The following is a 72089-nucleotide window of genomic DNA, read 5'->3' on the forward strand; positions in this document are numbered from 1 at the left end:
TCTACATCAAGTCCCTACCAGAATATGGGATTAATGTTTTCTAAGATGCTTGTGGAGTATGATTGTATCGATAGTATTTGACAAATGTCTTAAATATTTATGCTTGAGGTACAAAATTATATGACCCCCAATAATCATCAAATTACTTCAGCAGAAATACCACTATTAAACACTTCTATGCAATGTAGGAAAGCCAGACAAGGCGACTCACGCATTTCATGGAGGGCTTTAATTGCACTTATAAGAGAGCTTAATGGCCCATTATTGCTTTACATATCACCTTAGCGAGCTCTTTGAGAAAATTTGCTGTCATATCACCTTTTAGTTTCCATATATTGCATTTGTATTGACCATATCCTTTTTCAAAACAGCTTGCTTGAGAACTGTAGTCGTATTCTATATACGAATTTTTAAAAATATCACATTTTTGCTCCTTTCCTGTAAGCATGCAATTAGATTGTTGCCCATTACAGAGATTTGCACAAATAAAATGTTAAATGCATATCATGCTTTCTTAGTAAGGATCTTTCTAAGCCATAGCTGGTCTCCAGGGCTATTTCTTTAAGCTGTTGTCTCTAAATGCTCTACATAAAATGGCTTCCCAATAGGGGAACACAAGTCACAAGTCATTTACATGAGTAGGATTGCTTTGAGGATTCCCTTTTCCCCCTACAATATCACAAATGTTTATTTTTAGGCTTATTTCCCATCATCCAAGAAGTAAATCATTGGATGTAAATGATTTGGTATACTGGATGACCTTCCCAAAATGATTGCTTTGAGAGCATTAGTAGTTAGTAAATTTTGCAATAAAATGTATTAACTTTAACATATACTGACACATTAAAAAAAAAAGGCAGGTTAAAAGGGACTGTTGAAAGGCAAATACCAAATTCTGTCTAGGTTAGGGAGGGAGTAGGATTAATCAGGAAAGGTTAACATATGAAATTGTGATAGATTAAATAATGGATGCGTGAATTGTCAGAATAATGTCTGGATCTAAGTATTTTAGGTGAAATAAGATGTCCTCTCTCACCTTTGCAAGATCTCCCATGAAAATGAAGTAAGGGTATTGTTATTTTGGGGACAAGCTGGTGAGTATAACAAATCTTGTATAAGAAGCTTTTTTTTTTCTTTCTATCAAATGATGACTCTGGAAAAAGAAAGGTGCTTTACACTCACACACCCTTTTATTTTTGTTGTTGTTTTTCCAGAGCAGGTGTGCTGTGGTCTTAGGCAAGAATAGTGATGTGATGACTTCAACTGTCAGGATTCCAAGTAACACCCCACAATGAAAGAAGACTCTGAGGCTAGAAGTTCCTCAAAGTTCCATTTTATTAGAGATGTCATATTGGCACATCTGGGAAAACCCAAACCTGAAAGCTTCCAGGTTTTCCCCACCCAAAAGAAAGAGCAAGTACCTGCCCAGCACCGACATGTCCATCATATGGTCCAATCAATGTACCGTCCCAACTGGAGATGCCTCCCAGTCACACAACTCCAGGTACAGGGCAAGATGTCCTTGATTTTCAAAGAAAAGAATGTTATTATGGCTAGATAGCTCTCCAACTCCATATAATCCCCCCTCCCAGTTTCCTGCAGCACTAAATCTGTCAGCCTTGAAGATCCAAAGTAAAAGATGGCTTCCAGGACTGACATCAACATCCTATCCAAAGAAGAATTAGTCTTTAGGAAGGACTTTTGCCATATATGTGATTAGCCTGGGTTGGTGTTTTGTTTTGTTTTTGGTTTTTTTGATTATACAACATTATTTATTTGCCATAAAAGTGTCTATTTCACAGGAACTATCTTGAAGAATGGAAATTGCATTTATACCGTTAATGGTGCCATGTCTTCCAAATAAGTGTGTTGTTTTTTTTTAAGACACTGTCCCAAAAGTGCTCTTTCAAGAGGCAACTGGACTTTCTGGTTTTTCTTTGAAGATGTTTCACTTCTCATCCAAGAAGCTTCTTCAGGTCTGAAGAAGCTTTGGGACAACCATGACCTGGATGACTGAGAATCTCCATAGACATTTTCAGACACTGATTCTTTTAACACAATTAAAAACCAGTTTGAAGCATCTCCATCACTTCTTTGAAGTGGTGATTGTCTGCAAGCTTGTGACTGATTAATCCCACTATATATGAATGAGGCCTTCAAGTTTTAAGATGAATAGTATTTATTTTATTTATATATTTGAAGAGCCTATGGTCATCTATCTCATATAATAGGCAGCTCGCAACAATTAATAAAAACAGGAATAAAAACAAACTACATTTCCCACCAGGCACCAGACCAAAAGGTCTCCCAACTCAATTCCAATCCTAGCCAATGAGAGGCTAAAAGGGTAGGGATTCCTCAAATCCCAAGTGGAAAGTTCACCCAAAGGAGCAACCACCAACAAGGCTGCCGCAACCACCAATGTCCCATCATATAGTCATCAAATGTTGCTCATCAAAGGACAATATTTAAGGCAGGGGACCTAGAATGTGGCCACTGGGTGATAAACAAAGTTTATTTAAACAAAAACCTACACCATATAAATAAATGTCAACACATCCTACAGACAATCCCTAAAAGAAACAGCATTTTAAAAGAATTTTTTAAAATACAATATCAAACCATCCAAACACCACTAACTTCATAACTCTAATGCTTGCAGAAGCAGCCTCATTTTCAGTGTCTTCAGAAAGGGTGACAGCATTGGGACCAATCTGTTGTCAGATTATAAATTTCCCATAGTCAAATATTCTATTGGGTTCAGTAGATTTTTAAGACTCATTGTTCTGACCCAGCCTTAGCAGAAACAAGAAACAGAGTCCTTGTCATGAAAATCCCCTCTTTATTTATCTCCTGTGAATTAATGGCATTCACACACTGAAAAGTCCAGGCAATAGTCCTTCAAAGAGTTAACTGCAGTAACAGACCTTATCAGTTCCTTGCAATAATTGCCAGGCTGTGATCTCCCAGTTGCACAGCTGCAAATTAAGTTCTGGCAAGCAGACTCTGAGGCACGAAACACGATGAGCCAAATCTTCAGAAATCCAAACTGTTGTCCCCTACAACCACCACTCCCCTTTCCTTCTATTTATTCCCCAGCCAGGGAGGGGCCATTCAGTGTCCATGTGTGCCTTGCTTCCCAAGTCGACTGCTTGTCCTCACTTCTTCTCCTCTCCTAAAAACTCTGTGCATACACGTATCTGGAACAGGCCCCAGCTGTTCTTCCTCCCCAGTTGTTGTTGTTGTTGTTGTTGTTGTTGTTGTTGTTGTTGTTATTATTATTATTATTATTATTATTATTATTATTATTATTTAATCTTTAGTGAGATTCACAGCCTTTGAGGCTGGTTAATAGCTCAGCAGCTCGAGTCCTAACCAAGGACCTAGGAACTGTTAAGGTATCATCGGAGGATGTAAGCTGTTCTGAGTAAGGTGGTTTTTCGTAGAGTCAAAATGTTCAAGTCCGGCAAATTTAAAATTTCTAAATAGCGGGATAGCCCTTTGGGTATTGCTCCAAGGGCTCCAATTACAATCGGGACAACACACGATTTCTTTTTCCACAGTTGCTCAACTTCAATTTGTAAGTCCCGGTACTTTGTTATTTTTTCTTGCTGCTTATCTTCAATTCGTGCATCACCAGGTATTGCAATGTCAATGAACCATACTTTTTTCTTTTCAACTATTGTTATGTCAGGTGTGTTGTGGACCAAGTGCCTGTCAGTCTGAATCCTAAAGTCCCACAAGATCTTGAGTTTCTCATTCTCTAAAACTTTCTCAATCTGATGTTCCCAGTGGTTTTTGCTGTACTCAAATCCAAACTTCTGGCACAATTTCCAGTGAATGAGCTTAGCAACATGATCATGGCATTGTAGGTAGTCAGTTTGTGAAATTTTGCTGCACCCACTGATCAGGTGGTCGACTGTCTCATTTTTCTCATTGCAGAGGTGGCATTTGCTGTTGGTGGTAACATGTTGAATTTTTGCCTTCATGCAGTTTGTGGCTAGGGCTTGTTCTTGAGCTGCCAAAATAAAGCTTTCTGTTTCTTTTTTCAGTACTCCTGATCTTAACCAGTTCCAAGTTAGTTTCTGGTCAGTTTTGCCTTCAATACTTTTCAAGTATTGGCCATGCAGAGCTTTGTGTTTCCAATTTTCAGCTCGCTGCTCAATTACTTCTTTCTTATATTCTGCTTTTGTTTTAGTTGTCTTTAAAAGGCCTCCTTTATTTACTTCGTTAATCATTGGTTCTTCACTTTTCTGGATGTAATCATTCAAGCTGCATTTTTCTTCTTCCACAGTCTGCTTTACTTGTAGGAGTCCTCGACCACCCTCTGCTCTTGGTAAATATAATCGGTCAACATCACTTTTAGGGTGCAAGGCATGATTCATTGTCATAAGCTTCCTTGTTTTTCTGTCCAAATTGTCTAACTCCATCTGGGTCCAGTCAATTATTCCTGCAGAGTATTTAATCACAGGTATAGCCCAGGTATTTATGGCTTTTATGATGTTTCCTCCACTCAATTTGGACATTAATATCTTACGAATTCGCCGAATGTACTTGGCTGAAGTTAATTCCTTGACTTTATTATGCATTAAGTCAGAGGCTTCTAAAATCCCCAAGTACTTGTAGCCTTCTTCTGATTTTACTGCCTTTATCATTTCTTCATTCTCTAGTTCTATTCCATCCTCTTCTATGATCTTGCCTGCTTTGGTTGCTATTGTTGCACATTTGTCAATTCCAAACTGCATACCAATGTCTTGGCTGAATTCTTTTGTGTTTTCAATTAATAAATTCAGTTCAGCTTTTGTTTTACCAAACAGCTTCAAATCATCCATGTACATCAAGTGTGAGATTTTCAGTCCTTTCTTTGCAAGTTTGTATCCCCAGTTCATCTTCTTCAAAATGATTGTCATTGAGAGTATAAAAAGTAGGGGTGAAAGGGAATCGCCCGGGAAAATGCCTCATTTAATTTCAACTTCACCCAGTTCTTCTTCATTAGCCATAAGTTTTGTTTTCCAGAGGTTCATTGAAGATTCCATGAATTTTTGTATGTTGCTGCTGATGCCTAAGATTTCCAGGCATTTCTTGATCCAGCTATGGGGAACTGAATCAAACACTTTCTTATAATCTATCCAAGCCATGAACAGGTTGGTTCGTCTTTTCTTTGAGTTCTTTAGGATTAGCTTGTCAATTATTATTATTATTATTATTATTATTATTATTATTATTATTATTATTATTATTAATTGAATTTATATACTGCCCTACTCCCTAAGGACTCAGGGCGGTGAACAGCCAAAAAATGTTGGACAGCCCTGGCTCTATCTCTGCGTCTGATGCAGAGCATCCATCAGAGCCTTCCCCAGACTCCAGAGCTGGCCCAGGTTCCTCCCCAATATCCAAGTCTGCCGCCAGCTCTGCTGGCAGTTGGCAGGCCACAACACTCATTTGTCTAACCTCTTCCTTTTATTCTTAGTCAACTTCTGAGCTCAATTTTGTTCCAATGCTGTACAATCATAGAAAAATCAGATATAAGAGATTTGTGGCTAGATCTGTGTCTATCATCAACAAAGAAGCAAAGACAAGTGTGGGAATGTTTTCATATTTATTGGGAAAAGTAGTAAAAAAAAAAGTGGCTTAGCTTCTCACTTTATGCCATTTTCTCAGACTTCCTTATTTCTTGCTTTGTTATATCTCCTGGCTCTCTTAAGAAATAGAAATAGAATAACAGAGTTGGAAGGGACCTTGGAGGTCTTCTAATCCAACCCTCTGCCCAGGCAGGAAACCCCAGACAAATGGTTATCCAACATCTCCTTAAAAAAATCCAGTGTTGGAGCATTCACAACTTCTGCAGGCAACTTGTTCCACTTATTAATTGTTCTAACTGTCAGGAAATTTCTCCTTAGTTCCAAGCTGCTTCTCTCCTTAATTAGTTTCCATCCATTGCTTCTTGTTCCACCCTCAGGTGCTTTGAAGAATAGTTTGACTCCCTCTTCTTTATGGCAACCCCTGAGATATTGGAACACTACTATCATGTTTCCCCTAGTCCTTCTTTTCATTAAACGAGGCATACCCAGTTCCTGCAACCGTTCTTCATATGTTTTAGCCTCCAGTCCCCTAATCATCTTTGTTGCTCTTCTCTGCACCCTTTTTTTAGAGTCCCCACATCTTTTTTACATCGTGGCGACCAAAACTGGATGCAATATTCCAAGTGTGGCCTTACCAAGGCATTATAGAATCTTATAGAAGCTCAACATGGGATAGTTAATCCCCCCCCAATAGAGCTTAGAAAGTCATCCAGTAAGTCTCCATAGTTAAGGTTCATCCTAGTCCAAATCTGTAACTACAGGTAGTCCTCGAATTGCAACCATTCATTTAGTGATTGTTTGAAGTTACACCAGCACAGAAAAAAGTGACTTATGACCGTTTTTCACACTTGCGACCATTGCAGCATTCCAGTGGTCACATGATCAAAATTCAGATGCTTGGCAACTGGTTCATATTTATGACGGTTGCAGTGTCTCGGGGTCATGGGATCACCTTTTGTGACCTTCTGACGAGCAAAGTCAATGGGAAAGGCAAATTCCCTTAACCACCATGTTACCAATTTAACAACTGCAGTGGTTCACTTAACAGCGGTGGCAAGAACGATAATAAAATGGGGCAAAGCTCACTTAAACCAATGTCTCATTTAGCAATGGAAGTTTTGGGGCTGAGTTGTGGTGGTAGGTCGAAGACTACCTGAACTCTGTCACCTTATGTTGCTAAAGTGTTGGTTTTCCTTACATAAATTGCAGCCATAAAAAGAGAAGCGTTATTAGCAAGAAAGCAGAGAGATAGGTTTATCTGACTCTTGCTGTAACAGGAATGAGAATTATCCCAGAATTGAACAGTTGTGGGAGCATTAAAAAGAAGAGATATAAACATGGCCTTTCTCTTCATTTCTTTAATGAGCAGTTATTTTTCCTTTCAGAGTGAACCTATGCTTCTTCCAGAAATAAAAATCACACACAGCTAATGGTAGATAGGCCTTTCTGAAAGCAGCTTGTCTTGTGATGTAAATGGGCTCCTTTCAAAAGAAAAACAACAGTAAAACAGAAGCTCTGCCACAAAAGCAGGAGAGCCACACAATTATTTGGACTGTGGGACAGAACTTTGCAGAGAAAACTGTTTATAAAACCTCAAATGACATGTAGTAGGGACAAATAGCTATGAAATCTCTGTTGTTGTTGTTTTAAAACTGGAAAGCTAACGTTTTGCATTCTGGATTTCATTACTTTTTGAAACAAAAGCCACTTAAATTGCGGTTTCACTTCTCAGAATATTTCTCAACCTATAATTGCTTTCTTACATGGTTTCCCCCCTTCTTAAAAAGCCTATCTAATGTGTTTTATCTTTCTTATAATTGCTTAATTTGAAATCTTAATGATCGGAGAGGTGGAGATATCCTTATGTAGATAACATGCCAATGAATCCATTAAAAAAAAACACAACCCTGTCCACTAAAATTTGCAATTTGTTCTACGGTCTAACGTTAGCAGACTCCAAATGTATAGCTATTAAGTGGGTGATCCTTGATCCTTGACATCATTCTTACCTTGTTGTTCACAGCCCAATGACTGGCTGCTCATTGTTCTGTGGGAACTACACTGTTAAGAAGATTACACTGCCCCCAAAGCAATCAAGTCAGATAGAGGACAAATCAAGGGAGAGTCTTTGAAATCTTTCACATCATTACTAGCTTCATTGTTTGCCAGATCAAGAGCCACGGAGTAGAACGTGAGCAGAAGGCTAGTTGCTGACTCTGTGGATGCCAAGGATTTCAGCCCTATTGACTATTGGTCAATGGACAACCTGAAGCAAATCAGAGTTGGACCAGTTGAATCCCAGGCTCAACATGGTTTTATAGCCTGGGCAATTCTTTTTTTTGTTAGGCTTTGAAATGTTTCATTTGCCAAGGTTATCCCACAGCTAAATAGCTGAAAATGGTCTTATGGAAAGAATTCATTGTCTAATAGATTTTCTATTGTTTGGAAGGACATTTTGTTTGAGTAATGATAAAATCCTCCTGTTACCATAAGAACATGAGGATTGTCCCTCTTGGTCTGACCGAAGGTTCTCTTCCAATGACTCTTGGAAGTTTGTAAATACAACTTCAGAGTGTTAATTATTCACTGAGTTTTCGACATGCTGCTTCTAAATTTGGGCATTTAATTTAGTGATAATACATACAGCATGTAATGCATACTATAATCGCACCATTGGGACAAAACTTCATGGGAAAGTTCATTGGTTCAAAATGAGTTGTGATGAAAATCTATAAGCATTATCTTTTTCTTCTTTTGATTTTTAAATGAAGAGACATTTTGTCCTTAGAGACCGGGATGGACTTGCCTGAAATCAGTAAAATAATCCACATAACTATCCAGAACTCCCCCTCCTTTCCATGATTATTAAATACAGCATATCTCTATTTATAATATACTATTTTTCCTCCCAACCTAGAACTCTGAATTGAAACAGATAGTAACTGTTCATGATCTCAGACTGGGGAATTTCTGAGCACTGCTTTCTTGACTGAACCTGGGACCTGTAATTTGAGCCATGGAACTTTCCAATTTTTTTTTTTAAATCTAAGTTATACGCCTGGTCCCCATATTCTACTTCTAGTTGACAAACTGCAGATGGCCTGTGATTCTGTCGAATTCTTTCACATTTGTTTACTACTTTCCATAACTTCTTGTTATATAAATAGCAGAGTAAGAGGGATTTCAAGCAATAAAGAATGTGATTGGAGTCTGATATTTCAACTGAAAACATATTTGTGAGTTTGCCAGACACCATGGGAATGACTCATTAAAGAATAATAGCATCAATCCAACAGATAGGTCACTATGCAAACACACATGGGGGGAATATCCAATGAACATGGCTGACAGACCAGTCTAGCAGTTTTCTCCAGATTGAAGTTTCTTCAACTACTAACAAAGGAACCATTTTTCCTTTGTTTTTATGGCTTTCCTGAGTTAGGAAGAGCCTTAGAATCACCACACAAGATCCTCCATACAGCAACAGTCTGGTGTGCAACTAGCTTTGAGAGCTGTGCTTTGAAATGAGCTGGTGAGCTGATGTCTGGGGGGCCAACAGGGCTGCAACCATGTCCTTGTTGAAAAAGAAGCCATTTTGTCAGTTTCAGCTGACTGAAATAAAGTAAAGTAAGTATGTGAGAGCCAAGGAGGTAAAATAGCCCAATTATGGGTGTTTATGTTAAACCAATCTTCCTCAAGTTGCTGTCCTTCCTGTGGGAATTTATTTCATAATTCCAAGCTATTATGGCAATCATACCATTAGAACATCAGACTGAAAAGGATTAATATGCAACTTTTACTGTCAAGTCGTGACCTCAGTAACACTATGTCAAAGAATACTTAAAAAGTACAATAATGTTTAATGTATGTTGGTGGATTTTTCTACCGAAAAATCTCCCTTTTTATGACCCTGTAGTGCCTATTTAGGGTAGTCAGGGCAACTGGATGAAGCTGAGCATTTACTGGCTGGATGCCTTTCCTGATGCCTATGTAGAATTCGCAGCAAATATTTTTTAATTGAGTCCTAGGAGAGAAACATCTGCCACTATCCAGGATTGATCTCTCAAACTACTGAGTGGGAGACAAGTGTTTTCTCCACTAGGCCCTCATGCCGCTCGGAAGATTTTTCTACATATATTGGAATAAAAGAAGAATAATGTCACAATGTGTTGTTGTGTGTAATAATCAGCTATTGCATTCCTTCTTTGTGTGGAACAGTTGCATTTAGAAAAAGGCTAAAAGTAAATAAAATGAAACTCCAACCAGCAGTGTTATCTTGGTCCCATGCCTTTCCAACAGCTATTACTCATTTCCTCTACGATGTTAATAAATTTGATCATATTTCTTCCGTGCATATTTAATATCCATTTGCTTGTGGTGATTTTGCAGCAATATTTTTTCTCAAATGTCAGCACGCTGACCTGTTTGTTTCGTATGAATTATGGCTGTAATAATAAGGACTTCTTATTTTAGCTTCTCTACAAAGTGTATGGAAGCTTGAAGGTTTTCCAACAACCTATCATTTTTCAGGCAAAACAAGACAGGCTGGGAAGGATTCCTTTTTTGTCATGAAACACAATGGTGCAATTGTAGGTACAAAGCAAAGGACTCCATTGTAAAGTCTATAAAAACTGGCTAATTGAAGGTGATAATGAGACAAACACTATAAATGTAGAACTGTTTTTTTTTTTTTATTTCTCAGTTCTATCCTGCTCTTCTAATGTGCATGCATTGCTCACGTATACAATCTCTTTCCCATTATTTTCAGCCCTCCCAAAATGATCTACAGTATAAGTAGCTTACTACAGTGTATGTGTTCTGGAAGGTGGCAGCACTATCTAGCTTGCTATACAGATTCAAGTTACTTACAGTTCTCAGAGACTTAAGCAGCGCCCACCAGGCCTCCTTAGTAATTGAATGGGAGACCAACAGGAAATGTCAGGAACTATAGTCTAGATTAGGACATGAAAAAAAAAAAATTCCCAGAAATAGTAACAAATTACCTTGATATTATTAAGAAAACTAAAGGGATGTGTCCAACTTCAAGTCACTTGGAATTGGGACTTGATTCAAAGTTGACTTTAGTATTTTTTTTAAAAAAAGTTTTATAGAGCAATAGAAAGGACAATAATCTATTGCTGTACCACCCTTTTCTCTTTTTCCATCTCTAATCTCTCTGTTTCAGTGAATACAGTTTTTCCATATTGTTTCTTTTCATTCACTCAAATAAGGCAGATTTTTTTTTTCTTGATGTAGTGAATGAGATGAAATCTCATGCCCCAAAATCCAGACTATAAAGAGTGAAAAGAAAATCTGATTTTTTTCCTTTTAGGGTCTTTTTCTTTAACACTCTCTATAGATGAGATTTCTCTTCATTCACTACATCAAGAAAGCTGATCAATCAAACAAGGTTTAATAAATCAAACCCAATCTGTCAGTACAGGTAGTTATTAGAGAAATAATTAAAGCTCCAGAAATTCAGGAGCAACCAATCAGAAGTGGAAAGTTTCCTTTGTGCAGATTTTCTTTTTTAAAAAGAAGAGACAGATAGATTCATGTTTATTTATCATTGGAAAAGTAGGGGCATCTCTTCCCAAGGATAACTCAAAGTCAGAAAAGGAAAAGTCTCAATTCAGGAGTTGGGTTGGAGATCTAGAAAATAGCAATTGGTAGTGCAAAATCCATCTGGATTAGAATTTAATTTTTATTTTGTGGGAAATGATTTGTGCTATAGAGCATTTGTTCCGCCTGTACAGTATGTTTGTGTCTGTTCCCATGTAGTCCCGACTGAGGGAGCAGAGACTGAGATCATCCCTTCTGACATTGTGGTGATGGAATGTCTAATAGATCCTAGGAACATGAAGTTATTTTCATATATTTTTTCCCTTCTTTCCCTTTCCCCCTCTACTTCCTTAGCCTTGGCACGCATAATAAAGATGGAATTCTTTCTGATTCTGTGGTTGTCACTTTGAAATAAATCTAAGCTTTAGTATAATTTCACTGCTTGGCTAAACTACAGAAGGAAAGCATGAAAAGAGACTGTCATTTTATCTTTTTCGTAATAAGTCAGCAATAGAGAGGGTTTCTTTGGAGAAAAGTGGCTGGTGGAAACATTACCATCTAGGATATCTCCAGCAGTTATGAGATAGTGAGAAAGAGGCTTAGAGGCACCCATCTTTGTGTGTGTGTGTGTGTGTGTGTGTGTGTGTGTGTGTGTGTAGAGCAGGGGTGTCAAACTTTATTTCACTGAGGGCATCAGGGATGTATTTCAACTTGGGGGGGGCAGGATGGGAGTGGGCATGGGTGGGCATGGGCATGGCCAGCTCAATGTCACTCATGTTGGGGGCGCTTGTGGTGGCCCGAGCACTCTGCAAGATAAAATGGGCTCCTGAGCTCTGTTTTTGGCTGGGACAGCACCCTGCAACCCTCTGCCAGTGAAAATGGAGCTTGTAAGAGCCACAGGCAGCCCTCCCGAGCTCTTTTTTCATTGGCAAAGGCACAGTGGGCCGGTCCTTTGCTGTTTCCAGGATGGCCCCACGGGCCAGATCCAAGCACCCTATGGGCCATATCCGGTCCCTGGGCCTTGTGTTTGACACCCCTGGTGTAGAGAGATCCAGGATAAGTCAGCCTAACACATCCAAGGTGTTCATGAGCATATAACCTGTTACATTTGATCACAGTTTTAAGAAATAATCTTTGGGACTGATATATCACTGAAGTCCTTATATTGGAAAAAAATATGCCTATCCATCAATTTAAGGAGGATGGATTGAATCCAGAGCTACATAAGTGAGCCTGGCAAATTATCTGGAGTTGAAGAAAATTGGGCAAAAGCAATATGAATGGCTTTTCCTTAATTTCTTTGACTTGTTTCAGTCTTTTACTAAGTCTTTTTCAGGAATGCTCTTTTGCGGAACCTAACAAGCTAAGTTAGGATGGGAAAATCAATGTAGCATACTTGTATAATGTTTCCTTGATAGATTTTATTTTCTTGAATATTGAATAGAGCTTGAATATTCTCTTTTCAATCATAAGGGATTCTCATGATCCCTTATGGTAAAAACAAAAACCTTCCTAATTATCCACCAACAACAACAACAACAAAAAAAAAGCACAGTTTTCATAAACCTGTTGGATTTACCTAAGACAATTCTATAGGAGCCCAAGCTCATACCCAGCTAACAGGTCACCTTTATTGGTTTGTTTGTAAAAACATATATTATCTTTCAGATGTAACAACCATTCCTAAGGCATTTTATAATACCTTAATTACATTGCTCTATAGTTGCATATCCTATTGTTTGGACCAACTTTGTTCTGGTCCACCATGAATATACACACTCTTATAATATGGGGTAAAGTAACATATATTCATTGCTCTGCAAACCACGTTCTCCATTTTCTCACTGAGCAGACACCTTTTAGCATCCTATTATTGTTTATAAAAGAGCAATGGAAAGTGACAGTAGATCCAACTTTTCTCTAACAATTGGGAAAAAGAATTGCAAGAACTGATTGAAAGTTTTGTCACATTCTGCCTCTGGACATTCCCCTCAATTCTGATTATCTATACCATGATGTGGCATGAATGGATGAGCTCAATCAGCAGCACAGTTGTTACTCTGTATTAAAATGTTCAAAAGCATATGGCGGCATGTTTTCTTATATTAATCAACCAAACGTCTACAATGTATTTTAAAATGTTTGGAGTAAAGTTGATAATTATATTGCCCCTCCCAGCTGAGTGCAATTCAGGTTTATTTTTTGTATTTATTTATTTATTTTATTTTATTTTATTTATTTTGTCAAGCATATATAAGATTACATATAAAAGTATAAACATGATTTTGAATACATGAAATGTATAAACATGATTATGAATACATGGGATGGTTACGAATAAAAGAGGACATTAGGACATTATGATTATGTATCACTATAACAAGGACAAATGTTATGTATTAGTTAGATGCATAAGGCTGAGCACTGATCATGTGTTGTCAAAAGATGAATTATTAAAGAGGTGACCAGCACAGATAGAATGGATATAGTTGAAGGTGTTCAATATGCATTTACATCATATATGAACCTCTGGGTGACAGTTTCTTTCTATTCACCAGACCTCTTTTAATGTATAATGCAACTGGTTTAGTATGTTACTTCAGTGGTATAAATACATTTATGTGCATGGATCAACCATTCATTGGATTGTGTTTTCTATGTGATGGTATTTAAATCCCATTTGTATAAGCTCTAAGGTTTTTTTTTTTTTTTTAAATTAATTTAGCTAAGAGGTAGCTAAATAAATTATATCAGGCTCTTTGTTCTAGGAAATCCAGTGGCCCCTTTTTCATTATCTCAAGATTCAGTTCATTGGTCTAAAATAAACAAACAAAATAGTGTTTTCATAATGCATATTTTCAGGCCGTCAAGTTGTGGTTTTGCTTTTATAAATGGATTGGGTTTTATAAACACAGTACAATTATTTTCTGAAAGTGGAAGAATAACAATGATGTCGCATTGCTATCAACATTACACTTCTAACCAATATTTCGTGAGTCTAAAAATAGGTATGAGTAAAATAAACAAAGTAAAATAAAGAAGTGTTATTATAAGTAAACCCCATTTCATTAATATGTACAATTTATAATGCTGTTTATTATTCCAACTCTTCAAAGAGTTTGAATTGTTTGAGGCAGCTGTTTGTAGGGATTCATATTAAATTGGGATTTTTGGACTTCTTTTGTGTTTTACTTGTTGCTCTATTACAGCTCTCCTTCCTCCCATCTCTCTGTCTTGTAATCTTTCTTGTATATGCTGACCATGGAAGATCAGACAAACATTTGGTCCTGCTGGTGTTTCTGAATTCTCCCACACAGGACTTTTTTCTTCTTTTTCTGCTCTTGGGCATCCCCTGCTGATTGTTTGATACTTTCTGCAAATCAATGGTGATGCGCTAAAAATTTCTACCAATTCTACTTTCTAGTGATTCTTTGAAAGCAAGTTTGGGAAATGGATGAAACGCCCAGCCCAATTTCAAAGGTTTAGAGCATTTGTTTTCCCATTGAGAGAGGGAATTGCAACTTGGGCGTCCTCCTGGATACACGGCTGTCTTTAGAAGAGCATATGACGGCTGTGGCCAGGGCAGCTTTTTATCAGGTTTGCCTGATCTGCCAGTTGCATCCCTTTCTGGATCAGGATGCCTTATGCATGGTCACTCATGCTCTCGTCATGTCCCACCTGGACTACTGTAATGCTCTTTACATGGGGCTCCCCTTGAAGAGCACCTGGAGGCTCCAACTGGTCCAGAATGCGGCCGTGTGGGTGGTCATGGGGGCGACTCGGCGCTCCCATATAACACCTCTCCTGAGTGAACTGCACTGGCTCCCGGTGGTCTTCCGGGTGCGCTTCAAGGTATTGGTTATCACCTTTAGAGCGCTCCATGGCTTAGGACCCGGGTATTTATGAGACCGCCTTCTGCCACTGATAGCCTCCCACAGAGAGGGGCTCCTCAGGGTGCCGTCGGTCAAACAATGCCAACCGGAGGCCCCCAGGGGCACTGTGGGGGCACCTACCTTCTGGAATGAGCTGCCCCGGAAATATGGCAGATCCCGGATCTACGCACCTTTCACCATGCCCTAAAGATGTTTTTATTCCAACAAGCCGGGCTGGCCTAACTCTTTTAAATTGTTTTAATTTTTAAACTGTTTAATTATGGGTTTATTATGGGTAACTGTTTAATATAGGGGTGCTTTTAATTGTGGGCCAAATTAATTTAATTGGATTTTAATACTGTTTTTAAATTTTGTATTTCTTGTGTTTTATCTGTTGGCTGTTCACCGTCCCGAGTCCTTCAGGAGAAGGGCGATATATAAATATAAACAATAAATAAATAAATAAAATAAAATAAATATTGGAGAAATTGCCTGCTATGTCTCTCCCATCTTATTTATTTATTTATTTATTTATTTTATTTATTTGATTTGTATACCGCCCTACTCCCGAAGGACTCAGGGTGGTGAACAGCCAACAATAAAATACATAAATACACAAAATTTAAAAACCCGATAAAATCAAATTAAACTTTTTGGCCCAGACAAATTAAAATACCCCAATAATTTAAAAACAGATTAAAATTTACATATTTTAAAAAGGGAAGAGATCAGGCCAAGCCCGCTTGATGGAATAAAAAGGTCTTCACAGCACGGCGGAAGGAGCGCAGATCCGGGATCCTCCGTATCTCCGGGGGGAGCTCATTCCAGATGGTAGGTGCCCCCACAGAGAAGGCTCTCCCCCTAGGGGCCGCCAGTCGACACTGTTTGGCTGACGGCACCCGGAGCAGTCCCTCTCTATGAGAGCGTACTGGCCGGTGGGAGGCTATTGGTGGTAGTAGGCGGTCCCGTAAATCTTGTACTTTCCTTAGTCTTAATCTGGACAAGCTCTTGCATGTAGGCATGTGAGTCTGCATTAAAGCAACACTCACCAAATGGGCTGGGAAAACATCACCTCCAAGGCTAATCTGGAGAGATTAAAATTTTGAGGATTTTTGCTGCATTTATGATGATTTTCTAGAAGTGTTTTGCAAACCGACATCAAATGTGCACTGATATGTATCAGTAAATATATGGGTTGCATGTGTTTATGCTAAACACATATTTGCTTTTCATTTGTGAAAATAGAGAAATAAACTCACATAATAGAGGATTCTCCAGGACTGACAGTTGACATGTTGTGAAGCAGAGGAGGTGAGAGTATTTGTTGGCTGATACTCTCTGGCTCAGCAACTGGTCGAATTTGACTATACTGTGGGTGACTGGAGGAATTAAGTTTGATTCATGACTCATGTAGATATTTAGGCATCCTTCTTTGTAGAAGGTAAATTGGCTTTTAGTCCAATGGCTGCACTGAGCATTGATATTCATGCATTCTTTTTTTTAGTGGCCAGCTGCCAGGAGAGACAACTGTACGGTGGAAAAGTGCCACCCACATTAGGGATGGAAATATGGCTTTTGCAATTATCAAGCATGATACAATCAAGGTAGATTATGAATCAGATATGTCTAAATAGAGCATTTACAATGGGACAGAAAAACAAACACAAACTGTGCTACTTTCAGAGTAGCTGAGCAACACCTTAAAATACAATTAACTATCACAATGCCTGTTAGAATCATATCCCTTCTAATGCTCTTCATAATGAAGAACTAATGTGTTCCATTTGTGCCTGTTGAGGAATTTGGGAGAGAGTTATTTGTACAGAATTTTTGATGGCCTGGGTTTAAGCAATAGCAATAGCACTTAGACTTATATACCGCTTCATTTCAAGGATCATCTGTTGTAGCTAAATCATCTCCTATTAGCTTCTACTATTCCAAAAATGAGATGTTATTCCTTTAAAAGGACTGGTAAAATGTAATATGGGATCAGTTGATTCCAGAGGTTTTCCATTCATGAAATAGCATTCACAGAGGGCTTCCACTGAATAATATTATGTGAATGATCTGGGTTCTATAGCAACACTTTAGATGAGCAAATTGTGTGGCTTAGTAGGAATTGCTGGGGAATCTGGGACACAAGAACAAAGGCAGATGGAACTGGAGGACATCGATAACCATATAAATGAGACAGTGGTACATTTAATCCAAAGCAGCCTTTTTAGGAAGGATTATTGCACATCATATACTACCATAAAGGGCTCTATTTTGCTATTATGTTAATGAATGTAAAGTCTATTTTCTACATGTACCCTTAAAATGTTGTGTATCTATTTAATAACCAAAAGTAATGAATAATAATTCTTCCTTCTGACCACTTGGGGGAAAAAAAACCCTCATGAATTAAAAAAAAGTCAACTCACACATAAAGACAACGATTCCCCACTCCCATATTCTGAAAACAAACCTGCACTTTTCAGAATGTATGGATGTAGTTCAGCATTTAAAATAATGCATTTAAGGTGATAAAAATGCAAAATGCATTAAATTAGTGGTAAATAGCTTGTAGAAATCACTCGTATTAGGACAAATGTACACAGAATTGAATAAATTAGAAGATAATGCGAACAAAATATGTACCTCTCTTCAAACATATTTTTTCAGAATGCACACTATGGTATAGAAAGAAGCTGACATGACCTTACGTTCAGAAGAAAATGAGAAACTGATCCAAACTGAAATGGACACGTTTATTCATCTTTGCATCTCAAGGAATAATATGTTTCTCTGTAAAGAAAAGAAACAAATTTAGCTTATGTATCTGCTGCAAAACTGAACACAGAACATAGCACAGTGAATGTGTGGAGGTTAAAAGCCTACAGAACTTTATTTAAATCATCAACTTCCATAATTTTGTATGCTTCATGATTATCAAGGTCAGCCCTACCATATGGCTCAATTTTTGCAGTTCGTGAAAAAAATACCAAACAGCTAAATTATTTGTTATTATATTTTTACCATCATAGGAAATATTATTAGGACTGCCTACATTAGGCAGCAAAATGTGTCAGATTCTCTTTCATGCTTCTTCCTGGCACATTGTAATAAGTGGCCTAGGAGAAATACATATCAAGTGCCACTCTGTTGTTATTTTATGGGTGACAGTAATTAGATTTGGGAGAGGAATGTGCATATTTTCTGAATGCTTAATAATGTTGTGACTATAATGGTCAAAATGGCCTCATTGTATCGTACTGAAAGTCTATCTGCAGGTAGTTGTGTGTCTCTGAACAGATATTTTAAACAGCTCTATACTGCCAGCAATGAGGAACATCTTTGGTATTAATCAGTGGTGACTGAAAGGCGCTTCCTTCCATGGATGATAATGTGCAGAGCAAAGCTTCACACAAACTTAGTTGGAAGGCTTGGATTTTAGAATTGGGATAGATGATGATACCTAGCTAGCTAGAAAGACAGATAGATAAAAAGATGAGGAGATGGATCAATGGATGGATAATGTTCTGGATAAAACAAAATATTTTGGCTAAGACCAAGTGTAGTTTATGTCTGTATGTGTGTATGGTGTAGTGAAACATTATATAAGGAAATTAGGTTATTTTATTCCAGTTCTGATCTTGTGTAATGGTTTGAAGTCTGTTATATTCATATGATTGTGATCCATCCAAGTGTTATTGCCACTAGCTTTTATTGACATAACCAGGATGGTGAGAGGCTACCCTTAAGGGACATAATTGATCATTAGGATTGTTTGTCTTCATACCATCAAATATACCCCTTATCATATTAACTATCCAATTCATCATTGGAGGTAGACAATCTTACTGTGAATACTAATAGCACCATTTAGTTCCTAGAAACAGAATTTTCTTGGTAGATATCTACATGTTTTACTTGAATTCCGATTTTCTCCTCTCTGTTGCCCTTCTTATCTGTGGCTGAAGACTGGAAAGCAGACTGTGAGTAAGTTGGCATAGATGCCTCATAATACAATAGCAAAGAACAAATTTCCAGCCTATTTTTTCACATTTTGTCCCTTGGAAAGGACAGTTGTTTAAAATCCATCTGCATGTGGACTTGGACAAAAAAATAATGATTAGACAGGATGTGCATTCTGTCATTTGGAGTCATCACAGAATGATGGCAAATGTAGGGTTGGGATTGATGACTAAATATTCAGAATATTCAGAACCTCAATTTTATAACTGGGGGGGGCATTTGGAAAGGGTTTTTTAAAAACTTTTTTTTTTTACATTATGTATCAGATACGTGGCATGATGAGTAGGTGGTCTTGGTTTATAATAAGTGGTTGGACTTGATAAATTGTGTTTTCTGAACAGAAGCACAGTTTGCTATGTAGATGCCATTAATAGGAGATATTTCTGCTTTTGTGGCACACTGGAATCTGGATGATGTAACAGCAGAACTCCTACACTATTTACATATCTAGAATTAGATACCTTCAGATGTTTATTTAGTTAATCCAATTTCCTGATCTAGGGTATTCACACAGAAGGCTTACAAACAAAATCTGGCAACTAGATAGTCAATCAAGATAATATGATGGAAAACATTGACTTATTAAATGAATAATTAGAAATCAGTTACAGCAGAATTTGTAATTATATGATGATGGGTGGAGATGAGGAAGTTTAGGGGGTGAGAGCAGGGATTATGCTTTTATTGAGTTTCCCTTGGAAATCTCTTGATGCCACATTTATATTTTCTAGTGAGTTTGGACACATTCCTTTTGAAATAAATTCATGAAAGCAATGAATTGAGTCCTCACAGACTTTTTTTTAATTTAACATCTTTTTCTTTTTTTATTCTTGGTGCTAGAATTTTAGGTCCCTCTTTGGGCATACCATAATTCTTTTCTAATCTAAACCTCTGTATATCATTTCTGTGAAGCCATAGCAAGACTGATCATCAGAAGATAATCTTAAAATTTTCTCTTATCTGCTTTCTCTTATTACGTTTTCTCTCTCATTCTTTCTGAATCCAAAACATCTTTAAAACTCTTCTCTTTAGGCATTTGCTAGCTGTAGCCAGACCTGGATAATCACAAACAGAATTTCCAAACCTTACCCTGCCTTAATCATACACATTACTAGCTCTATGAATTAGATGGGAGGTCTCTAAATTTGTTATGTAAAATAAATAAAATAAAAATGTGATTGATATATTCGGCATTTGGCATTCGGCATGTAACTGTAGGTTTGTTAATTATGTTTTTGAAACTAAATGTTCCTCTCTATAAATGCAAATGAGGTTGCTCGTTAACCCTGTCCTGCTGCCTCTGAAAATTTGTCAGCTAACTTTCCAAAAAATCATTTGATACTTCTTTGCATATTTGTGTTCAATAAATATGTTCTGCTAAAAAACCCCTGTAAATGTAAGTTACTAAAAATCATTTGTCAACATGTACTATTGCCAATGCTATATGATGCCTTGACATGTGGGTATCAAAATGTGGACTAAATTTAGTCATCATGTGCCTCGAAAACAGATGAGATAGAGTTGAAATTATTTACAACATTAATATAAATGTCTGAAAAGAACATTTATAAAAGACTCTTTCTTTATAAAATGAAAAGACTTTTTTTTTCCTGGCATAGGCAAATGTGTACATTTCTGTGTCATTCAGTTTCCCATTTCATCTTGACTGTTTTCCTTGTCTCCTTATGAGTTTATCAAAAACAACAAAAATTATCATGGAACTGTAAATACATTTTCATCTCATTTTCCTAATATACACAGCTCTATAAGATAATATATTACTGTGCAATAAATATACTGTGCAAAGGGAAACAGTCTGTTTTAGTCAAAGTTTGCAGTAGTTATTTGGTGAAGTATGATCACGGTGTTGCAGAAAATATTTGTTCATTAATCAAAATGGATAGGAAACTTGATGATTTTTATATAATACTCACAATTTCACGTGGTGCTTTAGAAATATACACTACAGGGACATCACAGAGGTCAAAACAGGCGAGATGCTGATTGGGGTTGCGTGATTGAAGTTGTACCCTTTTTTGTACATGTGTCAGTGTCAAGAAATTGAGCACTGGTCATCTTAATTTTTTACTTCTTTTGAAGTTGCTCAGGATACATCAGGATAAACCCCCCACAATCAACGTTATTTATTTCATTACATTTATTTATAGACTTCTTGGGAGCTTCCATTGGTGGAAATGGTAATGGCTTAGTTTATCTGCACAACAAAGCAGTTTGGCTGAGAATGAATGGATCAAAATCACTCAGTAAGTTATTTGTTTAGTGTGGACTTCCTGATCTTAGTGCTGATCTTAACAACCACAGTATATTGGCTTGTAGAATTGTTCACATTTCATAAGTTATTCAGAAGAAGTACTTCAGTCCTCACATGAGAAGAGCTTCTCCCTGCTATTCATTAAAGCAGACTCGACTTTTCCCATATGACCCTGAAAAAAATAAGTCACCATTAAGAGTGACAACAAAAGCACATTCATTTAATGATTTGATTAATTAAAATGATGGGATTTTTTCAGGTGTATGCAAAATCCTAAAAGGTAGACATGCCTGTTTTAATAAATAGTGGTATGCTGACATGAGATGCCAAGCAGTTCTTCCAAAAGAATATGGAAGAATACGGAATTATGTTCTAAGACCAAAATTAAATAGAACAACCACAATGTGCAGTGATAGAAATGTATGAAATCTGACTCATGTAGCTAAAATTAATCAGCTCTAGCCCTCAGCAATGCTCTTTTTACATTACACCCCAAACATTTTTGAAGCACATGTAATACTGCTGGTTAATGTGGCAATGATGCAAATAATGTAGCATGAGCTCAATAATCAGCTTTTGTCTATCACTTTGGACTGTGTAACATTCGTAAAAATGCAGTAACATATATTTAAAAGAAAAGAAGAGAAAAATAAAATCCTTACTTCGAAGGATACGCACACACACACACTGTAAATACATACAGCTTTTTTTTTTCTGAGTATTTTTTTACATTGGTGTTCTAAATCTAAGGATACAATTAAATATACTACTGGTAATAATAGTTCTAGAATTGAAGAGGGAAAAAAAGCCATTTTCCTTAGGCCCTATATGTTTCCAGTCTCATTGGGCATGCGAAGAAAAAAAATAAAACTATGTTGAGTCAAATACAGACAGTCCAACTGAATTGGAATATGTATATATGGTGGTGTAATAAATGTGTAGGAATTCATGTGTAGCATGATTTAGATATACAAGCATACACGCAGGCACACAAAATCACATACCGAAGATTAGCAGTTCTAGCACAATATCCAGTTCATGAGCACAACACAATACTGTACATAACCTGAATTAAGCTGCTTTGATTAGAATAATGTTTTCTTCTGATGCTTGGGCTGAAACCACTTACCGAGAGTTCAGTTATACAACAGAACATTCTTTGAGAAAAAGCTTAATGCACCTGTTACAAGATCTTTAGTTTGTTTTAAAATGTAACTAAAAATAGAAAGGGTTCCATTTGAATTGCTAATATCCAGAGTGTATTTGATGAATTTCCTCACTCATTTCCTAATTTGTCAGCTGAGGGATATATCTTGAAAGCTTTGTTAGCCCCTCTTTTGTATACAAGGACAGGTAGAGCTGATCAAATTCTGTGGGGTTCTGGCAGGAGACATCCTTACTTCTCCTCTGAAGGACATTTCTGAATTTCTTTGCTTCTTTGCGTTTCCTCCTACATTATACCCACCTAGTACCAGTGGTGAAATTCAAATTTTTTACTACCCGTTCTGTGGGAGTGGCTTGGTGGGCATGGTTTGGCTTGGTGGGCGTGGATTGGTGGGCATGGCAGGGGAAGGATACTGCAAAATCCCTATTCCCACCCCACTCTGGGACCAGCCAGATGTGGTATTTGCCGGTTCTCTGAACTACTCAAAATTTCCGCTACTGGTTCTCCAGAACCTGCTGGATTTCATCCCTGCCTTGTACTAAATTCACAGTGCTAGAAAGGAAATAACTACCAGGTGATCACACTTTCAATTTATTGAAATGGGTGGTTCTGCCAAGTTTCATTTAATTTCTCCGTCTTGAGGATTTCAAAAACAAGAAAGCATAGATATTTTTAGGCTTGTGCCAAGTGACTTAGATTCCCTTCAACAGAGATCTGCACTCTGGATGTGATGTGATTATCTTCATCAGAGCATTGACTGCTCCCCAAGGCTATCTGAAGAGCTTCCAGGCTAGATTATTTCAGGGTACACTGGAAGACTTATCATGTGCAAGCATCTATCCTGAGATACCCTTAGTGGACATAGCCATAGGACTGCCCTGCAGGCAAGCAGGCTGGATGAACCTGTTGAGGGCACTCCTGGCTGGGAGGCTCCATTAAGCATTGGGGCATTATCTGCAACATTTGCTGAAACCACCCAGGTTGCAAATTCTTCAGCCAGTGCTGCAGAAATTGGGTCCTCTCAACCTCGAAACACTCTTGAGTGTGAAAGACAAGGGGCTGAGAAGCAGAACAACCCATGAAAGTGTGGTTGCTTCATCTCATACTTAGAAACAAGATGTTTCACCAGCTAGCAAAGCAGCTTAAACCTTCAAAGATTAGCATAAACCCACGATCTACACATAAATTCATATATAGGTCTAAATATTCCAAACAACTTTGTTAATGTATAACTCAATATGTAACCAAAATTTCCAACCAAAATTTCTACTATTATATATTTTTGCATCCTCTTTCCCCAAACATATGCATTCACTATGGGTATTTTTATCTAATGTACATATTTTTGTTCCTTAGAATAAACAAATGCACAGTATTGCACACAATAATTTTATGGCTCAACCTGCACTGGATAGACTGAAAGTTATACCCGAATGTCATTCTGAAGTTAACAGTCAGTTGCAAAGTCTTCTGGTCTGCTCAACTCTCTCTCCTCCAATCCCCAAAACTGAGTCCAAATGATTCAGAATACTGATGACATTCTTATATATAGTAATAGGCCACTTTCTTGCTCCCCATAGCCTTTGGAGGTGAAGTAAATTTAAATGCTTTAGGAAGACCATGAAACAGCCCAATCTCTGAATGAAAATCCATGCCAAACATGCGAACCAGGATTTGGTGGAAAGGACCACACTTTCAAAGTGAAATGGGTATTTAATTATTTATATATGGTCATGTCATGAATGTGTGCAGAAGTGAATTTTTTGGTTTAACTTCCATTCCGAAGGAGTCGGGTTGAAGATTTCCCTGAGGTTCAGTGCAAATCCTGTGTTAGGTTAACATCCATTTGCCATTTCAAAGGGACAAAGAACTACACTACTAATTTCCATCAATTGGCCAAATTTTAGTGAGGAGCTTTGTGGTCTATTTGTTCTTGTTCTGCTTAATTTCATGGGTTTGTTCCACATTTCTACATACAGTACATCACTTCTGTGTCTACATTTCTTAAAAGGGCTTTGTCTGCTCAGCAAATTAGACAATATTTCGGTGGTGGAGAGCGGGAAACAAACCAGTTTAGATGTACAGTTTGGACAAATATTCTCAGTGGCGATTCTTAGGGATTTTCCTAAAGCACCATTAACCATGCCTTCTTTTGCATCAGCAACTTCAGATTCTGTCAACTTTGTGCTCCAGAAGAAAACATGATGCATAAATAATGCCTTCAAAATTGATAAACAACATAGGATCCAGGGATAAGATTTGCTTCACAAACCTAACTGAAATTAATCAATTTTTTTTAAAAAAGCAAAGCTTCCCAGTAGTAAAGACATTTGAATTATTTAATAAAACCAGACAGAATATTAATTCTGAATCTATCTGAAAATACTGATTCCTTCAGCTTTTCTCTGTATCTTAATCACGATATACCATGCCTAAATTTCCACCAATCAAAGTTCATCCAATAAAAGGCTGGCCCTTACTTTGTATTTCTTGTCTTCCGGAACCAACATGCTTTCCTTTCAATAACAATATTTAATTTTAAAGTAATAATAAGCAGGACAGGGGTCTCCAACCTTGGCAACTTTAAGCCAGGAGGACTTCAACTCCCAGAATTCCCCAGCCAGCTTTGCTTTGCTGGCTGGGGAATTCTGGGAGTTGAAGTCCACCAGGCTTAAAGTTGCCAAGGTTGGAGACCCCTGTTCTAGGAGACATTTGTTAGAAAGTTGGAATGCTGAACCACACAAAGCTGTAAGCGTCTGGATTTACAGTTACAGCCTAGACAAATTAAACTGCTTGCATATCCTGACCTTTATAAAATAAGTTGAAGTAGTATGTGACAAAGGCCCTTACTGGTCTAAGTTAAATGTTATTGCTAGATAGAGCATGGGTTATAAATGTTTTAATGTTCAGACATCCTCTAAAGTTTTCATACCTGGATATTAGGAGGACTTCCCAAAGATTCAGCTACTTCTGCTGACTGCTGGCTGCCTGCAATTTGGAAGTTTAAATCTCACCAGGCTCAAGGTTGACTCAGCCTTCTATCCTTCTGAGGTAGGTAAAATGAGGACCCAAATTGTTGGGGACAATATGCTGACTCTGTACACTGCTTAGAGAGGGCTGTAAAGCACTGTGAAGCGGTATATAAGTCTAAGTGCTATTGTATTCCTTTACACCAGGGTCCTAATTCCAATTAAAACAGCAGATAAGGAAGCATAAGATAAGATGATTGTAAATAAGAAGAGTACAAGACCTGGATCGTTTTCTATATAATTCAAAGGTAAGAAAATAAATGAATGGCTCCTGTCTTAATTTCTTAGCACTGGTACGCAGTCTTGCAGATTTCAGTCTCTGAATCCTGATTCAAACTGATATGATCTCCATCTACCAGACTAAGTTCAAAGTGAAAACCAGTTATTATGATTTTGAGCTGCGGTGTTGCGGTGGCGCAGTGCTTAGAATGCAGTACTGCAGACTACTTCTGCTGACTTGCAGCTGCCTGCAGTTTGGCAGTTCGAATCCCACCAGGCTCAAGGTTGACTCAGCCTTCCATCCTTCCGAGGTCGGTAAAATGAGGACCCAGATTGTTGGGGGCAATATGCTGACTCTGTAAACTGCTTAGAGAGGGCTGGAAAGCACTGTAATGTGGTATATAAGTCTAAGTGCTTATTGCTTATTAAAGAGTTACCAATCAAACATAAGACATATCAATACTATCTGAACACTTCCTTTTGAGAGAAGGGCACAATTTTTACCTTAAAATATTCCAGAATATTGTTCAAACCAGTTCACTATAGCACTTAGGAATGGAACACAGTAAAATGTTATTCATGTGAAATATACAAAGTCCCATTGTCACATTGGGAGAGAAACCAGCGTATGTAAATGTCTCGAAAGTGAGGATTGAGAATCAAATTCATTGGTGACAATGTCCAGTTAACAATACAACACTATACAAGCAGAAGTGCCATCAGCTCTTACTATGTGCTCCTACAAACATTGCTGGGGAACAAATGGTCCTTCCTATCAGCTTCTTCAACAAATTTTGAACATTTCATTATATGGCTCTAAAGAAATAATTATATAGTGGAAAAATCTACATAGGAGAAAGTATATTTTGTGGAAATACTGATTATTTTGATTTATTTGTTAATGTGAAACATGCTCCTTCTTTTCTCAAATAATTGAAAAAGATTAGAGCCCTCCAGTGGTCAAAATAGTGCTTCCATATTTCTGTATGACCCAAATGCTCGATTACTTGTTTTCATTACTAAAACATTTCTTTAAAAATGTTCTCGGGGGGGTTCACCACTGATATTTTTAATGAAACTAATACAACTGTGGCTACCCATTTATTAGCTCAAATACATTCTCTTTCTCCAGCTTGCATGTCCAATCTGAGGAAGTAGTAATTGCATAATATTTTAAATGAGTAAAAATAAAATTATTTTCTTTCCTAACTAATATTTTACATGATAAATGAAAGTGTTGTTAGATGTATGAATTCAATAATCCTATCTGGATGCTATTTGGGAAGCTGAAACAGTTCAATGCCTTGGTGTTTATATGAGCCATGTTAAAATTAAAAAAAAAGGTTTTATCATCATATTTCTTAATGAATTTATTCCCCATCTTTTTGAGAGAGCAATGCCCAGAAGGGTTTACAGCAGGGGTGAAATCCACTTACCTTCGCTACCAGTTTGGGAACGGGAACGCATGGGAGCTCGCATGTGCCTCTTCTGCACATGCGCAGAGCCTTCTGTCCCGCAAAAACGGGACGTATTGACATCCCAGCGGGATGCCACCTGCGCTACCGGTTCGTGCGAGCCGGATAGATCCAGCTGGATTTCACCACTGGTTTACAGCAGGGGTGGGTTCTAAAAATGTTTACTACCAGTTCTGTGGATGTGGCTTATTTTGTGGGCATGGCTTGATGGTAATGTGACAATTCTTTAGGATTTAGCAGAGGTACTGGTCTACCAGGCTTTTAACTGCTTGCAGAGCTGTACCGGTCTATCCATTTATTTTTGCAGGCACTGGTCTACTCATGTATTTTTGAAGGCACTGGTCTACCCATTTATTTTTGCAGGCATCGGTCTACTCATGTATTTTTGCAGGCACTGGTCTACCCATTTATTTTTGCAGGCACTGGTCTACTCATTTGTTTTTGGAGGCACTGGTCTACCACCAAACTGCCTTTTACCACTGATCAGCTGTAGGGCGGCCCTTTGAAGCCCTACGGCAAGAGTTTAAACAGTTTTTTTCCTTATAGACCATCAGCTGAGATTCAGGAGGCAGCAATAGATTGGGGGTGGGGCAAAATAAAAGGTAAGAATAATGTGGGGAGGGGGTGCGGGGGCAGGGGACAGAACCAGTTCGGTGAAATCGTATCATCACCGCTACCGGCTCGGCGGAACCAGGCAGAACTGGGAGGAACCCACCACTGGTTTACAGCAATAAAACATACAAAGTTTATATACTTAGCCATATACACATGTATATACCCATAGAATCGATATGTTCCATATATTAATAATTAACAAGTAAATGCTTTGAAAAAGTGATATACTTTTACTAAATCTAAATATTGGAAGAATGGGAACCTACTGAACTGCTTTAGAGGAATGCTTTCTTTACCTGGCGAGCTACACGGTAGGACTCTAGTTTCTATTTTGATTGTTGAGCTTCTAACAGTGTGGGCATCTTCAGTAGAGTTTTTCCTACTGATCTGAATAAACAGGCAGAGTTATAGGAGAAGTGATCACACATATAATTAGACTCTAGATTATTTAGGCCAGAGGTGTCCAACCTTGGCAACTTTAAGTCTTGTGGACTTAAACTTCTAGAATTAAAGCCCACAAATCTTAAAGTTACCAAGGCTGGACACCCCTGATTTAGGCCTTTGATAATCACTAACAACATCTTAAATGTGCTTGGTAGGCATTTGATATCGAGTCAGGTCTTTTATTAAATGCATCATATGATCCCTATATTATGTGCAAGTAGTTGCCTGGCTGCTACATTTTGCCCCAGTTGCAGTTTTGATGCATTTTTTAAAGAATAGCCCAAGTAAAGTAGATTGTAATAATCACAATGGGTTGCAACCAAGCCATGAATAGCTTCCTAGGGTCACAGTTGGTCAACTAGCTATAATTGTGCAAAACTGTTTCTAACCGCAACTGTCACTTGCAAATCCAATGGCAGCTGGGGGTCAAGGAGCACTCATAAATGGGGGGAGGGGATTGCTGTTTCAAAACTGCCTTTATCTCTGTCTCAGAATTTAAGTTCCTTCTTACCAACAGCACCTCTGTCTGGTTTGATCTTTGTCAGAGCCTTCATGGAGATGAGGCCACATTCAAAGATGGAGACTCCTTTTTTAGAATTAGAACATAGGAAGCTGTATATCTAAATACTTCTCAACATACTGATGGCATCCTACTCCAAAACATTGGACATTGTAGAAGACCATTGATCCCTGGCCTAGATGTCAAAAGTGGTTGCTCGGCACCTCTTTTTGAGCATGGCCCCGAGGAAGGTCTGGAAGCCACTTCAAAATAAGGAGTGGGCTAGTCTTGGTTTTTAAACACAGGACTAGAGCTTTTTCAAACAAGCATAAACCTATGGTTATAAGAAGTCTGACTAAGACTTCAGAAAGAGCAGAAGCCTTTGCAGAAGCCAGATATCCAGTTTCTTCTGTTGTTGTTAGTTGCGAAGTCGTGTCCGACCCATCGTGACCCCTTGGACAATGTTCCTCCAGACCTTCCTGTTCTCTACCATCTTCTGGAGTCCATTTAAGCTCATGCCTACTGCTTCAGTGACTCCATCCAGCCACCTCATTCTCTGGTTTCTTCTGTAGATTATGCCAAAATAATAATGAAGAACAGGTTCCTCCTTCAATTCTATCAAATGTTACTTCCTAACTACTTTGGGATTTTCTTGCAACTTTAACATGTATTTTTATGTCTATTGTATTGTATGCTGGTCTTGTATAGTGTTTGGACTTGGACCATAAATACATTTTGATTGATTGATGAAGGCCAGTGCCCAGGGATTGTCAAAGCACCATTATGGCCTGCTCTTGAGCCAGGTAGGTGTGTCTATTAAAGAAGATATTTTTCCACATTTGGCTTTAGGGATTGAAAATGGCAAAAGACTTTAGCTAGGTAGTTTCAGCGTACCACTTTTTTTTTTAGTTCTTGCCTTCACTCATCCCTTTATTAAACAAACAGGTAGACTCCCATACAGTTCTCAACAGGCAGAGTCTGTGTGAAATGACAACTAGTTCTTTGTGTGAAGATGGGCATATTAGAATATAAATGCCTGGGGATAAAAAATCACCAGACGTTTTAGGCGACGTTTTTCAGACAGTGGAAACAATTGTTGGTTGGCAGGGAAGGCAAAAGGATTAGAAGGCTGTCTCCTTTCTCCTTTTAACAAGGATAACATTTGTTAACAAAACGTGCTGATAAGTGCAGCCAGTTTCCAAGGATATTTCTTTGAACCTTTTAGCATCTGAGATATTCATATGCAGCCAACAGAAATGCTATACAGTCAAAGCACACTGCAGTTCTATTATGTGTAATACAATTATGACACACAGATGGGTACAGCAAAAGAACAGGAAGAGAGGGGGGAAAAGTTAATTTGATTATTCCACTTTGGAAATATAGATCTCACATTTTGTCTCTCAAGCTATTTAGAGAGGTGATATTGATAAGATATTTATTTATTTGGTTGATTTGTTTCCAATTCAGAAATGGGCTATTTGTCAGAATCTTTGCCTTTGTTAAGGGCAATCTAGGTGACACTCATCTTCTGGTAATTGGGTTAGCTGATATGTGCATACATTTATATACATATGATAACATATAAAATAAATAGTCATGTATATGCCCCTTAATGAGTACTTAAAAGACAAGACAGCCTGAGTTTATGCAAGAACATTGCCACTTTATATTAATGTAAGATTATATATGTGTGTGTGTGTGTGTGTGTTTCTATCGAGGCATCTGGTCTACCCCAATATGGGAGGGAGCATACTGCTCGGTATGCTCCCTCCCATATTGGTAGCGGCGGCAACGGGAGGCTCCTCCCACATGCCTGGACATCTCTGCACATGTGCAGAGATGTCATGCACATGCACAAGCATGTGCACACCCACGAGCGAACTGGTAACAACGGGATTTGAAACCCACTACTGATACACACACAGACACACAGACACACACAGACACGCACACACACACACACACACACACACACACACAGAAACACACATGCACATGTGCAGTAGACATACAAATATACATGTATTCTCATGTAAGGACATTGGCAAGGTCATTGCTACAACAAAAGAAGGGGAAGGGGAAGGGGAAGGGGAAGGAGAAGGAGAAGGGGAAGGGGAAGGAGAAGGAGAAGGAGAAGGAGAAGGAGAAGGGGAAGGGGAAGGAGAAGGAGAAGGAGAAGGAGAAGGAGAAGGAGAAGGAGAAGGAGAAGGAGGAGAAGGAGAGGGAGAGGGAGAGGGAGAGGGAGAGGGAGAAGGAGAAGGAGACTAAATAAATCTATTTATTTAGTGCCTTAAAATTAAGGCACTAAATAAATAGATTTTCCCAGTGTACTAGAACTTCAAAAGCAATTTGAAAAAATGTTTCTATGTATAAACATAGCACTTGTCTGCAAGTCTTAAAGCAGCTTTTCCCTCAATTCTTTGACTGAGATTCCATATGATCTTAAGATCCCAGTACACTGTGAAGCACTCTTTTGGAATTGACTCCAAAACATTCCATAGATTTAATGTGTGTTGTACCACTTAGTGCATAGCAATATTAAGAGCCAACTCTGTTGCATTAGGAACTTGTTCATTCAACCTGAACATGTGCCCTGACAATATTAATGCACTCATGCTAAGACTTCTGTGCCACCAAGAAACATACTGCACCTCAGTGCTAGTCAGCCTTGCTAGCACTGTTCCTAAAATAACAGCTCTGATTCTATGGTATCCTGATTACAGAACAAATCAGGGAAACAAAGTAGATTATATAATATATATTATTCTTGTTTGTTAGCCCTTTGAGATAGGAAACAGACTGGGATCCAGAAGGATCAGGCAACAATAAAATAGCCACAGGTTATAATAACTGAATCTTGAAAGCCTGATGTAATTTCTCTCTGCCCTCTTCTTGTACCCCAGAGAATCAAGGAGGGGTAATCTTGAGTTTCATTCTCACTTCCATATCTCTTTCAGTCCTAAACGGGTATTTATGTAGCTGTCCCTGCATTACAGCAGTCCATGTTTCACCGCGTGCAATGTGATGTCACACTGGCCATATGACTGCAAAAACATCTCCACATAATGCTGCCTCTTTAAGAAATGAAGATGAGCACCACCCCTAAAGTTGGTCACAACTAGCAGGTAAAATCCACAGGGACACTTTTACCTTTATCTTGCATTACATCCTCAAGGATATCTTCATACTTCTTTATACTGGCAGAGCTTTGTACTTCCTGTCTGAGAGATTTGTGTGTCATTGAAAAGTATAATCTAAAAATTCCATGTGTGCAGAAACAATGCATTTTGTCCTATCAGAACACCTGCCACTTCTGCAATATACTTGGTTTTGATTATACCTAGTTGCAGGTGCTATATTCTTCCAATACCGCAATAGTATAATGTTTTGCAGAAAATATTTTGTTTTAGCATGGCCAACTCCCACGTAATAAAAAGAAAAGATAGTCACACCTTCAAAAAATGCTTAATCATAAACAAAAGAGAAAATATTGACTAGTAAGTGACTGATAACTAAAAGATGTGTATTTGTTTTTCTATCAAGTTCTAATACGAAGAGAATACTTTTGTAAAGTCAGCTCTACTATGACTTTGGATTCTTCTCTATGGAGTTGAGCTGCATTCAATTAATAAATTATTGAATTTATATTGCACATATTGTCAATGTGCAGATTTTCTAAGTGCCATGCAAGATTTTTTGGTATAGCACCCGGTTATGCATAACATTTATATACATATGTTGATATGTAAAATAATGTATGTAAATGTTATCTTGGGAGTAACGGATGTGAACCAGGGTGGAGAGTCTGCATCAGTCCACATACTGCTGATCTACAACTCAAAGAAGTCTAAAACAACAGGAGCAATAGTGGAAATTGTAGTTCAGCATCCCCCTACATAATCAGGTTTCTGCTTTGACTTAGATGCCATCATGAATTCTGTGTCTATAAACTTTTACCTCTGTACTAAAACTCACGTTTATCTTCAGGACAGTATCTGTCTTTGGTACTACTGGATCAGTACTTCTTGGCAGCATCTGCCAAATAGTAATGTCAAGGGCAAAAACCAAGCTGTAGGTTCATAGAGACTTGAACTACTTGTCTAGGAACTCATATTCACTTTTTCATTTGTATTTCAAGAAGGGAGTGGTGCAGTGGCCTAGAGGTGGAGCCTCACCTCAGAATCAGGAGGCTGTTAGTTCAATCCTAGGTAGCGACAGATATTTCTCTCTCTGGGCACCATCTGCTACGAACTCTGCATTGGTGACAGGAAGGGCATCCGGCCAGTAAACACTCAGCTCCATTCAGTTGCCCTGACTCCAACCCGATGTAACGAATTACGGGGTCATTAAAGGACACACACAAAAAATCTGTATTTTAAGAAGAGAAGTCACTTCAAACAATATCATCTTGATGAAAAGGGATCAGACTGATAAATATAATATTGCAGCATTGCAACTCAAGATCTGTCCCTTTTTAAAATGCATCACAATCAAACATTCATGCTCCAAACTTATGCTGCAATTATAGTTTAGTGATTCAGGGGAAAGGAACAGGTTCCTATGGATTTCACTGATTACCAAGACTTATCACTTACTGAGTGGTGCATAAGGCTAATCCAGAACTTAAATCTTCTTTTCGCTCAATCAAGCATTTTCTCTTCCCAAATCGCCCCGCCCTCTTGTAACTGTTTTCCTGCCTAGTATTTCTCACACTCAATCATTAGTCACTCTTATATGTTTACATTCTGCACATTCTTGCTCTACAAATTTCTTGCTAAGAATCACTTCCTCACAAAAGGAAAAAAGAATGGGCTTTCTTAGATTTGGCATTTTCATCCATCTATCAAGTCTTTCCCAAGGACCTGGGATAGGCTGATCCTGTTGTTTAAGGGTATTAAAAGTATCATTGCAAGATGTAAGCCTTTTGCAATTGACTGATGGTAGTTTTGTCAATGTCGATGGTGTTTAAGTGATGCTCCAGATATTTGGGGATTTACCCTGTTTCCCCCGAAATAAGACATCCCCTGATAATAAGCCCAATCGGGCTTTTGAGCGCATGGCAATAAGGCCAAGAGCTTATTTCAGAGTTCAAAAAAATATATAAGACAGGGTCTTATTTTGGGGGAAACACGGTAATTTTTTTAATTATTTATTATTTATTTAGTTGATTTATTCAGGCTGATGAATAAATCAGTCCAATGCAATGATACTATATATACCAGATATCTAAGATGCCACAGAAGGTTCATTTTATTTTTCTTTAGCTGTCCTGTTTCCAGAATGTAACAGCAGTAGTAAGAAAAATAAGTCAGTGAGCAGATGCCCGAAAGTTCATTATTCAGCTTTACAAGATCTATACGACTAATAACCAGAGGTCTAAGGAATGGAACCCATCCATCCCTATTATTCATATACACTTATAACAAACATATATTTCATATTCTGAGATGAGCGTGGGAAGATTTCCATATGCTATTTTGAGGCATGAAAAATATTGGTGATAATATTTACACCAATTCACCAATATCCTCATGCATTAATATAAATGGTAGATGCTGGTCTGAACTACTTTTAATCTGATTTGGTTTTTACTTCTCAAATGTGCTTTTGTATATCTTTTTTTTTTTTAAAGAAATGATGAGACTGCAATTTCTCTTTGTCTCCCCTGCTGTACTATGCCAGCTAATTTAGCATAACCTGTTTTCCAAATGGAAAGTTTACCCTGCCATTAATCTCTAGAACCCCTCCAGATTCTTCACCAACTGACATAAATGACGGTGTGTGCTCTTTTGTGCCATTTATTGCACTTTCCACTTATGCACTGATTTATTTTCAGCATGGACAAGACAGATGCTGCCCTGACAGCATCAGGTAACACCCTGCTGCAGTTAAAACATGGCCATGTTTTAGAATAGATTTCCTTTTGTAAGAACCATGTTCATGATATTGTTTTAATCGGTAACATTGCCTGAATGCTACAGTGCAATGGCAAAAATGCTTTATGATTGTATCACGTTTTGTTTAACTTGTTTCCTTTTCTTGTTGCACTTCACAACATTGTGCATTTAATTTTTTGATTATTACAATAATCTGTACTATTTCTGTTAGTGCATTTTAAAAGAACCCTAGGTGATCAAAAGCCTTTTACAAATTTCAATTCACCTCCCTGCACTTCAGTGAAGTTTGTGTTTTCTTCAAAGAAGAATAACAAGAAAATCAATTGAGGGGTCCCATTTCAGAAATTTGAATAAAGCACAAAGATATTTCAGAACAGATGGGAGAAAGATTTACTGCAAGATCTGGTCTTTGATGTATTTAATCTGCTCCGAAGGAGTATATACCTGAAGATTATTTGAAGAATAACCATGTGTGATTTGCAATGGATAATAGCACACTGTCCCCAATAGCCTTACTGGTGACTCTGATTAAAAACAGCAATAATAAAGTTTGTTATCTTTTTTCTTGACCTGCCACAACTACTCTGAATGAGCCCAATGATCATAAAGAATGTTCCCATAACATTTGCAAGTTAAATAATAGAACAAGAGTGAAGGAAAATAAATCACTTCTTTGTGTCTCTTTACCAACAAAATTGTTTGTGATTTGCTCTCACAAAGAGTATCTCACTTTTATTCAGCAACAGAACTGATAGACCAGTTGACTGCAGCAAAGACCAAGGAACTGCTGAGTAGATATGTTCCTTGGTATCTCTCTGGATAAGGAGAGGATATAAGATCACCCACATTGCACCGGACAGCTGCTCCTTATGAGGAGACTGCAAGACAACAGTTTTCTGAGCATTTTGCTCCAGGAGACAAAGGGATTAGCCATTTTAGACAACCACGGCAGAACCTTTTAAAGGACATTAAATTTGTAAAGCTCACTTTCTAATCATTTTCACAAACTGCCTATTAATCATTTTAAAGTTATTAGAGACTTTTGGAACAACTGGGAAAGATAGAAGAAAAGAGAAGAAGAAGATAACCAGAAGTAAGGTGGATGGACTCAATTACACCAACAAAGATAAAAGAGCAGGTTAGGAATAGATCATCATGGAGAAAGTCCATCTATCATCATCTTCTTTTAATGACTCCATAATCCCTTGCGGGGTGAAGTCTGGGCAACTGAATGGAGCTGAGTGTTTACTAACTCCATCCCCTTCCTGTCACCAGTGCAGAGTTTGTAGCAGATGGTACCCAGAGAGAGAAATATCTGCCTCTACCTAGGATCAAACTCACAACTTCCTGTTTGTGAGGCGAGAGCTCCATCTCTAGGCCACTGCACCACTCGTGGAGAAAGTCCACCTATATGGTTGAAAATTACTTGATGGCACATAATCAGTAACAGTTCTGAGGTTTCCTACTTCAAAAGGGAGTTATACTATTCTCGGCCTCCCCTGGTCCGGAACACCAAGACTCAAGAAACACACAGGCTAGGGCTTGGAGTCTCCTGGTTTAATGAATGTCTACAGCACACGGTGGAAACCGGAATGTGACACAAACAAAGACGCGGCTACTAGGAGCCGGTATCCGAGCCCTTTATAGGGCGGGCGCTGAGCTCTAAGCATCCGCAGCTGGGACAATCCGACGCTTTAAATTCCTGCGGAAGCTGATGCCGGTCGCGCAGCAATGACGTCAGACGCCCCGGTCTTCGATGGACACGGTGTTGCTTGTAGACCCTCCCTACACCTACGCGACCCCGGTATGCACACCCGTGTAGAAGGACGCCTAGTCGCAACCTAACCCCTTCACCAGCACCCCGTGCCCCACCTCCACCCGACCCATTGGGACCGCCAATCCGCAGTCCGAAGCATGATGTCGAGTGCGTTGTGCCGCTCGACAGGCGGCTCCCCCTACCAGGTGTCTGCCTGTAGGGAAAAGAAAGTAGACATTCGTTAGTGGTTTCTTTTTAAGCGTACTTTATGGGGATTGTTTCTATAGAAGCGTCTTAGGAGACGTGGGGCGTTTATGTCGTTTTCCGGGACCCACGAGGAGTCTATATCTGGGTACCCGGCCCATCTCACTAGATATTGTAGCTGGCCTCTATGATGTCTCGCGTCAACAATGTCCCTAATCTCATAGTGAGACCCAGTTATAGGGCCCGGGGCTTTGTGTGAGGGCGTGGAGGTTACGGCAGCTGGTTTCAATAGACTAGAATGAAATATCGGATGTATTTTCCCCAATAAGGGGGGTAGTTGTAGCTTAAACGTAACTGGATTTATCACTTTTAGGATAGGAAAGGGTCCTATATATTTGGGCCCTAACTTTTTACTTGGTAAATGTAACTTCAAGTATTTAGTTGAAAGGTATACGCGGTCCCCAACCTGAAAAGGGGGACAGTTAGCTCGTTTTTTGTCCGTATGGGCTTTATATTCTTCGGATGCTTTTCGTAAGGCTTCTTTTACTAGAGGCCATACTTTCTGGATATTGCAAGCCCAGTCGTTTGGAGTGGTGGGTTTCGAAGGTTGGAGGTCTAGTTCGGGGATAGCCGGGAAGTCTTGTCCCATGACCACCTGGAAAGGGGTATACCCGGTGCTGCGGTGTACAGCGTTATTGTAGGCTGCCTCGGCGAATGGTAGATAGTTCGCCCAGTCGTTTTGTTGGTACGATATATAGGAACGCAGGTACCATTCCACCATGGCGTTGGCTCGTTCTGCCGCTCCGTTCGTACTCGGGTGGTAAGCAGAACTCAAACCTTGTGTTGCTCCTATATCACGAAGGAAACCCCGCCAGAATTTGGCCGTGAATTGTACTCCCCTGTCCGATATGATTCGTTTGGGTACCCCGTGTAAGCGGTAGATGTGTTGAATGAACAAACGGACTAACCGTTGTGCCGAGGGTAGCCCCTTACAAGGGATAAAGTGGGCTTGCTTCGAGAAAAGATCAAGCACTGTCCATATCACAGTATATCCCTTGCTGCTAGGCAGTTCCACAATGAAGTCCATGGAGATCTCTTCCCATGGTTTATTTGGCTCAGCTACGGTTTGTAATGATCCTAGGGGTTTCCCGGGTCTCGGTTTGGAGATTGCGCAAACGTGACAGGTCCTAACATACTGATCAACATCCTTGCGTATCTTTGGCCACCAAAATTGTCTTCTCACTAAGTGTAGGGTTTTCAGGAACCCCAAATGTCCCGCTGTCTTTTGGTCATGGCACTGGTGTAGGACATGTTGTCTTAACGTATAGGGTACATATAATCTGTCCCCCCACCAGGCTAGTCCCTCACGGTGGGTAACGAGTGACTGGTTCTCCTGTAGCCATTTATCGGAGGCTAGGGCCTGTTTCAGTGCCGACAGCCAGATATCGGTCTGTCGTGTTCTCATAACACACGCCCCAACAGATAGGGGGGGAAATAACGATTGTAACTCTTCTGCTCTTTTGCTGTGATACTGCGGCATGCGGGATAAAGCATCAGCCAAAAACAGTTTCCCTGCTGGTTTGTACTTGAGAGTAAACCGAAAACGTTGAAAGTATTGCGCCCACCTGACTTGCTTTGGAGACAGTTTGCGAGGGGTTTGCAGCGCCTCCAGATTCTTATGGTCTGTCCAGACCTCAAACGGCTGTGTACTGCCCTCCAGTAAATGCCTCCAGGTTTGTAGTGCCCACTTGACCGCAAAGGCTTCTTTTTCCCATATAGCCCAATTTCTTTCTGTTGTCGTGAATTTACGTGATGTGTAGGCGCAGGGCCGTAGATCACCGGTAGTGTCTTTCTGTAGAAGAACAGCTCCAATGGCCATGTCGCTGGCATCTGCTTGTACTACGAATGTCTGTGACGTGTCTGGGTGTTTCAGAACAGGCTCTTTGGCGAACAAGTGTTTGAGCTTCTCAAACGCGTTTTGGCACTCAGAGGTCCACGGTAAAACATATCCCGGTTTGGGCCTTGTTCCAGGTTTCACGTACCCCTTTGTCCGTAATAGATCCGTGAGGGGTAATACTGTGGTAGCGAAAGACGGGATGAACCGACGGTAGAAATTCGCAAAACCGAGGAAGCTCTGCAGCTGCTTCCGTGTTCGTGGGGCCTGCCATTCAAGTACCGCCTCCACTTTTTTCGGATCCATTTGTATTCCAGTTTCATTGATACGAAACCCAAGATAGTCGATCTCTTTGCGATGAAATTCGCACTTTGAGAGTTTAACGAATAACCGAGCGTTCAGTAACCGGGTAAGTACTAGCCTGACGAGCCGGACGTGTTCTTCCATTGTCTCCGAATAAATAAGGATGTCGTCTAAGTATACTAACACCCCCCGATACAGATAATCATGTAACACCCCATTTATCAGCTGCATGAAAACAGCGGGGGCGCCTTGGAGACTGAAAGGCATCACGAGAAAGTGGTAACTACCAAGGGGACTGTTGAACGTGGTTTTCCATTCGTCCCCTGGGCGTATCCGCACGCGGTAGTAAGCTTCACGAAGATCTAACTTCGTGAAAATTTTCCCTGTAGCCAGAGTCGTGAGCAAATCAGACATTAACGGTAAAGGATACAACGGTTCGACACACACGGCATTCAACCCTCGGTAATCCACGCATAAGCGTAAACCCCCGTCTTTCTTTTCTCGGAAAAGGATCGGAGCGGCCAGGTGTGACCGACTAGGCCGGATGAACCCCCTTTCTAGGTTTTTATCGATGTAAGCACGTAGCTCTTTTAGCTCCATTGGGGTCATTGAATACATCCGGGGTTTAGGTAACCGAGCCCCGGGTATCAGTTCTATTCCACAATCCGTGTCCCGATGCGGCGGCAGTATGTTACATTCCTCTTCACTGAACACCTGAGCAAGGTCACTATATTCCGGAGGGTACCGGCCATTCAGTGTTGTCTCATTGAGGTATCCAATACAAGAATCCGCTGTAAGTGGAATCCTTACCTTGCGATATTCCCCCTCCCACCAGATATGGGGTTTCCATTTATCCAGCCATGCTAGACCAAGGATGATCGGTTCAATCATATGTGTTATCACTATGAAACGGATCCGTTCGTGATGGTCTCCTATACGTAAAACAACTGGTTCGGTTATGTTAGCGGTTGGCATACCCCCTAGTAACGTTCCATCTACCTGTTCAAACCTAATGGGGTTTTGTAGGGCTACTACACGAAGACCTAACGCCTCCGCGACTGCCTGGCGTATGAGGCATCGAGTGCACCCGGTGTCGAGCAATGCCTCCAGGGTGCACTCCTTAGCAGTTGTGGGGTGTTGTAGGGTTACAGGGATCAGGAAGGGGTGGATGGGATCACTTACCATTGGATCCTGTGCTTCATCATCACCCTCGCTGTGGTCTGAGGGTTCAGGAACACGGGCTGTCCCCGGCGTACCTCCCACCGGTACATGTGCTGTTGTTTCCAACAAGGAGGTGTGGGCTGCTGCCCTGGATCGCTCTGGTGTTCGTAGGGAGCGGTCCCTCGGACTTGTAGCCGGTCCTGGTGGTCGTGGGGTGGATACCCGTGATGGGGGTAAGGGGCAGTTGGCTGCCCGATGCCCCTCCTGATTACACCGGAAGCACCGAAATGGCCGTCTGTTCATCTCACTGGGTGCAGAGTCTAGCGCTGGGAGCGGTCTGGCAAAACCCCGGTCACCTGGCCGTCCGGCCGGGCCACGTCTGGGTTGGTTTTGGGCGGCGATCCGAGGTCTGAATTCCCGCAGGCCTACATCCAGGCTGACCGCTGCCTTATACCACTCCGACAGGCGAGACCCCAACCCCCGATATACACAGGCTTGACGTATCTCCCTATCCAAACCTGACTGAAATTGATGGACAAGAAGGCGTTCCGGCCAAGACCGTAACTTCCCGGCTAGGTTACGGAACTCTTTGACATAGTCCTTGGCTGGACGGCCCCGTTGTCGGAGATTCACTAACGCCCCCTCAATGACCTGTGTTCGGGTCTCATCCTCAAAACGGCTTCGTAATGCTTCCAGGAATAGTCCTAAATCTGTTAGTTCGTGGGCGTGTTCACTATGCAGATCGGCCACCCAATCAGCCGCTTCCCCCGTAAGGACAGCCGTCACTGCCACCACCATAGACCATTGTGACGGGTACAGCCTCCCATATAGGTCCATGTGGCTAATTATCTGGCTTAGAAATAACGCCACCTTCTCCGACGCCCCGTCGAATGTGGCCTGTACAGGGGGTAACCCCCAGGGGGTCTGAGGTGTCCACATTCCGGGTCCCCACATTGGCAACGGGTCCGGCTGACGGGGTTGGGCTGGCCTTGGTCCTATATCGCCTTGATCACGTTGGCCGTCTGCAGAGTGAGCCACCATTCTGTCCTTGCTGGGCCGTGGGGGGATTCTAGTGGGCGCACGGAAGCCTTCCCCCCTAGCAGTTGGCAGGGCGCTGCTCCGTCCCGGGGGCTGTTGCTCCCCACTCGCCCGTCTCATGCGATGTTCGAGTTTGAGCTTAGGACTAGCTAGACGGGGTCTGCTGGCCCCAGACCCACCGCTCATGGTTCCGCCTCCCTGCCACATCTCGGAGGGTTCTCCACTAGGGGCCCACGGCTGCCAGGAGGGAGCATCCCGGAAGCTGCCCTCCCCGAACCTATCACGCAGGATATCCATGGTACTCGCCCCTGGGCCAGTGGTGTAGCTCCATTCCCCTTCTTCATCTTCAATCCATTGGCGCTCCCTCCAGCCCTGGAACTGAGCGCCTGTATGGGGTGGCGTTTGTACTCGCATCCCAGCCAAAGCGGAGCTATGCCACCAATGCCCCGTACCCGTCTGGGTGGTCGTGTCAAAACCGTGCGACCCTCGGCCTTCCTTCTGCGAACCCGCGTCGGTACCTTCCTTCCGCAGCTCTCGTTGCTTTGGCCGCACCACCGGCGGCTCGCTGGCCTCTGGCGTTTCGGTGGCGGCAGCCCCTTCCACCGCCTCCTCCTCCTTCTCTCCATTCTCCGTTGTTAGCGCTTCGTCGGGTAACGCCTCTGCGCCCTCCGCCATGGCGCCCGACTGTTAGGAGTAGGGTAGATAGTAGCCGCGTCTTCCTCTCGGCCTCCCCTGGTCCGGAACACCAAGACTCAAGAAACACACAGGCTAGGGCTTGGAGTCTCCTGGTTTAATGAATGTCTACAGCACACGGTGGAAACCGGAATGTGACACAAACAAAGACGCGGCTACTAGGAGCCAGTATCCGAGCCCTTTATAGGGCGGGCGCTGAGCTCTAAGCATCCGCAGCTGGGACAATCCGATGCTTTAAATTCCCGCGGAAGCTGATGCCGGTCGCGCAGCAATGACGTCAGACGCCCCGGTCTCCAATGGACACGGTGTTGCTTGTAGACCCTCCCTACACCTACGCGACCCCGGTATGCACACCCCTGTAGAAGGACGCCTAGTCGCAACCTAACCCCTTCACCAGCACCCCGTGCCCCACCTCCACCCGACCCATTGGGACCGCCAATCCGCAGTCCGAAGCATGATGTCGAGTGCGTTGTGCCGCTCGACAACTATACTGAGTGCAAGTTACCTTCCATGTTAAGATTTATTTTGTGTACCATGGAGCTCTTTTGTATGTAGACATACATATCTCCCAGTGAAGTGTATTGCGTAACTTTGGGTACATGTCTCTTCTTTCTTCTTACATTCCCTCCCCTGAGAGAGTTTTCACTCACAAGGAGGTAAACCTTTAAAGAATGCCATTTAAGGGTTGTTGCTTTTAGTAGCTACTTATTTCTATTTGTGTTATTCTGTAAGTACTACATCTACAAAGATGTACTACATCTTTGTACTACTACAAAGAATGGGTTTAGATTATGATAAAGTGAATTGTTCCCCATGAAAATGTATATGATTGAATTTACCATTTACTCTTCACTTTCCTGGGAAAACTGAAAGCAGGACTACAATTTTCATATATATTCATTGGTTGTTTTTTTCTTTTGCACATAAATTCTGCAAATTTATAAAAGCAGAATGAAACTTATTATTTATTTCACTAAGTGATGTATGGCCCATTCTCAATCTATTCCACATTAATGCTGCAGGATTTTATGTAGTATTCCATTCTTTTTTGTTATTGTTTTAGGCAAACCAGATTTTTTTTTTTAGTGTTGTTGTTATAATGTCCCCAAATATAGGGAACTAATTTTCCCATATGTTCAGAGTTTTTGCAGTCTCGCATTTTGAAATGGAACTATTCCAGTATAACTTTTAATGCACCATACTTAATAAGCAGATATCCCAAAGACACTTTTTTACCATTTTGAAGCTGCCACATTTTTCACCATTGCAGGTCCTGGAACACAGAAAACAGACTTGTCACACAAGAAGAAAAGGAAAAATATTAATCTAATATTAATCTCATAATCCTCATCTTTCCAGAACATACTGTAGAACATATCTACAGTATCTACAGAACATATCTGGCCATTTGCAACAATAAATAAGTAAGCAAATCTGAACCCATAAAAGGACAACTGTTAATCCACCATTCTTCTATTATGTTGTAAAACCTAATGCAAGCCACAATGGTGAAAGATTTCATGCAAGCAACAGTCATTCTGGCAATCACTAAGAACCTGGTTATGTGTTACTGCAAAGTTACTGGAACAGAGGAAAGAATAAGATACACTCTAAACAATGCTGACTGAGAAATGTCTCAAAAGCAAAACTAAGAAGGCTACTTATATATAAGAGGAAGGCAAAGAGAGAGGTGGAGAGGGAAATAATCCTGTAGCAGCAAAATCACTCTCAATCTGTGCCCTTGAGCATTTAACTTTTAGTGCAGCTATCCAGATAAGTGCTAACTTGAGAACAAAAACCCTTTGAATGGCAGAGGGAAAAACAGAAGAGAGTAGACCAAAGTATCCTCATTCTGAAGATCCTCCTTCTTTGTCTAGGAAAAGACAAGGAAGAAAGGGAGTGACATATTTTTAAAGAAGATTGTAGGAAGGAGCTCTGGCAACTCTCAGGAACTAAGAGCCTTTCTCTCCCCTGAAAAAAGGTAATTGGCTGGACAACTGACATCAACCTGCCTAGTATATTGTAGCTGTCATAATCACACTGGGAAAATTACCCCGGTCTGAGGAACTGCTGAAACTTCAGCATACCCCTGAGGAAATCATCCAGTAATGCCTCCTTTTTCTGTCATTGCACCAAAGTTATTGGAGGAATTCATAGGAACAATAACAACAACAATAACAATAATAATGTTAACAATAATAACAATAATAAATAATAAGAAGATCTTGTGGGTCTTTCAAACACAGACAGATTGTCATTTGGAACACAGCATGCCAGATATCACAGTTGTTGAAAACCGAAGTGTACAATTTATCGATACCGCTGTACCAGGAGACGTCAGAGTCGAAGCAAAAGAACTGGAAAAAAAATCACAAAATATTGCGACCTGACCATTGAAACTACACAATTATGGATAAAACATGTGGCAGTGATACCCATTGTCATCAGGGCACTTGGCACCATATCCAAGAATTTTACAAAGTACATCCAAAAATTTCAGCTTCCTGCAATAACACCAGCATAACTGCAAAAGACTGAACAACATACATTTTAAGAAGATACTTGGTCAATACCTAGGATGCTGGCAGCAACCTGCATCAACCATCAGAGCCAGACAATGATATTTGTGATACATTTTTAAATGTTCAGTTGACTGAATTTCATGTTTAATGAATAAAAGATAATAATAATAATAATAATAATAATAATAATAATAATAATAGGAAGAAGAAGAAGAAGAAAGAGAAGGAGAAGGAGAAGGAGAAGTAGTAGTAGTAGTAGTAGTAGTAGTAGTAGTAGTAGTAGTAGTAGTAGTAGTAGTGGCAGGCATCTGTCTGGGACTTAGGAATTCAGACAGACAGGCACCTGCCACATAACACCCTGGCCTTAACACTTGTTGATAAGAAAGACAAAAAAGTCTGGATAGTAGATGTGGCAGTGCGTGGAGACAGCAGAATAGAAGAGAAAAAATTGGCAAAGATAACAAAATACAAAGACCTACAAATAGAAATAGAACGACTATGGCAAAGGCAAGCAAGAGCCTGGTGGCGCGGCAGACTAAAGCACTGTTATTAACAGTTATTAACATCAGCTGCCTGCAATTACTGCAAGTTCAAATCTCACCAGGCTCAAGGTTGACTCAGCCTTCCATCCTTTGTAAGGTAGGTAAAATGAGGACCCAGATTGTGGAGGCAATAAGCTGACTTTGAATAAAAATATACAAAAGTATGAAGGCTATTGCTTAACGCATTGTAAGCCGCCGTGAGTCTCCAGAGAAGGGCGGCATATAAATTTAATAATAATAGTAAAAAAAAGCAAGGGTAGTACCAATAGTAAAAGGCACCTTGAGAGCAATCCCAAAACAATTGGAGCACCATTTGAACAACATAGGCATTGACAAATTTGCCATCACTCAATTGCAGAAGGCGGCTTTACTTGGAACAGCTTCCATCCTGTGACGATATCTGTAACAACATCAAACATCTAGATTTGCCTATCCCAAGTCCTTAGTAAAGACTTGATAGGTAGACAAAAATTCCAAACTCCAGTCTGAACATTTGCTGGCTGTGCGATGATCAATAATAATGATAATGATAAAAATGTTTCAGAAGACTCCAAAAAATAGACCACTTGACTATTTGTAGCTTTGCTTTTAGAGGGATGACATATCTGTGATCTCATGTTAAACTCTCTGTCCTAAGCATTTTGGTCACTTGCAAGATTTAGCTTAGTGATTACTCCAGGATGCTTCCCAGGAAGAAGCTTCCTTTCCTGGACCTAAGCATAATCATGTGACATTTGATTTGGCATTTGCCCTATCCTGAAAAGCCAGCAATTGATTTAAGTAATGACAAGTCTTGTTTTGTTTTACCGTTGCACAAAAATAAGTAAATAAGCTGAATTTATGAAGCCAACAACTATAATAGCTAGATTATTTTACATGCAGATAGTTCCCATTTATTGATTGCAAAGTGAAATATCACAGGATTGTGACCAACATACAATATCAGATCTGGCTGTGGTTCTTAAGCAAATCACCATGTTCATTAAACACAATGACATGTGACCATGACATACATCTTCCTGCTGGCTTCCCCATTACCTTTGTTTGTTGGTAATCACCTGAGAAGGTCACAAATGGCAATCACATGACTGCAGGATGCTGCAACCATTGTAAATCCACATTGGTTGCCAAGCACCCAAATTGCTTGGCAAGGTTTATTTATTTGAAAGTAGGCAGCAGCAGTTCAGTGTGTGTGTGTGTGTGTGTGTGCGCGTGTGTGTGCCTAAGTGTGTGTACACACATCTTAAGTCTTCTTAACATGAAAAAAAAGATAGTCATTATAGGTAGTAGGAAACAAAACCTTTAACTCTCTAACAACAACCAGTGACATTTATTGTACATCTCCAGGGAATTCTAATGACCATAATGTTAAATCAAATCTACTACTAATACACTTCACAGTGAAAAGTGAGTGAGCATTATCATTTATAACTACAGTGTGAAAGGCCCATAATTCATAAAGGCCATGATCCCAACTGTGTTATTAAAGGTTTTTTTTTTTTTCCTGAGCAAGTAAAAATGTCATTTTCTTTCAGCAATGGTGTGAATGTGTCTTCTTAAAGCAGCACTCTCAGAAACGAAATAACAATTTACAAAGTTAATAAACCCATCGTGAACTAGATTCAGGCTGCAGATCCTCACGGGCCAAAGGGGGTTATAGGAGAGGAGCTGTTGCACCAAGCAATGAGAATAAGAACCTGCCTGAAAACCAAGTCAGTAGCATCTCATCTTTGGGTTGCATCTCTACAGTCCTTCCACATCCTTGACAGATGTTTTCACAATGTGAAATTATTTTAATTGAAGTCACCATGAAGTAGTTGTTAGCAAGCAACCCTTCTGCTACAGAACTGAGTTCCTTAACTTAATCATCTATCTGTGAAGAAGTGAAAAATCTCCAAAGGTTGCTCAACAAGTCCCAGACATCCTAACCAGCATAGTAAATGATGAAAGATCCTAGGATTTTGTTATTTTCCAGTACTTGGAGTGCCAGATGTTCCTTGTCCTTTTCTCTTTCATGCACAGATTCAATATGGAGATTAGGGGTGATTGTTTCCCTCAGTTCCATTGACCCATGAACCAACTGGTTTTCAGGCAGAACAGTAATATACCCTCTCATATATTATTTTTTTTTGGCTTTGTTTTAATAAAAATGATAAGTAGAAATAGCAGTGATAGAAATAATCAGTATGCTGTCTTCATTCCCTTCTCCCTCAGCATTGGAGAGCTGGAGAAGAGCTTATGCTGAAGAGAATAAAGCTGAATGTGACATAAAGAGAAGTGCATTTAAAGATAAGTTTGTCAGAGCTAGACAAAAGAGCGAGGAGAAAGAGGAAGGTAATTAGAAACTGTGCTTTAAGTTGCAGTCTTATACCTACTTACCAAAATAAATCCTATTTAATAAATTGAGGCTTATAACTGTGTACTTAGAGGATACCGAGCTGGATCCAACTGCTAATGACTGCTTGGACAAATGTTTCCCATCTTGGCCTCCAATCTTTAGTAATAACTTTGATGCCTATTACTTTATTAACTCTTCGACCATTTTACTTATTTGTTGCCTTCTCCTTTTCTATCCCCTTTCTGAATAATACTGCAAAGCCACAACTATGTACACATACATTCCTGAAAGTAAACCCCATTGAATTCAGACTACTACTATAAAGGTGTCCGCTTTTAGGAGAACTATGTTATCTACAAGAGCTGTGGTGGCACAGTGGTTAGAATGCAGTATTGCGGGCTAACACTGCCAACTGTCAGCTGCTCGATTCTCACCAGCTCAAGGTTGACACAGCCTTCCATCCTTCTGAGGTCGATAAAATGAGGACCCAGGCTGTTGGGGACAATATGCTGACTCTATAAATTTAGAGATGACTGTGAAGCAGTATGTAAGTCTAAGTGCTATTGCTATTGCTATAATACCTATTATTGCTACAGGCTATTGGGGTTGTATTTGGGTCATTCCCAAGGGTTTATATTCTACAAGGTGGAAGGTTGGAGCTTGCTGCATAAATGAGTCACTCCTGAAGTCCTTGCAGTCCCGCCCCCGTCTGTGAGTTGTGTTCTTTCATGTGGCATGTTAAAAGATATGATAACATTGTGATTTATGGGCTCATAACTTCAGAAGCCAAGAACATTTATCCATTTTTGGTGCTATGAGCTCTTTGAATATAATCTTATTTAGAAAGTTTTACTTTTTAATCAGAAAATATTGAATGCTCCCAGTACAATCAAGTAAACTCATTTCAAATGTTTTACCCTGCATTTCCCTTCAATAAAGAGTTCAAAATATCACCTCCACAACATGCTTTGAAAATGCAGAAATCAATCCAGATAAAATGAGATATTTAACCCATTACCGGAAGGAAATGCATGCAGTGTTTTGAAAAAATGAAAGCCACACAGTAACTGAACCGTCTAATATCTCAAAGTTCTTTTGCAATGGAGATTCTGTCTCGGACATAAGTTCCTCTTCAGTATGAGCTCATCTCTTGTATCATTTTCTCAATGATCAAAATGACCATCCTACTACTACACAGCTGTATTTGTTTCTCATATGGCAGGATGATCAAGATAAATATTCTTCACCAGGCTGATGAAGTTAATTCTGGGTAGTTTGCTTTATATGGGTTCCAGGTGATGCTTCCTGAATTGCAAATGAAGTATTTTTGTATTAGTGTTGATATTCTTTGCAATATGCTGTTAATGTCTTTTGGGGGATTTTTTTTAACCTGGCGGTCTTCTCTTTTTGTTATTACCCTTCTTGCACCTGAATATGCCAAGATGCTAATCTGTCACGTAAAATGTCTAACCTATATATATTCCCACTATTCCATGGTTCACCAAGGGTTAACATCACCATACAACCCATAACTTCCACAATCCCACCTTACCTTAACTCCTCCCCCTGGGTACAAAAGCACCAGCCACATGGGCATCGGACAGTTCCAGATACACGCCTGAAAGGAAAGGACATAGGTCAGTTACTTTGTATGTTTAAACCTGTGATATATTTAAGCTGTAAATAAATATATTTCAATAAATACTAATCTGCATCGAGAGTTATTGGGCTAGATCCTCCCTATTCAACATAATCGACATGAAAGAATATATCTCAGGACTTTGTATTTAAGACTGAACTGAAAGACACTCCTTCTGAAATCTTAGCTGTCTTTATGAAGAGCCCAGGATACCATATTGTTTTGATTTGTAACCTATTCTTCTATTTGTTATATATAATTTCAAAAGCTTTCCTTATCAGAATGGTAAGAAACAGAGAACAGAAGAATATATATATATATATTATCAGCCAACTGGAATTATTTTCACAATATCCCAGATGTAATAGGTCTATAATTCAATGTCTGCCATTAGAGTGAGTTTAGACAAGTGAGTTTTGATTCTCTACCTCATTTTCGCTTAATGTGGAAACTATATAAATATTATATATATAAATATTAAAGTAAAATCTGTGTGAAAGGACAATATCTACATTTACAGGTGACTGGAAACCCCTTGTGGACTTTTTGTGTGAAAATGAAAAAAAAATGAAGCTGTGATTTATGGTTTTGATGATTAGACAGGATAGATTATGGAAAGAAGAGTGTTATAATGTGATGAGAGAGAGAGGGAGAGGGAGAGGGGAGAGAGAGGGAGGGAGGATTTATGGACTTAAAATAAAATTGTACCTATAAGTGCTTTCAATAATATTGGAAATATTCTTCTTTATACCTTCATATTTTTCTTTATATCCTTTTACTTTTTTCAAATTGCACTTTTAGCTTTTTGTTATTTCTATCTCTTTCATTTTTTTCTGTACTATTTTAGTTTGTATTAGTACTTATTATTGCTGTTGTAATGTGTAAGATTATAAACACACACACAATACCTGTTTCTGTTTTAAATTTAGTGTAGAATATCTGTTGAGCAAAACTGAGCTAATTTTCAAGTCAAAATCCACCTTGGGACCTTCAAAAGTTAGTGGACAGTCAGTACAATCATTATGATTAATCGAGATTTATGTCCTTCCTTTTTTCTTCAAGAAATCAAAGCATTCACACTTCTTTTCCCTTATTGTGTTGTTGGATTGTGAACTGGTAGTTTTATTTCAAATGGCCAATTCCTTTTTGTTATAAGACCTGGACTATGAAGTTTCCAGTATGATAAATTAATACAACATTTTCCAGTGCACCCAATTATCTCTGGTTTGGATTCCATATGGATGGAATATTATCTGCCTCTGTTATATGGGATTCTTTTCAGCCAGTTATTTTCAATAGACAGGGTGCTCTCTCCAATATTCTCAGCCACTTGCACTGATGAACCTTATGGGGTTCCATGAGGGGTGACTTCCTGCTACTTAATACTGATATGAAGCCATTGGGGGAGGTCATTTATTGAGTTGAGAAGATTGTGGTTCAGAGCAGAGGTTTTTTGGGCCCATGCATTATACTGGCTGTCAGCATAAGCAGCTCTACATTTAATTTAATTTTAATAGATTTAAATTTAGTTGACATTAAATATGATTATACTCCAAAAATCTGTCTCTCAAGTGGAAATTAGATGTGGATAACAACTTTATGAAGTCCCTAAGGGTCATCCAATGTTTTAAAGAAGTTGCAAATGGTCTTGAATGTTTTTCCAGGCATTAGATTTACTTTTATCTTGCTGGTCATTATAAGTTTTTGTATTGGTTGTTTTTATTTGGGTGGCTAATATAGAGACACTATGATGAGCTGGGTAAACATATAACTGTCTCTATAGATCTATGTATAGCAATAGCAATAGCACTTAGACTTATATACCGCTTTACAGTGCTTTACAGTCCTCTCTAAGTGGTTTACAGAATCAGCATATTGCTCCCAACAACTTGGGTCCTCATTTTACCCACCTTGGAAGGATGGAAGGCTAAGTCAACCTTGCTGTATCTATATATCATCTATATATAATAAATCATTCATTTATCTAATGAAATAAATCAATAAATAATAATAATAGCAACAATATGACAAAGTAGCAACAAAGGTGCATTTTTTTTTATTTTTTTTTTTAATTTGATTTATATGCCGCCCTTCTCCGGAGACTCAGGGCGGCTTACAGTGCGTTAAGCAATAGCCTTCATACTTTTGTATATTTATACAAAGTCAGCTTATTGCCCCCACAAACTGGGTCCTCATTTAACCTACCTTAGAAAGGATGGAAGGCTGAGTCAACCTTGAGCCTTGGAGAGATTCGAACCAGCAGTAAATTGCAGGCAGCTGTGTTAATAACAGGGTGCTTTAAACCACTGTAGTACCAAGGCATTGGAAGATCTGCAAGAAATACCATTTGCCAGCAAGCAAGAATTGGCGAACCATAAAATAGTAATGAAAAGATGAAGAAGTTAAACTGCTCTGGGACTTTCAAACACACAGGCACCTACATAATACCCCAGACTTAACAACTATGGATGAGAAAGACAAAAATCTAGATAGTGGACAGGAAGGAACCTGGACACAGCAGAATAGAAGAGAAAGAACTGGAGAAGATAACAAAATACAAAGAGCTGCAAATAGAAATAGAACGACTGTGGCAAAAGAAAACAAAGGTAATACCAATAGAAATAAGTGTCTTGAGTACAATCCCAAAACAAATGGAGCACAATTTGAACACCATTGTTATTGACAAAACCACCATCAGTCAATTGCAAAAGACAGTTTAACTTTACTTTACTTGCAGCTTACATCATGTGACAATACCTTTAACACATCCAGAACTACCTATTTCAGATCCTTGGGAAGGACTCAATAGGTGAATAAAAATTTCAAATCCAGTCTGAACATCTGGCTGACTATTTGAGGAACCAAATACTAATAACAGCTAGATGATTAGATAGATAGATAGATAGATAGATAGATAGATAGATAGATAGATAGATAGATAGATAGATAGATGGATAGAGTGGTGAAATCCATTTTTTTTTACTACTGGTTCTGTGGGTGTGGTTTGGTGGGCATGGCAGGGGAAGGATACTGCAAAATTTCCATTCCCTCCCCACTCCTGGGGGAAGGATATTGCAAAATCTCCATTCCCACCCCACTCTGGGGCCAGCCAGAGATGGTATTTGCCAGTTCTCTGAATTACTCAAAATTTCCACTACTGGTTCTCCAGAACCTGTCAGAACCTGCTGGATTTCACCCCTGGATAGATAGATAGATAGATAGATAGATAGATAGATAGATAGATAGATAGATAGATAGATAGATAGATAGATAGATATGATAGACAAATAGATTAATCTTTGAAGGAAATGTATCCAACTATCCCAAGAATTTAACATTTCCTTAAAACATTGTTGTTTTCTTTCTTTTATAATAGTCAAAAACAATTGATGACAACATATTCAGCTATTAAAACATATTCAGCTATTCAGCTGTGTGTGTGTGTGTGTGTGTGTGTGTGTGTATGTGTGTGTCTGTATACACACTCAGACCAAAGAGAAAGGGGTGTCCTTGGAATAACATTTTATATTTTTTTCCATTGAAGTTGACAGCAAATACCTTGGGCCATTGAACTATCCTTTCTTTTTTTTGTTTGCTTTCCTAGTGATAAATAGTTCATTGCATGGAGATGAATAGTAGTACAAGAAAAGAGAGCTAGATTATATCTTTCTGTGGAGTTTATGTAAATGCCTATTCTGTTTATAGACTTATTTTTCTCACCCCATACGCACATCTATAAGGGCTTATGTCTCTGTTTATCTTATTAAAATATCATTTGTGCCAAGTTGCGTTATTGTGTTTCCTTAGTGTTTGCTATATCAAAAAGGAAAGGAAAGAAAAGAAAATGCACATAATACTAACCAACTGTGCAGAGAAGCTCCCTGTGTGCCTCCAGCCACGGGATAGCAGAACAAAGGACCAGTGTTGTCATCTGTTCCAAACTGCTGGCTGCATTTGGGAGACTTCATGGGGAGGAACGGAAGGTCAAAAAAGACTGAACGCTTCATCCTGGAAACCTGTTATCACTGACACAGGCTACAAAAATATCCCATATGCAGACTGCTGAAGTTGTACAGAATAATAGATGATGAAAGAAAGAATGAGAGACAGAGAAAGACTTGCCTTTTTTCCCTACCTTCATACCTTTCAGTTGTTCTGTGGCTCAGTGGAGAGAGAGACAGAGAGACAGAGAGAGAGAGACAGAGAAAGACAGAGACAGAAAAAAAACTTACATATCTTTTGTCTTGCTATAGGTTAAATTTTCCAAGCTATAGGAAACTTGGAACTTTGGTATTATATCTGACAATCTTTGTGGCCCAATATGACATGTGTTGATAGTCTTTTTTCAAACCACTTCAGTTCTATATATGTCCTTTCATAAATCTGTTTCGTTTCCATATTTTTCACAAAGGAAAGCACCCGGCCACATGCATCAGGGGTGAAATGCTACCAGTTTGGACTGGTTCGGTCAAACCGGTAGCGATAGCGGAGGGTGGTTCGGAGAACTGGTAGCGATGGCAGCGCGAGGCGTCATTACTTCCTACCTGTTTTTTACCCTCTGCGCATGCACAGAAGGGTTTGCACATGCACAGAGGGTCCACACGCACACTTCCGAACCGGTATGGAAGTTAAGTAGATTTCACCCCTGACATGCATACATAGTGTAACAATCAGATTGAATCTTTCAACCCAACAATACAATCCTATGCATACCTTGTCAGAGAGTAAATCTGCTGCAGGCCAAAAGAGGTCAGAAATACTGTCATTCTTCTTGGAAGAAATGTATATGGAAAGCTCAGAAAAGTCATTTTCTCCCATAAACTTCAGTCCCTCACTGAGGGACGGTTCTCTGACTCACTTCCACAGAAGATGGAGAAAACTCTATCTGATTTGAAAAAGAAGACATCCCTATCCAATCCAAAGTAGTGCTGTGAATCGGTACCGATCATCTTCATAAGTAGGTGTTCTATAAGGCCTTCTCTGATGGCTTCCAGTTGAGTTTGAGCAGGGCTGTGATAGTGCAGGTTTAAAAGTTTTTGTTTCTTAGTTGCTGGAACTGTGCCTTATTTTCAATCCTCAACTGTATGGGCCCCTCAGATTGGCCACATGTTACACTGTGGGATCTTTGGTGCTCTCTGCGCATGGTTGGTGTTTTTTTTTTTTGCAAATGTTTCATTACCCAAATAAGGTAACATCATCAATGCTAGCAAACAACCAAGTTCAGAGAGCACCAAGGGCCCTTCATTTCAACCCTGAGCTACAAATAGTCTCCTTTATTTGTACTTGTTACTCTGTCAAGTTTATTGCATTTCAACTTGGATTTCCTTTGGAGTTTGTTACTGATGACCATTTGTGGCATAAATCCAAGCATGTTCCGGATCATACACATTGTTTAAACTTTAATACATTTTTCCACTTATTTTAATTAAGACATTTCTATTGATATAATTTATGTCTAATAAAGTCAAAATACAACAAAACCTGCATTTTTCCAATAATGCTCCAATGATGTATTTAAATCAAACACTTTATTGAAATGTTTATTGTGAGACCACTTCATTTATGCATAGTGGTTATTTTATGATATTGAACTGCCTAATATATATATGTAGAGAAGCAATCCAATTAACTATATAGGAACAATTAATGCTTTATTATGGTGTTGCAATTGATGTCTACAAAAGAAATTTGTTACACAACTGGAAATCAAGGGTGAGATCCAATCTAAGGCTGCCCCACTATTTACTGCAGTATTAGTGACATTTTAGGTATTGCTGCAATCAGTAGCACTTCAGTTAACTAATGATTGGAGAGTCTCATTGATTTCAGTGGAATTTATTTTCAGCCAACATAATCTGGATCCAACATGTGTATCATAGTTTATTGGATTCCATTATCACTTTTGTAATATAAAAAGAGGTGTTCTTTCTCAGAGAAGAAAACTAATATATTCATCTGATAAATATCAGAAGGCAGGATTTTTTTAAAAAAGTAGTGAAGTTTCTTTGACATGAATGGGCTAGTAACATTTATTCTAATTTTAAAAAATCATAGAGATGCACGTATGTATTTTTCTTATGAGATTAAGCACTGTTTGTCATTATTATTTAGAATATAATAACAGAGTTGGAAGGAACCTTGGAGGTCTTCTAGTCCAATCCCCTGCTTAGGCAGGAAATCTATACCATTTCAGACAAATGGTTATCCAATCTCTTCTTAAAACCTTCCAGTGTTAGAGCATTTACAACTTCTGGAGGCAAGTTGTTCAACTGATTAATTGTTTTAATTGTCAGGAAATTTCTCCTTAGTTCTAGGTTGCTTCTCTCCTTGATTAGTTTCCACCCATTGCTTTTTGTTCTGCCTTCAGGTGCTTTGGAGAGTAGCTTGACTCCCTCTTCTTTGTAGCAATCCCTGAGATATTGGAACACTATCATGTCACCCCTAGTCCTTCTTTTCATTAAGCTAGACATACCCAATTCCAGCAACCGTTCTTTATACGGTTTAGTCTCCAGTCCCCTAATAATCTTTGTTGATCTTCTCTGCACTCTATCTAGAGTCTCACCATCTTTTTTACATCATGGTGATCAAAACTGGATGCAGTATTCCAAGTGTGGCCTTACCAAGGCATTTAATATATGAAATGAGATGAGTCAATTTTGCCTTTGTTTAAGATTTGTGATATCTATTTCCTTAGTATTGAATTCATCTGAAAATAAGACTATATCTACCTAGTTGTCTTATACTAATTATCATGTAATGTATCTCTGTGTGTATATGCATGCCACATTTTTTTCTTAAAATAATAATCTGTATTCTTTATTTAGGAAATAAGAATAAGCATTTTAACTAGTGATTAGAACTCTGTAGGGGTTGTAATGGAATCCATTTTTCATTCTAGATCAGAACATAATACAGTGTTTGTCCTTTTAATAGTGATCTCCCATTAAAAATCTTGAAAGCACCATGTGCAGAGATGCAGATGCTTCATTTTAACATCTAAAGATGCTTCATTTTAACTTCCATGGTGTCTCATGCTGAGATATTTTCCTTGTTTCTTATGTGCAGGTCATTCTACATTTTCCCACAGAATTCCCGCAGAGGACCTTTGACACGTTCATGAAGTTACAAAAACATTTGGATGAGGATAAACATTCCAAAACCTTACCGCGTAAAATAATAAGGAATGCATACTCTCACACAAAGAAAACATACACCAGAATGATTATCTTTACATCTTTTTCACTGTCCCTCTTGTAAACCATTTTTTGGTGCTACCCTGATGTGTAGAAGTGGCAACCTTGAATGGCATTTTCAAACATAAATGTTGTGATATCAATGTGGCACTCATGTGGTCCAAAGATAATATAGGGGGATGCTGACACATGTTTTTTCAGTCTGATCTGGTGGCTTAGTAACAGGGCAATGAGAGGCCCAAATTCAATAGCCAGTTGTATCCTTGAATAATGGTAAAGGGTATTTCTGGGAACATAATCAACCTTTCAGGACATGCAAGAAAAATAAGCTGTCTGTACTTCCTTGTGTGCTGGTAAAGAATGACATGGAATCTAGTATGAATGGAGTTACACCAGATTTTCTCTATTACACAGATTTTTCTCTATGGGAACTGGCAGCTTGGTAGTGACTAAAGATATGTCAGCTAACATTCTTAGAACTTTATTATTATTTTTTAAAGGAAAGTGCTTCCTTGTTTGTCCTTCTGCGTGTATTCTTTCCTCCCAAGTACAAGCTACTTAAACTTTTAGCAGCAAACATATATTTCCATCCACAAAATAGAGACATATTTCATAAGGTGATGAATGAATGAGTGAGTGGCTTGAAAGAAATATGTTGAGATGGTTTGATCATTTATTTATTTATTTATTTATTTATCAACAAGTATAAGGAAACAAGTAACAGTATAGATATAGACATGGTTACATGAAAAAAATTGGCACAAATAAAAGCATATAAATAGGCAAAACATAGCCATAAACACACAGAATGATTACATATAAATGGGGACAGTAGGACAGGGACGGTAGACATGCTGGAGCGCTTATGCACGCCCCCTTAGGGACCTCTTAAGAAACATGAAAGGCCCATGGTAGACAGTTTAAGGTAAAAGGTATGGGGATTAGAGAGACTAACAAATCTCTTTAGGATCAGGTAGAGTGTTCCAGACATTTACTACTCTATTGCAGAAGTCATATTTCCTACAGTCAAGATTAGAGCGATTTACATTGAGTTTGAATCTATTGATAGTCTATCAATCATATTGATATTGAATCATATTGAGCGATTGGATGAGGACTGATTTGCAGAACAAATATACATGAAGGAGGAGTGAATGTGTCAAAAAGGGAGCTAAAGACTATGAATCTTGGGACTGGTTACAGTTTTTATGATTCAGAACATGGATGGAGTAGCAACTAGAATAGTTTGTAATAATAATAAAAAATTGTAAAGGAGTAGCGAATGTTGTCAATGTAAACTAGATGTAGTTAGATTTCTTTCTTCTCCCCTTATCTCCTGCTTTCACTTTCTTTGACTTACTATGTTTCACTATAAAATTGCTTGCCCTGAAAGGAATAGAGTTTGTATGTATGAGGCTTGCTTTGAAGCTGCACTGAATATTTCTCTTTGTTTTCATGGACCATTAATCCTCTGCGAAAATGGGGAAAATATTGAACAATTTGGGGGTATGGGGTGAATTTTAATCATTTAAATGGAGCAAATGGCTTATCATTCCAGACATGTTTATTTAGTTATTTCATTTTTTTTAAAGACTCCACAGTCATAGCATTCCTTTGTTCCTCTAAACTGCCACTGAGAAAGAAACTACGTTGCCATATAGCAATATTCTCAGAAGTGTTTCTTTAAAATATGTGAGATTCATCACTGACTGTTTCTCTAAATGCTGTATTCAATTGTTGTTTTTGCAATCCTTCATTCATGGAAATGACAATATCTGATCAAAATATATTGCATAAAAAGTAAATTGGAGGGTCACTGTTTGGTAATATGATCTTATCTCTCAACATGATCTTTTAAGAAGAGACTGGACAGCCACTGGATTGTTATAGGATCCCTTGCTTGAGCAGGAAGGGATTGGACTAGAAGACTTCCAATATCTCTTCCAACTCTGTTATTCTGGTATTCATAACGCACACTTAAAATGTTGCTATGACATGGAACAGATTTGTTGGCTTCTGCAGTAAACTGCGAAGGCACACTCCTTTCCAATTATCCCACAATTGTTTGATATTAATTGAAAGATAGCAAATTTCATACCTGATTTATATATTGTAGAAAATTACTTTAGTTCCTTTCTTGAAAAGGAAACAACCACCACTTTGCTTGATGGCAATGACATTCCATTAATTCCCAATTTAGATAAATCCCAATCTAAATTTGAAATGGGAATACAAACTATACTGAAACAGTCTTTATACTATAAGCCTTCACAAATAGTCATGTTATTCCTTTAATACAGAATGCTTTTTTCTGTTTATCTGTCTGTCTGGCTCTCTCCACCATCTATCCATCCATCCATCCATCTTCTGGATGGCTTTAAGAGACATGGATATTTGATTAGATAACAAAACTGTGTGTCACAAATCTGCACACCAACATGAACTCCATTGACATCTAGGAGTCTTCTGATGAAAGTAGTAGTATTAAGACTCAGCTTCAAGAAGAGCTCTTTAAAAGGTCCCAACATAAGGCTGGAGGCTATGCTTGGAATATTATTTTGAATGCTACTCAAGATTCAAGTAAATGCTACTCAAAAAATAAGTAAAACATATTTCTACTTTATGCTTTAATAAGCAGGAGACCTGAAAGAAGCAGTTTAATTACACGTTCATTTCCTGCACCTATAGAACCTTTAGCAAGGTGAATATAGAACCTTTAGCAAGGTGAGAAAAAATATACAGTAACACACCCAGTTAAAATTAAACCTTTTTCCCCCCATTCCTCCCTGTCAACCCCTTGCTCCAATTGCTTCCCATCACTTTGGGCATCATGCACTAAATATAGTTGAAACATTGTACAGTCCTTTTTGGTGCACCAAAGTCACTCTGATGTATATATTTGCAGCTCATGAATGAGTGACCATGTGTCACACTGTCAGCTGAGGACCGAGAAAACCATTTTGGCATTTCCAAACAGAGCTTAACCCTAAGGGCAAGATTCAAACCATGGTATCGTCTCACTAATATGTATAAATGCGTCACAGTGCAGCTCATTTTAAGACTTAGTGAAAGGGACTTGGGGATTGAAGAATGTGCCTCGAGGAACATCACTGAAATTGCCTGTGGTTGAGGCATGCCTAAAGCAAATAGACATGATAAAATGACAGCCATATCCCTGATGAAATAATACAAGGGGAAAAAACAGACTAGATACTTTAAACAAGCTCATTGATTAAAAAGTTGCATCTGCTTTGGAGTTTTAGTCATTTGTTACAAAAAAGAAAGAAAGAAAAATAACCATAAAGCAAAGAATATTAAAATATAACATGTAGGGAGGGGAAAAAATGGGATGGATTTGATGGCAGAGTAATCATAGTTAACCAACAGTACTTTTGTGCAATTGGGCTCAGCTTAAGGGTAGGCCTAGTGAACCGGATCATATATCAACCTCATTCAATCTCTTTTCTGAAGATAGAAAAATAGTGAATTTGACAGTCATAGCCTTCTTCCAGTGCTGTTTTGCAACTATTTAGATTCATTGGTTTTATACTTCATCTATGAATTCTTTTACAAGAGTCAAACTTCTGGAAGAAAAAATGGTGGACTGAAGATGACTCTGTGAAAAGCACACAGCTAAAAATGTGGCAAAGCTGGTAAGTAGATCAGCTGGCAAACAGACCAGCTCTCCAATAATTCCTGTCTGGACAAGGAGAAAACCTGAGATCAGTCATAAATGCTCCGGACAGAAGCTCCTCAGGAGGAAGCTGCAAGACAGCTGCCTCTAGTGGGTTTAAGTCTCTGGATTATGAGGGCATGCCATCTTCAGCAAACTGTGGTTGTTGCTTTTATGAACATCGGGTTTGCATATTTTGTTTTTAATTACTTTAGAAAATTGCTAGATAGACTTTAGAAAATTGCTAGAACATTTTAATATTGGACATATGGAAGGATATTTTGAACAATAGATGCAGAAGTAAATTTTAATAGCGTCAACAGAGAATCTGTCTCTATAAAGAGACTGTATAATATTTTAGAGAGATACAAGATCTACCTGATATAATATTTTAGAGAGATACAAGATCTACCTGATAAGATTGAGACTGAATTGAAAATGGATTTACATATGACAAGCAACAAGAATGACATATAATGTCAAATGTCAAAATATGTAATGACATATTTTGTATGTACACATACAAAATAAACTGGTTAATGTCTCTATAATGAAAAGAAATATACGAAAAGAAACAATAAACCAAGAAAGTGACCTGGATAATTTTCCTGTTGGATTTCCAAAAGTGGCTTGTTAGAGAGAGAGAGACAAAGAAAAAAAAATGAAAAATCAAGTTTTATGGCATAATTTGAATAGACTAAGAATTAAGATCATTAGAAGTAAAAGGAAGGAATATAAAGTTGGTATATTTGACCAAGGTTAAAGCAGATATGTTGTGGTCCCTGATAATGTTTTTATGATGCAATGCTTGAAATGGCAATGGTTTATAGAGTTGTTTATAAATAAGAAATGGGATATGGGAAGAAGAGATCAGTTGTTTTATTTTAAGAGGAGGCAATAAGTTACTAAGTAGTATATATTTGTTGTGATAATGGTGGGAAGTCACTTTTTTATATTCTTTTCTTTTTCTTTACTATATTCTTACTTATTTTTCTTTTCTTTTCTATTTCATTTCTTTCTCTTTTATCCTTTTTCCTTTCTTTTTTGGGCTTTTATCTTTTTGTTCTTTTTTCAGTTTGTATTAGCTTTTATTGTTATAATTATAATTTTTAATAAAATTATTACAAAAACAATGAAACTTACATGAGGCTCAATGATGCTGAATCACAATATTCATAGAAGAGTGGTGAAGGAGGGCTACTGGCACAAACAGAAATAATAGCTCTGGTAGACTTTTCTACCACGCCTTGTCCTATATTCTTTTTAAAACCATCTGCCCATTATTCCAACTATTTGTTTCACTGACTGTCTGCTTAGCTATCCTTCATCTATACATCCTTCTGTACAGTAGTGGGTTGCAAAACCTGCCGCTACCAGTATGCTTGTGCACTCGTATGCGCTCATTCATTCTTGGTTCTACAGTAAAATCAGATGTAGCCACTCATAAAACAAGGATTTGAATATAGTAAAGATTTTTTTAAAGTAAGTTCAATTCACCATTACATCTCAAGTGCTGGAGGTGACAAGATCCACCTTAGCACTGCACATAAAATGCTGAAATAACATATTCAGCCTCTTTTGAAATCTCAACATCAACTGAAGCCACTTGTTTCACAACAAGTGGCTTCAACGCGGATATGGTACATTGCAAAGGCCACTCAAGAAAGAAGAGATCCAGTCAAAACGAAACTACATGTTTATCCAATCTCAAAAGTAAAAGCATAGCTTCCTCTCACAGTACTGTTTGAATGATGAATGAATCACTTTTGAACTGAACCAACCCATCAAAGCTTTGCATGCTAACATATAGACTGAGAGTCCATGCACTCTTCTTCATCTTATGTTTAAGAAACAAGCACATGAGGATGCTGAGTGCCAAAAAAAGCAACTTATCTGTGCTTCCATTCATCACTCCTGAAGCTCTTTTCACAACTCAGAAGAACACACAAAGCCTCAAGTGCAAGGTGTGCAGGCAGAAGACATTTTTTTTTCTTCATCCTGATGTTACCCTTTATGTGCCTTGCTTTGAGGTGTTTTACTTTGAGGTGACACAATCTGCCTTGGTCACCTCAAGGGACCTTTTCCCTTGGTCAATCAAGGGAAAAGAAGGATTGTAAGAATGGAATAAAACTAGTTGACTTTCTGGAGGCCATAGACCTGAAAATATGTTCTTATTGCCAAGTTTCTGAGGAAAAACAAAGGGGGAGAGAACTACCCCAAATCATCCAGTCTGTTGCCCAACTTTAGGAGTATGATTTTCTCCTAGGGGTAAAAATGTGCATTTTTACCCCTAGAGCATTTTTAGAGCATTTAAAAATGCTCTAAACATGGAGAGCATTTGTACTTCATTTACTGTACCTTTTATGTGTCAAAGAATGTATCTCATTGTAATGGTAAGTTCCACATTATATGGAGTTAGCACACCCATCACTATTCCCTCTTCCTCTTCCTCCTCTTCCTCCTCTTCCTCCTCTTCCTCCTCCTCCTCCTCCTCCTCCTCCTCCTCCTCCTCCTCCTCCTCCTCCTCCTCCACCTCCACCTCCACCTCCACCTCCACCACCATTAAATACCCAAAGAAACTTATTCTGATAGCTTTTCAGAATGGCTTAAAGTACTTCTTGACAATGTTTTAATTAGAACTTCCAGTTGTTCAATTTCATTTGTCTAGAGCAATTTATCCTTAGTTATATAGTAGTAATTCTATGTCTTATTTGAATATAATGATAATTTATACATTAAGCTAGTTTTCTGGAGATTTATAAAACATAAGGTAAGAAGGGAGAGGAAAGTTGGATGTGTTTTCCCCTTCTTTTTTCATGTCCAAAATCATAAGAATCTTTTCATCCACCTGCCAGTTGACTTCTAAGAGTACTTCAAATCTCCGAAAGCACTGAAGTATTCTCTCCTTTGAAAACTGATGAGTTTACCTAAGCTAATGGCATTGCATATGAAACAGTGCTCTCTTTATCAAATCTCTGTTAAGATCTGATCTAAAGATATCAGTGTTTCAAGCCATTAATACAAAAGTCAGGACTTGTCCCAATTCCAGAAAGGAACAATTAATACCAACTGTCAATTGATTAACTAGTTCTTCCTGGAATTTCATTATCCATTTGCACAACTGCCATTTCTGCAAAATCAATGGTCATCCATGTAGCCTTCCCCATTGTTTGTCTGGCGGCCTGAATATTTTATGCCTTAGGAGCTCAATGGCATATGGAAACTCAGAAGATAAAGCCATTTTCTCACCTTGTCACAATTCTGAAGGAAAACTTGACTCAATGAATTACTAACTATCAAACAAGGCACAAAATGGCAATTTTACTTTTTTTTTTTTTTTTAAGCTAAAAAGCAATCGATTCTTTTAAGGCTTTTTTAGTCTGAAGATTTACGTTGTTTTTATATAAAGCTTTACCGTGAATGTTGTCACTTGCTCAAATGTTTTTCCACATAAATTCTCATTAAATAGGAATGGGCAAAAAAGAGATTTGTCAAAACCTCTTTCCCTCCTAAAAAATTAGAAATAAAATATAACTTCATTGTTCCTATAATTTGCCTTCATGGTAGAGGTAAATCTATGAAATTAGGTTGCCAAAATCTGTAGAAGCACAAAATGGCAGCAGAAAGATAATGAAAACACTTTCTGTTGCCATCTAATGGACGTCCAGATTTGTGCGACTCAGATCTGGAACTCTTAACCAGAAGATACTCAAGGCATCATGTTTTTTTTAATTTATTTATTTAAACAAATAAATTTTGAGAATAAGAAACTGACAAATTTACCTATCCAGGCAGATTATTTTTAAATGCTTGAATTCAACCATATTTTTACTGCTAAAACAAGGTTGCCATGATCAGAATTCACAAGCATAGCTACAGGATAGGTAGTTAGTTACAGTACTACAGTAGCATCCTCTCCATGTTTGAAATAGGTATCCCTTTTAATTTTAAGGGTTCAGAAAGATGAAATTTCATTGTAAAAACTTAACTCTTGGCTCAATGCACACATTTATTCATGCATAGGAAAAACAGAATTAAAGACTTTCAAAAATTGGAGGCAGGAGAAAGCAAAAACAAATGTGAATTGATCCCACCTCGGTTTTCTCCGCAGGTTCAGAAAACAGTGAGGTAATTATTCTCTGAAATAATATTAAGTGGTAATCTGTTCCATTGTGCTCTGCCCTTCTCAAGGTTTCAGATATGGCAACAAAGAACAGTGCCTCTATATTTGGACAGTCCAAACATTCTTATTAAAAGTAGTTTCAGGTGTGATTCTTATAGCTCCTTTTAATTCACAAAGAAGTGCCACTTAAGATTCCAGGTGTGAGTTATTATTCATTTTCAGGCATTTGAGAAACCTGGTTGACCTTCTCAGGTCACACTACTCTTTAAACACCGATGACAAGCAGCTCCCCCTTCCCACCATTAATGCTCATGCTGTGCACTGGGGCTCCTCGCCTATCAGAAGGTTCTGCTGAGCATTGAAACTCTGTAGGTTAACGGCTCTCGTGGCCTTGACTTTTCATAGCAGTTATATCAGTTTTCCTTTGAGTGCATTGATTAAATGACCGGGGGGGGGGGGGACTCCACACCATCCTACCTTCTCTAACAGTTCTCACCTTCATCCCCTTTCCCTGCCCCAGTGAACAAACATTGTTTTGAATTTTTAGTCAACCTTTATGGGGTGTTTTGAAATAAGATCTTCTTTGCAGTGTCTTACGCTTTCTTAAGAGAATTTCCTGTGAACATCTTTTATTCCTTTAATGAAGACACATGCTGCTCCCCTGAACATGGAATAAATTTAACATGGGAGCAGCTATTCATGAAAAGTCAAATCCAGTGTGATTAGAACATAATGCATATCCCATCCAGGTAACTAGAGACATGAAAAGAATACTACATTTTGGGGGTTATTTCAAATGTGTTTGTAATGTACACACTGAAAAACAGAAAGAAGCTATGGAGTAGTGAAGCCATGTCTAGTACCATGCAGTTAATGAGTTAATCATATGCAGCCCAGTGGTGGGTTGCCCCTGGTTTGCACCGGTTCTATCGAACCGGTAGTAAAACCAGTGGGAGGCTCCGCTCACCGACCCTGACGCCATCAAAATGCTTCTGCGCATGAATTGCAAACCAGTAATAAAGGTAAGTAGAACCCACCCCTGATGCAGCCTTTCCACAAATATATTCAAGTAGGGTTTAGAATTAAAATAATGGATGATGGTTTAATCATTGCACATGGGCAATGCCAGTCATAGAACTGGTATGTTGGGAGTGCAACTGATAATAATATATTCCTTCATATTGTTTGAAATGGAATGCTAAATTTTCCCTTCAAGCACAGAACAAAGACAGCAGACAATTCCTGTCCTCAATGACTTAATAAATAAATTAAAATAGTTCATTTTAATCCTCCTATAAATTTCCCAAAGTTGTTGACCTTAGAAATGGAAGAAATACATAAATCTTCCTGTTTGTAGCCTCTCTTAGAGGCTTTATGAGAAGTTCATAAAACTGGGAAAGTGTTGGAAGAAAAGAGGACAACCAGCAAAGAGGTAGATGGACTTGTTTATTAAAATGATGGCTGAAGGATAGATGACCTGTCTTTCAAGAAGGCTTGAAGGATAGTTTATTTTGCTGAACATCTATCTATGTGACCGCTGAGGATTGACACTGATTTCTTGGCATGTAATCAATTAAAAATGTATTTCACCATGTCTTTAAATTTTACTGGCCAGTTACAGCCTCTAAGAGTTAAGAGTATGTGGAATTGATGCAGTAATCTCATTAGACGAAGGAGGGCCCCATTTGGGCTTTTTTCTGTTTGCATGAGAAGGTGTGATGGCATTTTAAAACTTTAAATTGATGTGTTATGCTGGCCACATATTTCAGAGTTGTTTTAGGATGACTTTGTTTAAACATAGTAGAGAACACAGATATTGAGTTTTACTAGTATGATGGTAGTATGTGGTGGTGGTAGAAGAGCAACAAAGATGATTAGAGGGCTGGAGGCTAAAATATACTGCTCAAAAAAATAAAGGGAACACAAGCAGAAGACATCCGAGATCTGAATGAATGAAATAGCCTTATTAAATACTTTGTTCTTTACATACAGTAGTTTATACACTGCTCAAACAACTAAAGGGAACACAAAACTACTGTATGTAACGAACAAAGTATTTAATAAGGCTATTTCATTCATTCAGATCTCGGATGTCTTCTGCTTGTGTTCCCTTTATTTTTTTGAGCAGTATATATGATGAATGGTTGCAGGAACTAGGTATATCTAGTCTAACATAGAGAAGGACTAGGGATGACATAATAACAGTCTTTCAATATCTAAGGGATTATCACAGAGATAAAGGGGTCAACCTATTCTCCAAAGTACCTGAAGGTAGGACAGGAAGCAATGGATAGAAACTAATCAAGGAGAGAAGCAATCTAGAACTGGAGAGAAATTTCCTGACAGTCAGAACAATTAATCAGTGTAACATCTTGCCTTCATAAGTTATGGGTGCTCTGACACTGGAGGTTTTTAAGAAGAGATTGGGCAACCATTTGTCCAGAATGGTATAGGTTCTCTTGCTTGAGCAGGGGATTGGACTACAAGACTCCCAAGATCCTTTCTAACTCTGTTATTCTGTATTCTGATTTTGTGATTAAGAATTAAAGCTATGGATTTTCTTGGATCATAAGCAGATGCTGCTGTCAAAATCCCCTCTCAGTTTGAAAGCTATCTATATATGGAAGAGGGGTATCTTTAATGAAAGTTTCATATATAGAATGCTTTCTCAAGAAGCATTCACTGGAAGCTCACCTTAATGCCTTTTGATTTTAGGTGAAGAGAGTTTAACCATCCTGTTCCTTTCGTCCCTGTAAACATGGTATTAATTTAACATAACAGAATAATAAACAGGAGGTCTTCTAGTCCAACCCCCAGCCCCCCAGCAGGAAACCCTACACCATTTCATAAATGGTTGTCCAACCTCTTTTTAAAAATTCCAGTACTGAAGCATTCAAAACTTCTGGAAGCAAGTTGTTCCACTGACCAATTGTTCTAACTGTCAGGACATTTCTCCTTAGTTCTAGGTTGCTTCTCTTCAGTTTCAATATGAACACTTTGATTTGATATTAATAGTGATTTTATGTTATACTTGGATGTCATTACCAATTGCCATGTTGGATGCCATTACCAAGTGCCATTTTTTTGTGTGTGTGTTATTCAGTTTTTTTTCCTGTTGTGTGTTTATCAGTCCTCTTTGGGGCATAAGTGGTAGAGAATACAGGTAGCTGAAAAAGCTTAGTTTTTCTTTATTTTGGAAAGAAAATCTAAGACACTGATTTTGTTTACCTGCAAAACATTAAAAACAAACATCTAAGATTTGTGGATTCACAGTTTGTGGATAGTACAACTGATGTATTAAAGTGCATGTAATCAGGTTACATTAATTAATTAATTAATTGATTGATTGATTGATTGATTGATTGATTACATGTCATCAGGGATGGCTCCATGGCTAAGACACTGAGTTTGTTGATTGAAAGGTTGGCAGTTCAGTGGTTCGAATCCCTAGTGCCATATAATGGGGTGAGCTCCCGTTACTTGTCCCAGCTTCTGCCAATCTAGCAGTTCAAAAGCACGTAAAAAATGCAAGTAGAAAAATAGGAACCACCTTTGGTGGAAAGTAACAGCGTCCTATGTGCCTTTGGCATTTAGTCATGCCGGCAACATGACCATGGAGACGTCTTCGGACAGCGCTGGCTCTTCAGCTTTGAAACGGAGATGAGCACTGCCCCCTAGAGTCGGGAACGACTAGCACATATTTGCGAGGGGAACCTTTACCTTTACCTTTTTTTAATCAGGTTCCAGTTCTACATTTTAGAGGCTTATGTTTTTATATATCCTTTATTCCAGAAAGGGGGGAGGGGATAGGTAATATTTGATTTGCCTATATATCTGCTCTTTAAAGCAGTCAAATGACTATAATTACTTCATCAAGTTAATTATAGCCACAAAAAGCACTTGTCAGCTTGCAGGTACCTTCACAGGCGTTGAGGCTAGTGAGCTTTTAAAAGGCTTCAATTTCAGGTACATTTATATTATTGTACCTACATCCATATTGCAGAATGAGTCAAAATGTGGAAGACAGTGAGACAATCTAGGAAGGCAATATGATTTTACAATACTTAGCTTTCAGTATGGGTCACGTATCCAGGAACAGATGGTCTGAGGAAAAAACCAAACGGTTGGTTTTTTTCTAATGTTGATTTTAAAGGATATCATGCACGAGTAGTTTAAAGAATGTCATGCATGAGTAAAACATAACATAAAATTGGCTGAAGCACTTTTAGTCCAGTTCTAGAAAACATTCAACTCTGGCAGTTTTCAAAGAAGATATTATGGTATGCAATTTTCAGAACATTTTAACAGTCTGAAAATGGGTCTAAGACTTCGTTTTGGATAGAGCTCTTGCAATGGTGAATCTTTTTTTTAAAAAAAATAATTATTATTTTAAGGCTTTCTCACCTAAATCTCAACAGCTACATAATATAAAGAATCCACAGTATAACATGTATTGGTCCCTGGATGTGCTAAATATCACTACTGCTGTAGCATGATTCCTAGACTAATTTGTGTGAATCCGTGTCAAATATCTTCCCATGTTTGTGCTTCCCAAGCATACTAACTCTGTGGTCAGCTCAAAGCAAATCTTTTAATACTGGCATCCATGGGGGAAAGGAAATGATAAGAGATGAATCACCAAAAAACAAGTATAAAAGAGTGAGTTTATGCCATATAACATTTTTATAACATTATATTATATAACACACACACATTCAAAAGTTTTTTTGGGGAAAACCCAAGAAGCCAGTAGTGTAGTACTTTGTATGTGTGTGTAGTACTTTTTGTATGTGTGTGTGCATATGTGTGTTGTATGTTTTTATACTGTGTGTGCATTTAGAGCTAAGCGAGCCTTGAATGGGTAAAATAACAGAAGGAGATAAGGTAAAGGTTCCCCTCACACATATGTGCTAGTTGTTCCTGACTCTAGGGGGCGGTGCTCATCTCCATTTCAAAGCCAAAGAGTCAGCGCTGTCCGAAGACATCTCCGTGGTCATGTGACCAGCATGACTAAACGCCAAAGGCGCATGGAACGCTGTTACCTACCCATCAAAGTTGGTCCCTATTTTCCTACTTGCATTTTTTATGTGCTTTCAATATCTCCTGTAAAGACATTGAAGAAGAACAGGGACATGGGAAAACACTAAAAATCTCCCTTTTGGTCCTTTGGTTTTCTGATCTATTAGTCCTTGTCTCATTCTCCAAATATGTTGGCCTATACATTACTTTTAGAACTTTATAAAAAAAATATATCTTCGATTGCTTGTCATATTTCTGTAGATTTTCCATAAATAGTTTTCCAACTTGGTTATAACTGTAGTGCTATCTGATTTCATCTATTAATACTACAGATTCTTTGTAAATAGAGAATAGCATCTAAAATATCTTGGTTCTGTACTTCAGTACAGAATTTCAATACATTCTTTCCATCTTTGATTTTCTTTCAGTTATTTTCTGTCCATCTTTTACCATATGGATTACATTAATATCTTTAATATCAAAGACTAGTAAAATGATGGTAAAGATCATCAAACACATATTAGACCTTTAGATGGAAAGAAACCTGCCTGCTGTTGAAGCTAAGTCCAAGCTTAGTACACACACACACACACACACACACACACACACACACACTAATACATATTGAATAATTGAAAAAGCTGAAGAACACCAAACAAATATCAATATGTGATTTACTGATTATGGCAACCGTAGAATGTCCTTAGGAAAAAAGAACACTAAAAGATGTGAAACCTATACCCAGAAAGCGCCAGTAAAGATGTTATTGTTGTTAGTTGCAAAGTTGTGTCCCATGGACAACGTTCTTCCACGCCTTCCTGTCCTCTATCATCTTCTGGAGTCCATTTAACATCATGCCTACTGCTTCAGTGACTCCATCCAGCCATCTCGTTCTCTCTCATCTCCTTCTTCTTTTGCCCTCTTCGTTTCCAGCATTAGGTTCTTCTCCAGTGAGTCCTTCCTTCTCATTAGGTGACCAAAGTATTTTTTTTTAAAAAAATTGATTTATATGCCACCCTTCTCCGGAGACTCAGGGCGGCTTACAATGTGTTAAGCAATAGCCTTCATACTTTTGTATATTTATACAAAGTCAGCTTATTGACCCCACAAACTGGGTCCTCATTTTACCTACTTTAGAAAGGATGGAAGGCTGAGTCAACCTTGAGCCTGGCGAGATTCGAACTTACAGTAATTGCAGACAGCTGGTGTTAATCACAATGCTTTTAATCTGCTGAGCCACCAGGCCCGTTTCATTTGAGTTTCATCTTCAGGATCTGGCCTTCTAAAGAGTAGTCAGGGTTGATCTCCTGTAGGACTAACCTGTTTGATTGCCTTGCAGTCCAAGGGACTCGCAGGAGTCTTCTCCAGCACCATAGTTCAAAGGCCTCAATTCTTTGGCGCTCAGCCTTTCTTATGGTCCAACTTTCACATTGCAACTGGGAATACCATAACCTTGACTATACATACTTCTGTTGGCAGGGTGATGTCTCTGCTTTTTAGTAGGCTGTCTAGATTTGCCATAGCTTTCCTTCCCAGGAACAAGCATCTTTAAATTTCTTGGCTGTAGTCCCCATCTGCGGTGATCTTGGAGCCCAGGAAAATAAAACCTGTCACTACCTCCATTTCTTCTCCATCTATTTGCCAGGGATTGAGAGGGCCATATGCCATTATCTTAGTTTTCTTAATGTTGAGTTTCAAGCTCTCCTCCTTCACCCACATCAAGAGGTTCTTTAGTTCTTCTTCACTTTCTGCCATTAGAGTGGTATCATCTGCATATCTGAGGTTGTTGATACTTCTCCCAGCAATCTCAATTCCAATTTATGAGTCATCTAGCTCCGCCTTTCTCATGATGTGCTCTGCATATAAGTTAAATAGGCAGGGTGACAGTATACAGCCTTACTGAACTCAATTCCCAATTTTGAACCAATCAGTGATTCCATGTCCAGTTCTCACTGTTGCTTCTTGACCCGCATATAGGTCTCTCAAGAGTACTCCCATCTCTTTAAGAACTTGCCACAATTTGTTGTGATCCACACAATCAAAGGCTTTAGCATAGTCAATGAAACAGAAGTAGATGTTCTTCTGGAACTCCCTAGCTTTCTCCATGATCCAGCATATGTTGGCAATTTGATCTCTAGTTCCTCTGAAATCCTGCCTGTACTTCTGGTAGTTCTCAGTCCACATATTGCTGGAGCCTAGCTTGTAGGATTTTGAGCATAACTTTGCTAGCATGTGAAATGAGAGCAATGATGCAGTAGTTTGAACATTCTTTGGCATTGCCCTTCTTTGGAATTGGAATGTAAACTGACCTTTTTCAATCCTGTGGCCACTGTTGAGTTTTCCAAATTTGCTGGTAATTTGACTGTAGCACTTTTACTGCATCGTCTTTTAAGATTTTGAATAGCTCAGCTGGAATACTGTCACCTCCACTAGCTTTGTTGTTGCTCAGACTTCCTAAGGCCTATTTGACTTCGCATTCCAGGATGTCTAGCTCAAGGTCAGTGGCCACCCCATCATGGTTATCATTAAGCTCCTTCTTGTATAGTTATTCTGTGTAATTTTGCCACCTCTTCTTAATCTCTTCTGCCTTTGTTAGGTCCCTGCCATTTTGGTCCTTTATCATGCCCATCTTTGCATGAAATGTTCCATTCATATCTCCAATTTCCTTGAAGAGATCTCTGGTCTATTGGTCTCCCTATTCTATTGGTTTCTTCTATTTCTTTTCGCTGTTCATTTAAGAATGCATTCTTATCTCTTCTAGCTATTCCCTGGAATTCTGCATTCAACTGGGCATATCTTTCTCTTTCTCCCTTGCCTTTCACTTCCCTTCTTTCCTCAGCTATTTGTAAATCTTCCTCAGACAGCCATTTTACTTTCTTTTTCACTTTTCATTTCTTTCTCTTTGGGATGGTTTTAGTTGCTACCTAAATTGTACAACATTAGTTGTACAATGTCGCAAACCTCCATCCATAGTTCTTCAGGCACTTTGTCTATCAGATCTAATTCCTTAAATATATTTGTCACCTGTATCATATATTCATCAGGAATATGATTTAATTCATATCTGAGTGGCCTAGTGCTTTTCCCTACTTTCTTCAATTTAAGCCTAAATTTTGCAACAAGAAGCTCATGATCTGAGCCACAGTCAACTCCTGGTCTTGTTTTTACTGACTGTATGGAGTTTCTCCATCTTTGGCTGCAGAGCACATTGTCAATCTGATTTCTATGTTAACCGTCTGGTGATGTCCATGTGTAGAGTCATCTCTTGAGTTGTTGGAAAAGAGTTTTTGCTATGACCATCATATTCTCTTGACAAAATTCTATCAGCCTGTGCCCT

The 72089-nt window shown here is 38.8% G+C and overlaps 1 long non-coding RNA gene across 1 annotated transcript; it reads right to left on the minus strand.

Moving 5' to 3' along the window:
• Window positions 1–21176: 21176 nt before the first annotated feature.
• LOC117660900 (uncharacterized) lies at window positions 21177–52682 on the minus strand. Its single transcript, XR_004589839.2, has 3 exons — window positions 52606–52682; window positions 48658–48723; window positions 21177–21480 (listed from the first exon to the last, which is right to left on the minus strand). It is a non-coding gene; the product is annotated as an uncharacterized LOC117660900 (long non-coding RNA).
• Between the last annotated feature and the right edge of the window lie 19407 nt (window positions 52683–72089).

Source organism: Pantherophis guttatus, chromosome 1, assembly GCF_059756535.1.
Source record: "Pantherophis guttatus breed Tessera chromosome 1, ASM5975653v1, whole genome shotgun sequence".
NCBI lineage: Eukaryota > Metazoa > Chordata > Lepidosauria > Squamata > Colubridae > Pantherophis > Pantherophis guttatus.